The sequence below is a fragment of the Primulina eburnea genome, chromosome 13, assembly GCF_022965805.1.
Source record: "Primulina eburnea isolate SZY01 chromosome 13, ASM2296580v1, whole genome shotgun sequence".
Taxonomy (NCBI): Eukaryota; Viridiplantae; Streptophyta; class Magnoliopsida; order Lamiales; family Gesneriaceae; genus Primulina; species Primulina eburnea.
Genome location: NC_133113.1, coordinates 3,559,411 through 3,631,499, shown reverse-complemented (window position 1 = coordinate 3,631,499; position 72,089 = coordinate 3,559,411). Strand labels below are relative to the sequence as shown.

At 36.2% G+C, this 72,089-nt stretch overlaps 5 protein-coding genes and 1 long non-coding RNA gene across 11 annotated transcripts in view; 2 read left to right on the top strand and 4 right to left on the bottom strand.

The window, feature by feature from the left end:
- LOC140809569 (potassium transporter 7-like) overlaps positions 1–2,014 on the top strand; it is an 18,064-nt gene extending 16,050 nt beyond the window's left edge. The window contains exons 9-11 of one of the 4 annotated variants that reach the window (XR_012113129.1): positions 1–128; positions 1,025–1,646; positions 1,731–2,014. The exon at positions 1–128 is cut by the window's left edge and continues 395 nt beyond it. Coding sequence is in view for 1 of the 4 variants with exons in the window: in XM_073167244.1 (XP_073023345.1) it covers positions 1–128; positions 1,025–1,556 (660 nt within the window). In the remaining 3 variants the exon portion in view is untranslated. Of the gene's footprint in view, positions 129–1,024 lie in introns of all 4 variants that reach the window. The other 3 variants (XR_012113130.1, XR_012113128.1, XM_073167244.1) reach the window with 3 other exon arrangements.
- LOC140809570 (copper-transporting ATPase PAA1, chloroplastic-like) lies at positions 1,710–3,955 on the bottom strand. 2 transcript variants are annotated; one of them, XM_073167246.1, is made up of 5 exons: positions 3,593–3,955; positions 3,446–3,499; positions 2,990–3,143; positions 2,471–2,523; positions 1,710–2,346 (listed from the first exon to the last, which is right to left on the bottom strand). In XM_073167246.1, exons 1-4 carry the CDS (start codon positions 3,884–3,886, stop codon positions 2,513–2,515), a joined length of 513 nt encoding a protein of 170 aa, XP_073023347.1. In that variant the 5' UTR covers positions 3,887–3,955; the 3' UTR covers positions 1,710–2,346; positions 2,471–2,512. The 2 variants fall into 2 exon arrangements, with proteins under 2 accessions (XP_073023347.1, XP_073023346.1); XM_073167245.1 differs by having other exon boundaries at positions 3,587–3,952.
- A 17,525-nt stretch (positions 3,956–21,480) lies between these two features.
- LOC140809945 (ubiquinol oxidase, mitochondrial-like) lies at positions 21,481–25,946 on the bottom strand. 2 transcript variants are annotated; one of them, XM_073167729.1, is made up of 4 exons: positions 25,509–25,936; positions 24,331–24,459; positions 22,255–22,743; positions 21,481–21,876 (listed from the first exon to the last, which is right to left on the bottom strand). In XM_073167729.1, exons 1-4 carry the CDS (start codon positions 25,812–25,814, stop codon positions 21,817–21,819), a joined length of 984 nt encoding a protein of 327 aa, XP_073023830.1. In that variant the 5' UTR covers positions 25,815–25,936; the 3' UTR covers positions 21,481–21,816. The 2 variants fall into 2 exon arrangements, with proteins under 2 accessions (XP_073023830.1, XP_073023831.1); XM_073167730.1 differs by lacking the exon at positions 24,331–24,459 and having other exon boundaries at positions 25,509–25,946.
- A 1,607-nt stretch (positions 25,947–27,553) lies between these two features.
- On the bottom strand, positions 27,554–31,228 carry LOC140809506 (ubiquitin carboxyl-terminal hydrolase 4-like). The gene is made up of 6 exons (XM_073167161.1): positions 30,809–31,228; positions 30,092–30,205; positions 29,510–29,608; positions 28,677–28,862; positions 28,233–28,414; positions 27,554–28,161 (listed from the first exon to the last, which is right to left on the bottom strand). Exons 1-6 carry the CDS (start codon positions 30,947–30,949, stop codon positions 27,753–27,755), a joined length of 1,131 nt encoding a protein of 376 aa, XP_073023262.1. The 5' UTR covers positions 30,950–31,228; the 3' UTR covers positions 27,554–27,752.
- Positions 31,229–44,237: 13,009 nt separating this feature from the next.
- Positions 44,238–46,630, bottom strand: LOC140809729 (uncharacterized). Its single transcript, XR_012113162.1, has 3 exons — positions 45,637–46,630; positions 44,434–45,422; positions 44,238–44,350 (listed from the first exon to the last, which is right to left on the bottom strand). It is a non-coding gene; the product is annotated as an uncharacterized lncRNA (long non-coding RNA).
- Positions 46,631–58,160: 11,530 nt separating this feature from the next.
- Positions 58,161–59,926, top strand: LOC140810102 (uncharacterized). The gene is made up of 2 exons (XM_073167912.1): positions 58,161–59,140; positions 59,348–59,926. Exons 1-2 carry the CDS (start codon positions 58,291–58,293, stop codon positions 59,758–59,760), a joined length of 1,263 nt encoding a protein of 420 aa, XP_073024013.1. The 5' UTR covers positions 58,161–58,290; the 3' UTR covers positions 59,761–59,926.
- The last annotated feature ends 12,163 nt before the right edge of the window (positions 59,927–72,089 follow it).

The window sequence follows — 72,089 nt, the reverse complement described above, 5'->3', positions numbered from 1 at the left end:
GCAGTGCATTCAATGGTCATATTTGTATGTATTAAGTATGTCACCGCATCTTTCGTGCCTCAAAGCGAAAGGTTTCTGTTTACAAGAGTCTGCTCCAGAGGCTACCACTTATTCCGTTGCATTGCTAGGTAACTTCTCTCTCTAGAGTGTTTCGTGATATTAGTTTATGTGGTTATATGTCGTCCTCAAGCTGCCTTCACTCATTGTGGCTGGTGGGTGGTATGTAAAGACAACTCATATTAATAACTGAGAGGTTACACTGATTTGTTCTGGTAGTTCTATGGATATTTCGAAGTCTGATGTGGAAAAATACAGTGATAGCTAGTGTTTTCTGCTTCATAAAGAAATCGATAGCTCATGGCGCGATTGGAGTAATTATTTAGCTTAATAGTCCAACACCCAAAAATGCCATTAAGACTACTGGTCTAGTGGCCTTCTATTGTGGATAATTTAATAGCATGTTTGACGGAACTCTCTCTCTCTCAAATTGAACAAATTAAATTCTGGGTTTTTGAAATTAATTTAAGCATGTGTGAATAATGTCAAGACATTTGAAAAATTACTTGACGCAGTGGTACACTCCTGTGGGATAATAACACTTCTCAAACTGACATCTAGATAGACCAAGTAGAGTGTCCATCTCACTTGTATTATTTGAATTAGAACCTCACAATCTGTTCTTACGAATCCTAATCTTGTTCAAGATTGCTTTCAGTAGAAATGAAAAGTTCCTACATTTAGAATGCTGTTTTGCAATTGAGACCTGAAGACAGTCGTGCTCGTTATTTATATAGTGGACTTCTTGTTTTTAATTTCAATGATATTGAATTAGTTTAATAATACGCCAGACATGATTTTCCAAAGAGAAGGTAACCTCCATGTATCAGTTCTTGTTTATGCTGTCATTAACTTAAAGTCTACTCCCACATTAATTTTGGGATAGTAGTGTTGCTTGTTTAGTGTGACTAGTTGCTGATTTTAAGAAGATTTTGACACCATGGCCCTCTGACTCTGCAATTAACAGATATGGTTACAAGGATGTTCGCAAAGAAAACCATGAGATCTTTGAGAAATTGCTGATTGAGAGCCTCGAAAAGTTTATTCGCCGGGAAGCTAAAGAAAGGTCGCTGGAAACCGATGGAGATGACTCGGAATCTGAAGAGGAGTATTCTATGTCGAAGTTTTTGATAGCTCCCAATGGAAGCGTTTATTCGCTTGCTGCCCCTCTTCTGGATGAGTTTAATAACAGAAACAATTTCATTTCAGAAGCAAGCACCTCAGAAGAGGTAAAACTAGCTTCCACTGAGCAGATGATAGTTGATGCTGAAGAAAGTCTTGAGATGGAGCTTTCTATTTTACGCAAGGCTAAGGAATCTGGAATCGTGTATCTTCTTGGGCACGGAAACATTCGAGCAAGAAAAAGTTCTTGGTTTATTAAGAAGCTTGTTGTAAATTATTTCTACGCATTCTTGAGAAAGAACTGCAGGAGGGGTACCGCAAATTTGAGCGTTCCACACTCACGTTTGATACAGGTGGGGATGACTTACATGGTCTAAACCCGATAACCAATTGATCCCATTTGGTGATTGGAAACTTTGGCCCTCTGTGGATACGACGGTCTTAAGGTGGCAAACTTCAGAGTTCAGGTGGTTCCAGTATCTAAGGTATTGATCCTTAGCTTATAATGAATATTATTCATTTATTTATTAATTTTTCTTAAAAATTTGTAGTTTTTGGTGAACCTGTCTCGTTAGAGGTGGGAAATATCGATATTAACATGTCAAAACTACTACGTTTTAAGTACATAACCAGTGGAGAGGGCGATTCAACATGGGTTTGAACCAAGGATTTGCGGTTCTTTCAAAGGTTATTTGTTCCGCGTGTATGATGCGTCTCTTTGTTGGATTTGAGCATTTTTGGAATTTCATCTGTTTGTATACTCTGCAGATTCGTCGGTTTGCATGAAAGAATAATGTAAGTGTGAAATATTTACCAATTCAAAGATTAAGAGAAATGAATGTACATTTACTTGATTTATATTTATATCTTGAATCCAATGAAAAGTTAGAATGCAATAATTAAATATATCAACATCAAATTATAGCATGAGCATTTTTCTCCATAACATATACCATTGCAACTTTTTACAATACATAGTTATACAAACACCACTTTATTTCGTCACTTAATTATATCCAAATACTTAAAAGTATTTTTGAACAAGATATCACATGTCAACTCATGCTTGAGTGACTCGACCCACCAACTTATGAAATGGCAAATTTGTATCGTTGGGGCAAATGCAATCACCTTGGATTAAATCAACCATGGTAGCAGAAGATGAACCTGTAGAATGTTTCGCTAGTCAGTTTTTAGGGTGGATGAATGGTAAAAGGAGGATAGAGTTGGACTAGGTAGACAGATGCAAATGAATCTCTCTATGTACAATGTAGATTGTAGAATGACATACCATGAAGGTGGAATGGTTGTAAAGAGAATCCCTTGTATCCTACTATTGTGCATCTGCATCAATAGCTCCTTGATCAGTCAATATCCCCTGGAAGCTTATGCGAAAGCCCACAACTTATAACAAAACATTTGGCTACTCGAAAAACTAGAGGGCAGTCTCAGACGACTATTAGTTAGCATTTTAGTATTTGGCTGACGACATCAACACCTGCCTAAACATAACAATCCTCCCCATACTTGAGCGTTGGGACTGACCCGGTAAATTCGACGAAGGCAACAAAGAGTAAAGAGGAGAGGCCAAATAGTCACAACTAATGTGATTCTGGCATTAAAGCCTATCTTTACTTATCACGTTTTTCTAACTTTATGACAAAATTTCACAATTTCAATAGTTAGGAAGTTGCGGGAAAACTTTCATGGTTATGGCGACAGCAAACAACAGCAACTGCAAGATCATAAGCAGAACAGTGACTTGGCAAGCTAACTTAACAGTCCAAAAAATGGATAAGCAATTGCCCACCTCTGAGATTAGATTCGAATCCACAACTAGTCAAATGCTTTGCAAGAGCTTGCCCTAAATCCTTCTGCCATCCGGGCGCAACCTTGGCATCAGACACAAGCCATACAATTGCTGTCTCAGTTGTGAGATTCACATTAGCTGAAGAAACTGGTTCCTGTCGACAGTTCAAGAAAAGACAGCTCAATGATATTATAGTCATAAGAAAAACACTCTATAGCATAATCATGGGGAATTCTAAATTCTACTATCCTCCGGCTGAGATTCATGCCTCGGTTGGACACCCGGGCCTCGGCCATTGAGATAAACTCCAAATGCTTTGTCCATGGCATTAAGCTTTCGTCAAACATGCCAAAAACCGTTCTTACCAAACCACCCAAAAGATATTGATCACTCACACACAACTCAACTATTCATACATGGAACAAGTGAAACGAATCGTGAATTACAACTTCTTACTTGACTTTCTAGAATTCTCTGAACACTGGCCACGCATCCCTCGCATGACATTCCCTGAAATATCTCCAGATTTAATCTAATGAAAAAAAGAAAAGAATGAACGATATATGCGTATATGCAAACACTAAGCCGAATGCTTACCCGTACGTGAAGAACAATAGCGTCAGAACTCAAAGCAGCAGCATCTGAAGCACCGGCGGGAACGGCGTTCGACTTCCAGTATCCACCCTTGGCAGAAAATTGATGCCGGCTGGTGAGCCGATCAACTGAGCCGAAGCATCTCGCTGAATAACCCGATCCAAGCCGGCTCAGCTCCGAGTTGCGCCAGAGTTGGGGGGGAGTGATTTGACTCGGACGAATCGTGAAGAAGCGGCGGTGGACTTGAGCGACAGAATTGGATTCGAAAAGGTTGATGTTCGTAGAGAGGAACGTTCCGTCCATTGCTGCAGATTTCAGTGTCTAAATTCTGTGGCTACGGACGCCAGTGAGGGGCACAAAAATGAGTCTTAAATGGGAAAATTGGGGGACAGTCCCCAAACAAGACAACTTTATTTCCAACTCCCGGAGAGAGAAAACCTTTGCAAAAATACCAATATTACTCTTTCTCCTATTTAAAAGTTAATTGATTCCGCGCTTTCGAAAATGGTATCAGAGCCTAAGATTGATTTATTTCAAACACAAAATTTATTATTACTAGTAACTAATTGTATGAGAAGAAGAATTTTGAAGAAATTATGAATCCGAACTTCGGTTCAAGGAAAATAATTTACAAGGAATATTCCAATATTTTGGAATATAAACAAGTGCATCTAACTATTGTTAGATATCAGAAACAGAAAAGGAAGCTACTGCACCCTCAGGTAAAATCTCAGGTAAACTTATGATTCAAAATAATAAGTTTCTGGAGATAATTCCAGACTCCTCTAAGCTCTCTTTAGATCTTAGAGAAATTCAAAAGACAGTTCAAAATTATGGCAATATGCTGTATTTTGTACCGCAACGAGTTGAGAAAATCCTTGAAACCCAAGAAGAAATTCTGGGATTATTAAAGGATATTCAAACAAGAATTCAGAAACTGGAACAACAACCAAGTTCTAGTAGAAGAACTTCAGGAGGTTGGTTACCACCATCTTTTGGTACTGAACCTTTGTTACATCAACAAGGAAAGGCCAGAGTGGTGTCAAAACCTTTGACTGAAGAAGAAAAAATGATCAATCTAATCAAGTCTGTCTCAGAAAAGAAATTTATCTGATGACAACTTTAGAAAGGATTGGTTTAGAGGATCTACAAGAGCTTGCAGAATCTTTCGCAAATCTCAAAGTAGTAGATCTAAAGATGAACACAGCAGTAGGTGAAACACCACCTGCTATAACCTGGTCATCTTCTCAGGAACCACTAAGGGAAAGTATGGGATCTCGAAATGTAAACATGAGAGAATCTCAATCTGATTTCCATACTGGAGGAGGATCACACCCAGCAGGGACAAGGGCAAGGAGAAATCAAATTCCTTTGCACCAGACACCCTATGAAAAAACTGTTTTAGATCCTATACATCCTTATGGGGTTATGCTTAACCTTGATGTATTAGACTTCAAAAACAGAGAAGATCTCATAGATGATTGGACATCTGCTATGAGAATTGCAGCAGGAACACTCGATCTCAACAAAGAAGGATTTATTAAACTTTTGGAAATGAGTCTTATGGGATCAGTGAAAATTGCTTGGGACATGACTTCATCAGACATGAAAGAGTCAGTCCTAGTTGGAGAATCTCTTAGTGAGATCGTTGGAAAAATGGCTACCCTATTTAAAGCACATTTTATAGGGGTAGACTATTTCAATAGTCAAGATACAGAGAAGAAGAAAAAATACACTCAAGCTCTGTATAGTCTTGAATTACATGATATATGTTTGGTGGATGAATACATTATGTTATTCACTAAATATAGATGGAATTCAGGAGTCGAAGAAGATATAGCTATGCAGCTTTTCTTCGCAAAAATGCCTAGCCCTTGGAGAGAAATGCTCATAAGGGAATATGTACCTGGTAATCCAGATACGTTGGCAAGAAGAGCCTCTTTCCTTAAAGGAAAATTGGCAGAATGGTGTCACATGGCAGCATTACAAAAGAATTACAAACGCTTAAGGGGTATCAACAAAAGAACTCCTTTGTGTTGTAAAGAAAATGATCTTCCAACAATTATTGGAAGTAAACCATAGAAGCATAAAAGGAAAAGTTTTAGAACTCATCCTTATGCACGAAGTGGAAAAGGTTCTTGGAAACCAAGAACTGTATGGTCTAGACAGAAAGCCAGGTCTTATAAATCTGGGCAAAGAAGCGGACCATCAAGAAGTAGGACATCATCTCAAGCATCGAGTACATCTCGAAGCACAGGAAGAACACCTACAAAGAAAACTTTCAGAAGAGCTCATACTCGAGCCAATGAAAGTTTCAAAGATTGCAATTGCTGGACATGTGGCGCAAGAGGACATATCTCGACCAACTGTCCAGAAAATGAAAAAAGAGGTATTAAACGCTTTGATCCTACCCCGGATATAGAAGAAGCAGTTTACTACCAAGATCTTATTCAAGTATACCGATTTGAGGACATCGCCTCAGATGAAAGTATATATGAAGAAAAAGAAGTCTTAAGTCAGGAAGAATCTGATGGAACAGAATCAGAATCGGACTGAAGACGAGGTATTTCGACACGAAACACATGAAGATCTGTCTGGATTTTTCAGCCAGACAACAATATCTCATAACATGGTTCAAAGAATCATGAGAGAAAATCCGAGTCTACAGAGATATCAAGGTTTCTCTGCAGGACAGGTAGAAAAGTTCTTAGGAAGTCTTGGCCTAAGAAACAGAAAGCATCATCTAATCTATAAAGTTTCTAGAAGGGAAATGGCAATCCCGATGGAACTCACTGGAAATAGAATGGAGATGCAGTTAATTCCTTCCGAAGAAATCAAGGAGGAATTACAAAAACTCAAGATAGAAGTAGCAAGGACCATGTCCTGGATTCATATTGGAGCAATCCAGATTATGATAAAAGCTACTTTCAAAGAAGGGATAGATTCACCAATTGATATTGCTATATGCGATAAAAGAATGGGGAATCTACAAGATTCAGTACTGGGAACAATCTCAGGAAATCTATGTGCGGGAAAGATTGTAGGAGTAATCTATCCAAGGATAGCCTACAACCTGGCAGATCGAGATTTCAGCCGAGCCTTGACATTACATCAGAACTTCAAGGAAAAAAGGTTGATGAAAGAAGGTAATAGACCATATTCTATTACCTATCAAATTTCATATGCTCTATCTAATACACATCATTCTGAATTGTTTATTAGAAATGAGTTTATTGAAATCCCTGAGATATTCGGGAAAGTTGCTCAGGCAATTTATCCAGAAAGAGTCGAGTTTCCTTTAATACAGGAAACGGATATCCAGATTCAAGACAAACCGATTCTACAGAGGAATCAAAGTCTTAGACTGGAATCAAGAAGACTATCTTTTCAAGGAGATAGAATTACAAGTTACAGATGGGATAAAAAGCCTGTCATAGAAACCCAACAGGAGCTGAAAAGTTTTTCTACAATAGGAAAGTTCAGATGCCCAGAAGGTTGGAAGGAAGTAGAAATAGTATTTGATATTACAAAACAAAGGAATCAATTTCCTTGTAATTCAATATACTATTTAGAACAACCGACGATAGGAACTTACCAAGGACTGATTAATATCGGAGAATTGGAAGTCCATATCCAAGGGATTCCAGGGAAAGAATCAGATCAACTGATTCTTGGACTAGAGTTTCTCGAGGAACACAAACCTTGGAAACGTCTAGAGTATGGAATGGAGTTTATGGCAGAAGATAAGATGTGGAAAGTCCAATGACCACAAGTCCATTCTCCATATACATTCCGATAGGAATGTTATATGAACAATATAAGGCAGAATACTTTGCTGCTTATATTGATTCAGGTGCTGGAATCTGTACAGCTAAACGAGGAGTTTTTCCAAATAATTTGGAAGAAGAATTACCCAAGATTGCTGGAAGAGATTTTTCCAGAAGAATCTTAATCTTATGTAAAGGGATTAAGATGACTGAAATTATGATTGGCGGTGCTGGACAAACACCTTGGTATAAGGTAAAGACACCACCAATTTATTTTCATGATACAGGAATTGACATTTTGTTAGGAAATAATTTCCTACAAATGTTCAAGTCCTATACACAAGAAAATGAGACTAGAAGATTAGTGTTCACAACACCATGTGCTCACAAAATCATAGTCCAGAGACTTCGGGAGGCATTTTACAGAAAATTGCCAATCCAGTTTCGCAGCAAGCGTGGTGATTCAGGAAAACTTCTGAACCCAAAAATGAAGGATTCTAGACGGTTTGGAGAAACAATGCTCCAGTTGAGAGCTGATAAAGAACTCCAACCAAAAGATATAGAATGCCTTAAGATAACTCTACAAACAAATGAAGTAGAGTTCGAATCTAAGGTATCATTGGAAGATGTCAAGAAGAGGATCAGAGAAAATTACAATGAAGATCCCTTGGCATGGTGGGACAGAAATCAACTCCGGGCTTGCCTTAAAATCAAGGAAGGCAAAGAGTATGAATTTGTCCGTTGTAAGCCCATCCCAATGAACATCATTGATCAAAGGGATATGCAGACTATAATCAAGGAACATTTGGACCTTGGTTTGATTAAGGCAGGTATGTCACCATATAGCAGTCCAGGTTTCCTGGTAAGAAATCATGGTTAGATAAAAAGAGGAAAACCCAGATTGGTTATTAATTATCAAGAAATTAATAAAATTCTGGAGTTTGATGGGTATTTTATACCAAGTAGAGAACATCTAATCAGTTACATACGCAATGCAAAGATATTCTCTAAATTTGATTGTAAGTCTGGATTTTATCAGATTCGGATGGAGGAAGGAAGCAAGAAATTCACAGCTTTCTCCACACCTCAAGGACATTATATCTGGGAGGTATTACCAATGGGTTTGGCTAATTCACCACAGATATTTCAAAGAAAAATGGATAATGTTTTTAAAGATTATTTCAAGTTTATGTTTGTTTACATTGATGATGTTTTAATAGCATCTAAAGATATGAATGAACATGTAAAGCATTTGGAGATTTTCTCTAATGTTTGCAAGAAAGAAGGACTGGTTTTATCTGAAAAGAAAGCAGTCATTGCTACAAGAAAGATTGAATTCCTTGGAATTGAAATCGATGAGTCAGGAATAATTCTGCAAGACCACATAGTCGAAAAGGTGCAGAATTTTCCAGAATGTCTCAAAGACAAGAAACAACTTCAAAGTTTCTTAGGAGTTGTTAATTTTGCTGGGATGTTTATTAAAAACCTAGCAAAACACAGGAAGGTGTTCAGTCCATTGTTGAAAAAAGAAGCTAGATTTATATGGACAGACGAACACACAAAAGACTTATCCATTTAAAGGAGGTTTGCAAGAATCTTCCGAAAATGGCTATTCCTCAAGATGAAGATGATTTGGTGTTATTTACTGATGCCAGTGATCATTGGTGGGCAGCAGTTCTTACTAAGCTCACCCCAGATGGAGAACAACCATGCAGATATTGTAGTGGGTTATTCTCTGATGCAGAAGCCATAAGATGGCATATCAACGAAAAAGAATTTTATGCAGTAAAGAGGGCTTTTGAAAAATGGCCATTATTTCTACTTGCAAAGAAATTCACTTTGAAAGTTGATAACACACAAGTTAAAGCTTTTTTAAGGAATAAAATTGAGTCTAAACCTGAGAAGGCTAGATTATTACGATGGCAAGCACTATGTCAGAATTATATTTTTGATATTGTGATAATCAAATCTCATGAAAATATTCTTGCAGATTTTTTAACAAGAGATGGAAAGCAGTGATATCGATTCCATCATCAAGATGCAGAGGCATTTGAGGGAACACCTTGAAATGCTTCAAAACGAGTTTAACAAGCTAGTCGTAAACGCAGAAGTTGTGGGAAGACTACAACAAGCCGATAAGAGAGTTGTCTCTGATCGAATTACAGGATGTTTACAGGCATATACTCAGTTATGGTCTGTAATGCAAAGGCCTAACCTCCGGGGCATTGAGAAGCCATTGGTTTCCCAAATGGAGAGTTTTCGAGTACAGGACTCTATACCTGTAGCGGGGGATTCAAATACCCCTTGCACAAGTGTTAAGTCGGGATCATCACCAGATGAGTCGGCCAAAACAAAAATTGAGACTCCTGATCCTTATCTTGAGTCCTCAAGTCAACCCTTCACCTCGGGGATTGAAGAGGGAGAGATCAACCTTAGGCCTCGTATTGACAAAGGCAAAACTAAGGTTGATACTAATGAAAGTGTAATTTCTCCATTTCAGGTCTATCAGCAGAATTGGGAGAAATTAAAAACAAGAATTGGCATTAACCCAGCTACCAATAGGGTTGATGTTTCAGGAAAATATCCAAGGGTATGGATGAAACAAAATTCATATCCAAAGGAGGTCAAGGCATGGTATGAATTCGGGGCTCTTGCCTCAGTTTATACGACATCACCCAGCTTTCCGGAAATCTCAGGTCTACCAAAGTGGATCCAGGAAGCTGTTCACGAAACTTGGGCGAATAATGATTATTTGTCCAGAGGAGATGTTTTGGAGCTATACTTCTTTAGTGCAGCACCAGAACCAGCAGGAAAAGGTTCTCATGAAGCCTTTCATTTTATCAAGCTAAGGAGGCCAGATATGAATTCTCAAAGATTTATTAAGGACCCTCCGATAGAAGAAACACCCCTGGTTGCTTCAATCTCTGAAGACGATATATCCACTAGAAGAGCTTGGGGTTTATGGGTCTGTCTTACTGAGATGGACAAAGTCAAGTTTCCGTTCAAATTTTACAATCATTCAGTGAACGGATCATTCCTGTTGAATACCATGACAGGAAAAACAACAAGTTTCGCAGAAGATCTATTTGAAAAAAAGAAATCTCTTGTGGAACAGCAAGCTACCGGCAAGCAAAGAGACTCGCCGAAAGTTCTGTAATATGGCACACATAGGAAGATGGTCGGAGAACATCTGCCCTGAATGCCAAATTCAGAAAGAACCAGAGTTCGGTAAAGGTTTCAAACCGAGATCTGATCGGAAACATTTTACCGAAGCAAGGACAAGTGGGGAAGGACCACATTCACATTTTCCTCGAGGAAACAAAAAGCTTAAGATTCCTCGACAAAATTGATAGTGTACATGTGACTCACCCACTAACCAAAAGAAGGACCACCATGTGAAGAATCAGGTGAGTGGAAGGACAGGACCACCAATAATCGGTGGAAAGAAAACAAGGACCACCAATAATGGATGGAAAAAGACAAGAAAACATTGGATACCAAAATTAAAGAGAATCCAATGAAAGAAAAGTAAAATAACTGGTCCCAAAATTTATCTATAAATAAGGATCGTAGGGAACCAGTGATTCACACCAAACTTAAACCAAAAACTGGAAAACAAAATGTATTTTTCATATCTCAGAGTTTCCAGAAGAAGGATTAAGGCAACAAGACAAGAGCTGAAAAATTTTAAAGCATATCTAAAACGGCTCAAAGAATCAGGAAGGGAAATACAAGCTGATATAATCCAGGTGCATATAAATTATATATGCCGACAGATAAAGAGTCAAGAAATGGCTGTTTCTAGATTAATAATCTAGAAAAGACAAGTGAGGACCACTCAACCACCAGATGGTCCACAAGTAAGCTGTAAAGGCTTATGAAGATTTGAAGTCCGAATTTCAAATCCGAATGAGCCTTCTATAAATAAAGAAGAAGAAGGAAGATGAAGACATCGATCAACCTCTTCATTTTTCTTCCAAAACCATTTGTAATATCTCTTTCAAGTTTATGTGTGTAGGAAGTTCAGCTACTATTAGTAGCTAAACAAGTTTCTCCTCCTCTGCAGGAGGTTACTATGTAATAAATAAATGATTGTGTTTGAATAAAAGAAATCTTTGCTCTAGCCCCTCTCATGTATTATTTTCAAAATTTTATTTTATACTGTACACTCTAAGGTAGGAAACGAATTAGAGTTGTGCCAAGTGCTGCTGAAGGAATCTGCGTCAGTAACCATCGGTTGCGATCGTGTGGTTGGACTGTGATGAGCAGTTCGTAAAATACGGTGGATATAACCCGGCGATACTCCGGTCAAAGAGGTATAAGATTTAATTTATTTTACGGAAGTATGATGGGCCATTATTTAAAAAGAAAAATTCAATTATTCAAATTAGGTGTTAAAAGGGTATTTTGGGAAGATAATAAGATGCAGGGAGGGGAAGGAAAGAATGTGGTCAATTGGGTACTGAATACCAATTCTCCCGTCTTAAATTGTAACTAGGGGAAGTTGGTGTTGAGTAGCCCTTTGACCACTTTCTTATTTTCCACTCCTTCCTAAATATCAATTATCTAAATTACCCCTCATTCCTTATCTTTAAATAATTGATTTTCTTTTTAAATTAATGGCCTATCATGCTTCTGTAAAATAAATTAGATTTTTTACCTCTTTGACCGGAGTACCGTCGGATTATATCTACCGTATTTTACGAACTGGTCCTCACAGTCCAACCACACGATCGCAACCGATGGTTACAGACACAGATTCATTCAGCAGTACTTGGCACAACTCTAATTCGTTTCCTACCTTAGAGTGTACAGTAAAAGATAAAATTTTGAAAATAATACATGAGCGGGGCTAGAGCAAAGATTTCTTTTATTCAAAACAAAACATTTATTAATACATAGTAACCTCCTGTAGAGGAGGAGAAACTTGTTTAGCTACTCACAGTAGCTGAACTTACTACACACATACACTTGAAAGAGAAAATATTACAAATATTTGAAGAAAAATGAAGAGGTTGATCGATGCCTTCATCTTCTTTCTGCTTCCTTATATATAAAAGGCTTCTTTGGATTTGAAACTCGGACTTCAAATCTTGATAAACCTTTACAGCTTGCATATGGACCATGTAGTGGTTGAGTGGTCCTTTTTAAGATAGTCCCTCCATCTTTCTTGATTTGTCTTCTTCTAGATTATTAATCTAGAAACAGTCATTTCTTGCAATTTTATCTGTCGGCATAAATAGTTTATATGCACCTGGATCAGATCAGCTTGTATTTCTCTTCCTGTTTCTTCGAGCTTCTTTTGAAATTCTTTGAAATTTTTCAGCTCTTTTCTTGTTGCCTTAATCCTCTTCCTGGAAACTCTGAGATATGAAAAATACATTTTGTTTCCAATTTTGATTTAAGTCTGGTGTGAGTTACTGGTTCCCATTTAGTCTTATTTATAGATTTATTTGGGTCCAGTTTCTTGTCTGTTTATTAGATTTCTATTATCTTTAAAGATAAGGAGTCCAATATCTTTTGTCATTTTCTACCTATTATTGGTGGTCTTTGTTCCATTTCCACCGATTATTGGTGGTCCTTGAATTCCACTCACATGATTTTTTCACATGGTGGTCCTTCTTTTCTTGGTGGAATGCTCACATGTTCCTTTTAACTTTGTCGAGGAATCTTTGGCTTTCGGTGTCCACGAGGAAAATGTGATTGTGGTCCATCCCCACTTGTGCTTGTGTCGGTAAAGTGTTTCCGATCAGATCTAGGTTTGAATCCTTTACCGAATTCAGGTTCCTTCTGGTTTTGGCATTCAAGGCAGATGTTTTCTGACCATCTTCCTATATGTGCCATGTTACAGAATTTTCGGCGAGTCTCTTTACTGGCCGGCAGCTTGCTATTCCACAAAAGATTTCTCTTTTTCTCGAATAAATCTTCTGCAAAACTTGTTTTTTTTCATGTCATGGTATTTAACAGGAATGATCCGTTCACTGAATGATTATAAAATTTGAACGGAAACTTGACTTTGTCCATCTCAGTGAGACAGACCCATAGACCCCAGGCTTTTCTGGTAGATATATCATCTTCAGAAATTGAAGCAACCAGGGGTGTTTCTTCTGTTGGAGGGTTCTTGATAAATTTTTGAATATTTGTATCTGACCTCCTTAACTTAATTAAATGAAAGGCTTCATGGGAACCTTTTCCTACTGGTTCTAGTGCTGCACTGAAAAAGTATAGCTCCAAAACATCTCCTCTGGACAAATAATCATTATTCGCCCAAGTTTCGTGAACAGCTTCCTGGATCCATTTTGATAACCCTGAGATTTCCGGAAAGCTGGGTGATGTAGTATAAACTGAGGCAAGAGCCCCGAATTCATACCAAGCTTTGACCTCCTTGGGATATCAATTAGGTTTCATCCATACCCTAGGATATTTCCCTGAAACATCAACCCTATTGGTAGCTGGGTTAATGCCAATTCTTGTTTTTAATTTCTCCCAGTTCTGTTGGTAAACCTGAAATGGAAAAATTGCAACTTCATTAGTACCAACCTTAGATTTTCCTTTGTCAGTACGAGGCCTAAGGTTGATCTCTCCCTCTTCAATCCCCGAGGTGAAGGGTTGACTTGATGACTCAAGATAAGGATCAGGAGTCTCAATTTTTGTTTCAGCCGACTCATCTGGTGATGATCCCGACTTAACACTTGTGCAAGGGGTATTTGAATCCCCCGCTACAGGTCTAGAGTCCTGTACTCGAAAACTCTCCATTTGGGAAACCAATGGCTTCTCAATGCCTTGGAGGATAGGCCTTTGAATTACAGACCATAACTGAGTATATGCCTATAAACAACCTGTAATTCGATCAGAGACAATTCTCTTATCAGCTTGTTGTAGCCTTCCCGCAACTTCTGCGTTAACGGCCAGCTTGTTGAACTCGGTTTGAAGCATTTCAAGGTGTTCCCTCAAATGCCTCTGCATCTTGATAATAGCATCAATGTCAATGATGTCCATCTCTTGTCAAAAAATCTGCAAGAATATTTTCATGAGATTTTATTATCACAATATCAAAAATATAATTTTGACATAATGCTTGCCATCTTAATAATCTGGCTTTCTCTGGTTTAGATTCAATTCTATTCCTTAAGAAAGCTTTCACCTGTTTATCAACTTTCAAAGTGAATTTCTTTGCAAGTAAGAATAATGGCCATTTTTCAAAAGCCCTTTTTATTGCATAAAATTCTTTCTCGTTGATATGCCATCTGATGGCTTCTGCATCTGAGAATAACCCACTACAATATCTACATGGTTGTTCTCCATCTGGTGTGAGCTTAGTAAGAACTGTTGTCCACTAATGATCACTGGCATCGGTATATAATACCAGATCATCTTCGTCTTGAGGAATAGTCATTTTTGGAAGATTTTTACGAACCTTCTTTAAATGGATAAGTCCTTCTGTGTGTTCTTTTGTCCATATAAATCTTGCATCTTCTTTCAGTAATGGACTGAACACTTTCCTGTGTTTTGCTAGATTTTCAATAAACATTCCAGCAAAATTAACAACTCCTAGAAACTTTGAAGTTGTTTATTGTCTTTGAGATTTTCTGGAAAATTATGCACCTTTTCGACTATGTGGTCTTGCAGAATTATTCCTGACTCATCGATTTCAATTCCAAGGAATTCAATCTTTCTTGTAGCAATGACTGCTTTCTTTTCAGATAAAACCAGTCCTTCTTTCTTGCAAACATTAGAGAAAATCTCCAAATGCTTTACATGTTCATTCATATCTTTAGATGTTATTAAAACATCGTCAATGTAAACAAACATAAACTTAAAATAATCTTTAAAAAGATTATCCATCTTTCTTTGAAATATCTGGGGTGAATTAGCCAATCTCATTGGTAATACTTCCCAAATATAATGTCCTTGAGGTGTGGAGAAAGCTGTGAATTTCTTGCTTTCTTCCTGCATCCGAATCTAATAGAATCCGGACTTGCAATCAAATTTAGAGAATATCTTGGCATTGCGAATGCAACTAATCAAGTGTTCTCTACTAGGTATAAAATACCCATCAAACTTCATAATTTTATTAATTTCTTGATAATTAATAACTAATCTGGGTTTACCTCGTTTAATTTCACCATGATTTCTTACCAGAAAACCTGGACTGCTGTATGGTGACATACCTGCTTTGATCAAACCAAGGTCCAAATGTTCCTTGATTATAATTTGCATATCCCTTGATCAATGATGTTCATTGGGATTGGTTTGCAACGGACAAATTCATACTCTTTGCCTTTCTTGATCTTAAGGCAAGCCCTAAGTTGATTTCTGTCCCACCATGCCAATGGATCTTCATTATAATTTTTTCTGATCCTCTTCTTTACATCTTCCAATAATACCTTAGCTTCAAACTCTACCTCATTTGTATGTAGAGTTATTTTAAGGCATTCTATATCTTCTGGTTGGAGTTCTTTATCTGCTCTCAACTGGAGCATTGTTTCTCCAAACCGTCTTGAATCCTTCATTTTTGGGTTCAGAAGTTTTCCTGAATCACCACGCTTGCTGCGAAACTGGATTGGAAATTTTCTGTAAAACGCCTCTCTAAGTCTCTGGACTATGATTCTGCGATCACATGGTGTTGTGAACACTAATCTTCTAGTCTCATTTTCTTGTATATAGGACTTGAACATTTGTAGGAAATTATTTCCTAACAATATGTCAGCTCCTGTATCATGAAAATAAATTGATGGTGTCTTTACCTTATACTAAGGTGTTTGTCCAGCACCGCCAATCATAATTTCAGTCATCTTAATCCCTTTACATAGAACTAAGATTCTTCTAGAAAAATATCTTCCAGCAATCTTTGGTAGTTCTTCTTCCAAATTGTTTGGAAAAACTCCTCGTTTTGTTGTACAGATTCCAGCTCCTGAATCAATATAAGCAGCAAAATATTCTGCCTTATATTGTTCATATAACATCCTTACTGGAATGTATATGGAGAATGGACTTGTGGTCATTGGATTTTCCACCTTTTATTTTCTGCCATAAACTCCATTCCATACTCTAGACGTTTACAAGGTTTGTGTTCCTCGAGAAACTCTAGTCCAAGAATCAGTCAATCTGATTCTTTTCCTGGAATTCATTGAATGTGAACCTCCAATTCTCCGATATTAATCAGTCCTTGGTAAGTTCCTATCATCGGTTGTTTCAAATAGTATATTGAATTACAAGGAAATTGATTCTTTTGTTTTGTAATATCAAATACTATTTCTACTTCCTTCCAACCTTCTGGGCATCTAAGTTTTCCCATTGTAGAAAAACTTTTCAGCTCCTGTTGGGTTTCTATGACAGGCTTTTTATCCCATCTGTAACTTGTTATTCTATCTCCCTGAAAAGATAGTTTTCTTGATTCAGAATCGGTTTGTCTTGTATTTGGATATCTGTTTCCTGTATTAACGGAAACTCTACTCGTTCTGGATAAACTGCCTGAGCAACATTTCCAAATATGTCGGGGATTTCAATAAACTTATTTCTATTAAACAGTTCAGAATGATGTGTATTAGATAGAGCATATGAAATTTTATAGATAATAGAATATGGTCTATTACCTTCTTTCATCAACCTTTTTTCCTTGAAGTTCTGATGCAATGTCAAGGCTCGGCTGAAATCTCGATCTGCCAGCTTGTAGGCTATCCTTGGATAGATTAATCCTACAATCTTTCCCGCACATAGATTTCCTGAGATTGTTCCCAGTACTGAATCTTGTAGATTCCCCATTCTTTTATCGCAAATAGCAATATCAATAGGTGAATCTATCCCTTCTTTGAAAGTAGCCTTTATCATAATCTGGATTGCTCCAATATGAATCCAGGACATGGTTCTTGCTATTTCTATCTTGAATTTTTGTAATTCTTCCTTAATTTCTTCGGAAGGAATTAAATGCATCTCCATTCTATTTCCTGTAAGTTCCATCGGGATAGCCATTTCCCTTCTAGAAACTTTATAGATTAGATGATGCTTTCTGTTTCTTAGGCCAAGACTTCCTAAGAATTTTTCTACCTGTCCTACAGAGAAAACTTGATATCTCTGTAGACTCAGATTTTCTCTCATGATTCTTTGAACCATGTTATGAGATATTGTAGTCTGGCTAAAAAATCCAGACAGATCTTCATGTGTTTCGTGTCGAAACACCTCGTCTTCAGTCAGATTCCGATTCTGTTCCATTAGATTCTTCCTGACTTAAGACTTCTTCTTCTTCATATATACTTTCATCTGAGGTGATATCCTCAAATCGGTATACTTGAATAAGATCTTCGTAATAAACTGCTTCTTCAATATCCGAGGTAGGATCAAAGCGTTTAATACCTCTTTTTTCATTTTCTGGACAGTTGGTCGAGATATGACCTCTTGCTCCACATGTCCAGCAATTACAGTCCTTGATACTTTTATTAGCCCGAGTATGAGCTCTTCTGAAAGTTTTCTTTGTAGGTGTTCTTCCTATGCTTCGAGATGAACTCGATGCTTGGGATGATATCCTACTTCTTGATGGTCCGCTTCTTTGTCCAGATTTGTAAGATCTGGTTTTCTGTCTAGAACATACTGTTCTTGGTTTCCAAGAACTTCTTCGACTTCGAGCATAAGGATGAGTTCTAAAACTTTTCCTTTTATGCATCTGTGGTTTACTTCCAATGATTGTTGGAAGATCATTTTCCTTACAACACAAAGGAGTTGTTTGGTTGATACCCCTTAATCGTTTGTAATTCTTTTGTAATGCCGCCATGTGGCACCATTCTGCCAACTTTCCTTTGAGGAAAGAGGCTCTTCGTGCCAACGTATCTGGATTTCCAGGTACGTATTCCCTAATGAGCATTTCCCTCCAGGGACTCGGCATTTTTGCGAAGAAAAGCTGCATAGCTATATCTTCTTCGATCCTGAATTCCATATATATTTAGTGAATAACATAATGTATTCATCCACCAAACATATGTCATGTAATTCAAGACTATACAGAGCTTGAGTGTATTTCTTCTTCTTCTCTGTATCTTGACTGTTGAAATAGTCTACCCCTATAAAATGTGCTTTAAATAGGGTAGCCATTTTTCCAGCGATCTCACAGTCACTAAGAGATTCACCAGCTAAGACTGACTCCTTCATGTCTAATGAAGTCATGTCCCAAGCAATTTTTATTGATCCCATAAGACTCATTTCCAAAAGTTTAATGAATCTTTCTTTGTTGAAATCGAGTGTCCCTGCTGCAATTCTCATAGCAGATGTCCAGTCATCTATGAGATCTTCTCTGTTTTTGAAGTCTAATATATCAAGGTTAAGCATAACCCCGTAAGGATGTATAAGATCCAAAACAGTTTTCCCATAGGGTGTTTGGTGCAAAGGAATTTGATTTTTCCTTGCCCTTGTCCCTGCTGGGTGTGATCCTCCACCAGTATGGAAATCAGATTGAGATTCTCTCATATTTACATTCTGAGATCCCACACTCTCCCTTGGTGGTTCTTGAGAAGATGACCAGGTTATAGCAGGTGGTGTTTCACCTACTACTGTGTTCATCTTTAGATCTACTACTTTGAGATTTGCGAAAAATTCCGCAAGCTCTTGTAGATCCTCTAAACCAATCCTTTCTAAAGTTGTCATCAGATCAATTTCTTTTCTGAGACAGACTTGATTAGATTGATCATCTTTTCTTCTTCAGCCAAAGGTTTTGACACCACTTTGGCCTTCTCTTGTTGATGTAACAAAGGTTCAATACCAAAGGATGGTGGTAACCAACCTCCTGAAGTTCGTCTACTAGAACTGGGTTGTTGTTCTAGTTTCTGAATTCTTGTTTGAATATCCTTTAACATTCCAAGAATTTCTTCTTGGGTTTCAAGGATTTTCTCAACTCGTTGCGGTACAAAATATAGCATATTGCCATAATTTTTTATTGTCTTCTGAATTTCTCTAAGATCTAAAGAGAGCTTAGAGGAATCTGGAACTATCTCCAGAAACTTATTATTTTGAATCATAATTTTACCTGAGATTTTACCTGAGGGTGCAGTAGCTTCCCTTTCTGTTTCTGATATCTAACAATAGTTAGATGCACTTGTTTATATTCCAAAATATTGAAATATTCCTTGTAAATTAGTTTTCTCGAACCGAAGTTCGGATTCATAATTTTTCAAAATTCTCCTTCTCATACAATTAGTTACTAGTAACAATAAAATTTGTGTTTGAAATAAATCAACCTAAAGCTCTGATACCATTTTCGAAAGCGCGGGGATCAATTAAAATTTAAATAGGGATAAGGGTATTTTTGGATTTTAAAATTGATTTTTTTCTCTCCAGGGAGCTAGGACCAAACATAGTTTGGTTTGGGGACTGTCCACCAATTTACCCTTGTAATTACGTTATGGTACGAATAGAAAATAAATTAGGACTTGTGTATCAAAAATTAATGTTGTGTTCGAATATTATCAACATCAACATGGACACCATGGGGGTGGGAGAAAAAAAAATTTAGTTTCTCCATAATTTCATTTAACTCTCATAGGCAAAAACTTGTGTGAGACGGTCTCACGGGTCGTATTTGTGAGACGGATCTTTTATTTGGATCATTCATGAAAAAATATTACTTTTTATGCTAAGAGTATTACATTTCATTGTGAATATCGGTAGGTTTGACCCGTCTCACTGATAAAGATCCGTGAGACCGTTTCTCAAGAGACATACTCACGCCAATATATTAATGATATCCAATTAGACAACAAATTAATATTTTCAATATCACGATAATATTTTGATACACAATAAACAAAAGAGAAAATCAAGTTGACTTTCTAAATTCAAACTTTGAATGCATCGAGCATAGGGGTGTCAAAATCTGACACGAGCCACCAACCCGACACGGTTCAACCCGAAAAAAATAAGGTTTGGGTTTGGATTTTCGGGTTCGGATCAGATCGGGTTGAGCCCGATAGCTGGACCGAAAAAATGATCGGGTTGAGTAGGGTTCGGGTCAACCCGGGTTGACCCGAAAATTTAATTTTTAAAAAAATTTATATAATTAATAAATATTGGCTACATTTTTTATATATTTATGTCTGAAAAAATATTTATTGTATATTTATATCATAAATTTTCATAATTTAATATTTATTTTGAACATTTTATATTTTTTAAATAATTGTTTATTTAATTTAGTAAATAAGCTTTATTTTTCTACGCTTAGACTTTCAAATTTAAATCATATATATGACGGAGCTTTTGTTATTATGTGTTTAAATTAAAATATTATTATTATTTTTTGAATTTTATTTATTTTTCTTTACAAAGTTCAAAATCGAGTTATACGGGTTGATGAGTTGATCATGTTGATGCGGGTTCAGGTTTGAGTTGAGAGTTTTCGGGTTGGGTTCGGGTTGAGCAATTTTTGAATAGTACTATTGTTCAACCCGACTCATACGACCCACCCGAATTGACACCCCTCATCGAGTAGGATCGGGTTCGATTTTTTTCGGGTCAAGTATCCTTAATTTTGGGTAGGATTTTTACTGCCGAACCTGATCTGAAAATTCACTACTCCATTTTCAGGTACTCGAAAAAAAACACTTGATCATACTAAATTTAATATGATCAATACTTAATCTGGTACCACGTTTTTTTTTTTTAAATAAATAAATATATGGTTTTTAATTATTAATAAATTGGTACTGAATTTAAAAAAATGAAAAATATGCCATGTACCCGATGCCCCGATCGGTTACAAAAAACCAACATCAACCCAAAGTTATCCGAACCCGAAAGTTTTAAAAATGCCTGACTCGATCAGGCCGGCTCAGTTACCTAATACTCAAATAAATGTCACCCCTATATTTAAAAATCGATCAAAACCCATAATAAATGTATAAAAGAAGTTAGTCGAAAAAAAAAATATTTTTTTAAAAAGAATTTTGATACATATATACATTTTTATTTTTTTCTCTGTCGACTTTTGTTTAATTTATATTTTTTTATCATAGATTTGAAAATTAATGTATAAAATTTTTTTAAAAAAATTTAAAACTATTCGATAAAAGAACTCTATTAACATAAACTTTCCAATACACAAAAATATCACAAGTTTATCAAAATGTTATCCAACTCAAATCATATAAAAAAATAATCTCGATAGTCTTAATTTTAATATAATCTCTAATTTCTTTTATAAAAAAATTACTTATAATATTTAAAAAAAATTATGTAGAAGCAAGCATATCATTTATTCGAGGAACAAAGGCTTTTTTTAACCAAGATAATACCAACATTACTTAATTTCACACTTTATAGACCTCTTAGCTAGCTAACACCAAGAACTATAACAAAATAGTGCCTTGCAAAGAAAAGCCAGTGTTTCTGCTATATCTGATCAATGCCAGGAATGTTTCAACCACTCATGCTCGGCAACATTCATCATGGACACTAAGAAGACCACTTCAAACGCGACCGAGATTAATGGTACCCAACAGGAGCTGGTGAGTCTCTTAATTCCTTTCCCTGGAAATGAACATCCTGCGCATGACAATCGCATTTTGTAAGTATTGCGTAAACATGTAAAATTCTAACACCATGCATATGCTTTGTCATTCATATGCATCAAAGTTAGATAACTTCACAAATTTCTTCATACAAGATAATATTTCAACCAACCCAAGTCGTAAATGACGAGGTTCTCATATCATTTCTTTGGCCAACTATCTTTGAATTTGGATCTCTGGTTGTTCAGAACTAAGTTGGGGGAGTGCGAAAGCACGGTGGAAAAGATATGGTGTGGAAGAATATGAAACACTAGATAAATAATCAAAGATGAAGGATGAATAATTCAAATTCAGGCATTTCAACAGGATAGGGCACTAACAAAGAAACATTTAAGATGGTAGCTGACAATACCGAAGCAAAATGGTTAACATCTCGATGGTGTGCTTCATCGGCCCGGATGACAGTGATAACATCCTTCAGAGTTGCATCTTTGGGAAGTCTCCAGTAGTCAATGGCAATAGCTGGAGCAGGGACATTTTTAATGGCACCACTTTCGATATCCTTCAAGTACTCGGTATATGAATGTATGGCCTCTTCTTCTAAGTAACCAACAACTCTATGAGCCAGTTTCGGAGACATCACGTACAGTACAAAGAAGGCGTTGAAGAAGACTCCTTGAACTGTGAGCACCAGAAGTCTCTCGTACCATTTAGGCTGCACAAGCTCTACCATGGTCATTAAGTGCATCCTCTCGTTTTCAGCTTCTTCAAGTAATGCTTTAATCCAACCACCACTTTGCTGAAATTTGCGCAGTGACCTGAGATGCAAAAGCATTCCTCCTACCATACCAGGAACAGCAGCCACAGTTTCAAGCATCATCGCCCGACATCCATACCGCCTCTGCAAAAAGAATATTATGTGTCAATGAATCACTAAAATACATACTATGCTGTCAAGTTAAACGTACAGGTGGTTACTACATTTCACGTTCATTTCAAAACCATGCTTTTATTCTCTGGAAAAGAAAAAAAAACAATTTCACTATTTTCTCAAAGCACATTTCCATCAAATTTCACAGTTTCCTATAAAATTTTTGTTTTCATTTAATTTTTCACTAATCCCAAAAAACTTGATTATTGTATAGCATCCTAATCTAAAAGACTATATTTTCAGATTTTAAATGCTCCATGAGCTATTAAAAATTTACCCAAGACAACTAATTCTTGCATGATGGAACGTCTGCACTAAAAACTGTCTCCTTCAAGAACCAAAATCAAGCATATTTTACATTCTCCAACACAATTTTAAAGACTCATTTTCAGGTACCACACATCTAAAAATGCTGTAGAGTTTTAGCTTTGACCCAACGGCAGTAACAATGACTTCATCAGTGAAATGCACTGTGATGTGTTGCAATCTTTTTCAACTTCTAGTAATTCAAAAAATCAATGGTTTTAATTGAATAGAAATGAGGGAAAGTTTGTATAATGGAGTTTACATTCGCATCCTCCCATCAAGGAAAAAAGGTTCCAAATATTTTGGGTCATGAATAGGTTGCGTTTTTTTTTAATTAAGCCATCCACATCGACACCTACATGCCCTACACCGTAAACAGTGCTAAGAATTAACAAAATTTTCCAACTCAATCCAGCTCAAACAATGCAGCAATAGTGTGGTTTAACTTGTGGCAAATCAACCAAGCTCACCAACCCTTTTCGGCTAGTTATTCTCCCCAAATGACCAGCGCCAATGCCACACATTGAAAATATATGAACTTCTTAATCATTTCCATACTCGCAAATATTTTAAATGTTCTGGAAATTGTGTCACATTCAAATATTTTGTATTATTGGGTTTCTTCTTTTTATCACCTGAAAGAAGTTATGGTAAGGAGGGTGGTGGGAAAGGGCTGAAGGCATGAGGAAGAGAGATAATGGGGTTGGTTCCAGTTGGAGAAAGGCTTGGAATAAGAATTGGCATGGGAAAATCAACAAACTCAGTCCACCAAGTCTTCCTTGTTTTAGCTGAATTAATTCTCAGAATCATTTGGAGCAAAAGTTAAATGGATGTGAAGGTTAGATGAGTGCCTGAGGTATCCATTTCAATCGCTAAATTTTGTAAGTGTAATAGGTGTAAAGCTTCATAATTAAGCATTTATGTACAGGATGCATCCAAAAACAACTTAAACTTGATGGATTTGGGTGGGTTGCAATTTGTTCACACTGCTAGAACAACATAATGACATCTGCTCTGTAACTCAATTGAGAACCTACAACTGATAAATATGAAACGGGGTAACGCATTATATGGAAAGACTAGTAGAAAATTTAAACAGGTGTGGCTGTATTTCCTCAAACAATTAAGCTCATAGTAGAAAATTACAATAGAATAATATTAGGGCTCATATATGTCAAGATAATAATCTAAGAAGCAGAATCCAAGACAAAAGAAAAAGAAGACACAGATAATTTTAAAAAAACAGCATACCTTGAAAAATAGGTCTGTAGGAATTCTAAGAAGCTTCACTGTTCGGTATGCTACTTTATCAAGAAATTTCTTCGGAACATGATGCTTGTGAAGATCAATTGACAAGTTCGAATGATAAGTTTCCCATGGCTGCACCATGAAAATGAAATCAGAAAGGTTTCGGGCCTTAGGCAGCCAAAATACAGGTAATTAGTACTCAGAAACCTGAGTGCTTGACTGCATGATGTTGTACTACACCAAGCCACTAGATACAACTTCAACAGTTCGCTACCACACAGTTGAACTATTGTGAACATTAAAGGAGCACTTTCTGATGCTTTATTTGTCTATTCAATAAATAAATTAAATGACCCATTCATAGCCAAACTATAAACCAAACATTTCATAACAATTTTTTTTCAATGTCTAAATTAGAATCGTATTGTGTTGTCAACTTGAAGTTCCTGTAGTTATAACATGACTATGGAATTGGTATCAAGAATGCAGCAACACATCTACTGAAGTTGAGTGATCTCAGCTTAAAAGAATGAACACCGCGTCCAGCTAACTCTATCGGCAATCAAGACAGATAAAGCACTCCCAATCCCTTATACAAGTCTAATGAGATGCGGACCTCGTGTAAGGCAACACTGTAGTATGAGTAGTTCAAGATAGACGAGCTCATATATCAAGATCTGTGTCGCACCAAATCAATTTACTTGCCCAAACTCATCAATCTCCCATCCTTTTTAGCTCAAACTAAGAGACACATTCCACTCTATGAATCATCAAAATTCTGAAGGTATAATTACGCAAACTGCCCAAAATTAGAACGTCTCCCAATAACAACTCCAAGCCATTAAAAAATACATATATGCATACGTTCAGCTTCTAACACGTAAACAGATTTCCTAATACAGAAACAACACCTGGCATGGTTATAATTATTGAATAGATGTGAGATTTGTTGCTTCCATGGCTGATCAACTACTGCAAAAGATTCTGAGAAACATGACTGCATGCTAACGATCATCTAAGACGACAAAAAAAAAGGAGCACGAAACATACAAAACGGATAAATAAAGACAAAAAGAGATGCATTCAATACACCACCAACAAGCTCACATCAAATCATCACTTCGATCCGAAATTGACAGTAAAATCAAACAGAAGCAGAGCTACATGATATATCATTTTACCATGAAGCAGTTCCAAACCCACTCGGTCCCATCTTCTTTAGTAATCTTAGGCCTCGTGATTCCCCAATAGCTCGAAACTCCACCTTTCTCCGCCTTCTCCAGCGCCACGTCGTAACTCCCCTTCTTCTCCATCCCCGACGACGAAGGCTCCGCCGCGGAGCTCATCAACCGCCTCCATCCCACCGACAAGCCCAAGCTCTGACCCTTCGCCATCTCCCCAAACACATGAAACGGACCCGAAGAACTGCTAAATCCACCGCCGGTAACCACGCGCTTCATCACTGAACTCACCACCAAGCGATTCATCTTCGTAAAATAGCTATGATGCAAAATTGACGGGTCAAAAGGCACCAAAACTCATGTATGCTTAAGCCAACGTCAAGATTACGAAATTACCCTCGTCTATCCCCCAAAATAGGTAGGCAGGGGCGTGGAAATTTCAGCCAGTTCTTTTGCGCGATTTAAGTTCGAATTCTGTGCTACCTTTGGAGTTTTCTTAATTTTTTTAAATTAAACATATAATTTCCAATATTATTTTATTTTTAGAATTTAACGATATATTTTAAAGTTTGAACTGGACTCGAAACCTGTGGTTCACCGAACTAGTAAAGTTCGGGATTTTATTGATTCTAACCCGTTGGATCTCTACCGGGCACTATTTCTTCTTTTTTTTTTCAAGTTTACTCCAAGTTCTCTCATGCATATGGTTAAAAAATTAAAAGGTAAATTTTTATGATAATTAAATTAAATTATTTTACAAGTCATATCTCCACCGAAATCGGAAAAGTACTATCGGCCATCGGGTATGGTTTGGGGGTTTGTAGTATTCCACCACAATTCAGGATGGATCTAGGAATAAAAGTTGGGGGGCTTGAACTCAATATGATAAATTATATATTACTAAAAAAAATTTACATTATATTGTACAATGAAGTTGTGCCCTACGAGATTTTAAAACATAAAATTCATCAATAATAGAATTTACATCATTATGTTTAGCTAAATCTCGTTCAATATAGAGTGTCAAACAATCAGCAAGAAAGTCATCCTCCATTTTATTGCGAAGTGCCGTCTTCACATGCTACATTGCTGAAAAAGCCCGCTCAGTAGTGGCAGTAGACACAGGTAGTGTCAAAACAAGATGAATCAATCTAGTCAACATACCATAAACACTTGACCGTCCACTCTCGGTCAATTGCTGACACAACTCAACAAGTGTAGAAACCTTTAAATTCTGCATCACATCAAGTTTATAATGTATCAATTCATACTCCAAAGCAACAATTTCTTGATCTGTGAAATCTCCAGGATAAAACTTCTTCGCAAGCTTGCAAATATCATCACTGTTAAATGAGTCAAATGAATTTTTAGGATCTAAAACTTCTTCGCAAGCTTGCAAATATCACCACTGTTTGAATAAACCGTCGTTATTAGCGACGGTGTAATTAAAACCGTCGCCGATCCACATCGGCCACGGTTTTACTAAAACCGTCGCAAATATTAGCGACGATTGTTAAAAAACCGTCGCTAAATTATTAAAAAATAAAAAAAAAGTGGGCTGGGCTACAGCCCAGTACAGCCCTAGAATACATCTGTCTCTACACCACATAGAAATACAGAATCATATCACATTAATTAGTATGTCTCTTGTGAAACGGTCTCACGAATTTATATTTGTGAGAAGGATCAACCCTACCGATATTCACAATAAAACGTAATACTCTTAACATAAAAAGTAATATTTTTTCATGGATGACTCAATTAAGAGATTCATTTCACAAAATACGACTGATAAGACCGTCTCACACAAGATTTTGCTCACATTAAAATATGTTAGAATTCTATCTTGTTCAAAATAAACCATAACAAAATAAAAGGTAGAAAATTTGGTGGACGACTTTAGAACATTTTCTTCAAGTATCACAAAAATTTAAGAGCCAACAAATACGGTTCATTTATGTACCCTGCCGTATGTTTGTTTTATAACGAGAACGATCCACTTTAGGAATAAATTTTAAATGATCAAATTAAACGGAGGTCCCCCATAAAATATCAAGTATTGGTTATTATTATTTCTGTATAAATGCTCCGAAAAGGGCCAAGCATTCAGTAACGAGTCTAACTGTACATGAAAACCAAGCCTCGAGCTAGGCCACATGTTATGGAAAAATAGTAAAACCGACAAGATGTGTGTTTACGATCTACGCCTTTAACCCGAAATAAAAACGGGGCTCCCCATTTTATTCAGCTCTTGTTATCATCAGCAGCCATGCTCTCGTAGAAGAGAATGTATCCATGATCTATATTGGGCGCATACTCGTTAGCTGATCCGAAGTACGTCTGGATAGCCGACTCCTCAATCATCTCCACAGTTTCATCATCAAAGTGCAGCCAGTGGTTGTGACTTTTGACGAGACTGACATAATGCCCATGATTAGGCCCACTCCCCACGTGTACCACCACGGCAAATAATGAGTACTCTGAGTCAGCGTCATCCATGGTGCAGGTGAGTTTTAGTTCCAAAGGGAACACTACGCGATAGGATAACTTCTTGTGCCGGTTTAGCTGCTCCATGTACTTGAATCGCTTGAGATGAATGACAAGGATATGTGGAGGTTTCTTTATCTTCATCCTCTTCTGTGCTTCTTGCAGACTGCAGGCAGAGTAGAGAGATTATTTTTTTTGATAGTTTCAGTAAGAATGAATGCCAAGAAAGGCGCCTACCTGCAGCACTTATCACAGAAGAATTTATCTTCGGCATTCAGGGTTTCAGTGGAGCTGAAGTTCTTGAGGCAGCTAGTAATTGAACTGTTTTGTTCAATATCAAGGCTTAGATCTAAGAATGTCTCATCCCTTGCTGTAACAGTCTCACACCTTAAACATTTTGTCTCATTGGTAAGAGTACCCTGCATCTCGCCAAGAGTCGGAGATAAAATGAGCAAGAAGAATATCAACATTTGGCAACCACATCACATAATGATTATATGAGTTCTCAAGCAATTGAAAATTACTATAGTGCTATGTATAATAAAGCTCAAGCTCTGGTAAAAAGGCACAACAGGCATGCAATGATCATTTTACGTCATGATACAACATATTTCTGATGTGAGTGGAGATTCAGCCAATAAAATCTGAATCCAAAGTATATAATTTTCATAAAGTGTTAACCTGAAAAATTTTATGCACCCAGGTCACTAATGGTTCCTTCTTAACACCATTTATGGGGCCGTTGCTTAGCCCATTTGCAAGACCCTCAACAGAAGAAGTATGCTGAATACTTGGCACCTTTTGAGACTCTTTCTCCAGAGTGTCGACAAGTTCATTCAACAAAAAGTTCAAAAATTCATGGGCGTCCTGCATGAAGGCATGAATATCACGTTATGTTGAAGCTTGAAAAGAAAGTTATAACGCAGAAGATTCTGTATTCTATATTGTAAAGTTCATGACCATCTATATTCAACTTTTGTTACCAATTAATTGTAGAAACTTGCAATAAGTTGCCATCTAAAAGAAGTAAAAGGTTCATAGCTACATGAACAACCACCACATAGTAAAGCAATATATTTTCTGAATGCTTATAATAAAATCTCTCTTAACAACAAATCCATGATGTGAGTTTCAGGAATCATTGAAATCAAATGTACAAAAAAACTTGTGTCCAAGAATAAATTATTTGTATTCACCTCCTGCAGGCTTTATGCATTTGACACTTATCTCTCTTATCATGTATACAAATTATAACATATCATGGGAGGTGAGTGCTGCCAAAGTGTAGGAGAAGATGAGTGCCAAAATTGTAGGAGAAGGTGAGTGCAAATTACCCGTCCAGAAACACATATCTAAACTTCAGACAAGAATTTTAATCAGAATAGATTAATGGTGATAAAGGACTGACAAGGACACTTCTGGCACTCTAAAAAAAAGCTTGGACAATTTAGATTCTATTGACCACCTCAGTGCTTCCACGGGGCAAAAAAAGCTGTTGTTTACCAAAAACACACCTGATGCATGTATCCTCGGAAAAGGTCATTTTCTTTTCTTACTCTCTGTACAAAGCGTTTTGGAGCTATTACACCAGTTTTCTTCTTCTGTGAACTTATCTGCAAAAAATTATTAAGATATTAATTTGCAAAATCTCAAGAGCATGCCAAATTACAGGCATTCAAACCGAAAACAGCATCAATACACAATTGTGGCTTTGTCCTAAACTGATGGCTGCTAAACCAGCCAGTGAAGAATGAATCAGCGATGTTTCGCCATATTTCTCATGGATAGTTACTCGGCAACGAATGTCAAGAAACTATAGTTTCAGATAATTACCAAAGCTGCCTTTGTTATTTAGCAGATGATGATAAAAAAAATCTGAAATGAGCCATGAAAAATATGCATAAAGTTTTTCAAGATGCACTAGGAACCAGGTAAACACATGCATATCGTAGGTATTCTTTTACCAAGAAATGCTTTGGTCTCATGTATTAAGTTCATGAAATTCCGAAAAAATAAATTGAACAGTCAAGTAATGCCTCAAAGATGTATCCAAGCAGCCAAAGACTTAACACTTGATTCAGCATTGAATCAAGTACCTGTGAGTACAGCTCTGCAAGACAAGTCAAGAGATTTTCATCTGCTTCGCTTGTTTTGTTATTTGAAGAATGTTCCAACAGTTGTTCACGAAATGGGGCACAGAAATAAAGAGCCTGCAGAACCAAGTGATATCAAAGCAAGGAAACATTCAATATTCTCATCACAGTCATACAAGAAAAGGCTTGTCACTACACTTCCAAAAACATATTTCTTTTAGCACTCATCATGGTACAAATAAACAGGAGATCTCAGCAACAGCCATTAAGATTCCACTAAGGACAAATTGAGGCCATCTATGAGGTAACTAACAATTGAAATTCAATAATTCAGTTTCCCTTGAATGGAACATCAACATCTTCCCCAAGACCAAATTAACCAAACCACAACACACCAAAATTTTAACTTTAACCCAATTTAATCACTCACAAAAAAATAAAACACACATGGCAGACGAAATAAATGTCTTGCCCTGAAATTGGCATTAAAGAAAACCAAAATCAACATAGCGATATAAAGGTATAATCAAGTCTTCCTTAGAGACAGCCAAATGCACAATCAAAACCTCCTAGCTTCTCCTTTTGACTTGACCATAAAAATCAAAACGACCAAGGAAAACAACCCAAAATCCAAACCCACATCCCAAAACTCATCAAAAAACCCGGAAAACGACAAATTAAAATCCCAACAAACAAGAAACGAGCGCCACAACTTCCCACCTGGAGCACGCTGTTGCAATAGCAAGTGTTTCCGAAATTCTCCAACCCGAAATACCGCTCTCCCTCGGGAAACTGATCGCCCAAAGCCTTCTCTAACTTGGAACCCGTCACACCCATCGTAAGTGTGACACCATCCAGCATATACCAGAATTCCTCTATCCCTCCAAACTTGCCACTCCTCGTTCACAATAACCAGACTTATTCGCCAACTGCAATCGGTTCTGAGAGTGAGGCGATGGATATTAGTGTGGATGATTCCTATTTCTTGAATTTAAGGAGAATCTAGGGTTTGGGAAAATTCAGTCGATTGTTTTCTTCGCCTAGGAGAATTGTCTACGAGATCTTTCTGTAAACCCAAAATGACAACGAGGATCGCCTGATTCGGTCGTTTACTTCATTTGCTATAGATTTTTTAAATTATTCGTTTATTCTTAAAGAAATTCGTGTTGTCAATTCGGATGGGTTTGATCGGGTTGAGCAATAATATTGTTTAAAAATTGCTCAACTCAAATTCAATCCGAATTCGAGCCAACTCGAAAACTGACAATCCGAACTCAAACCCGATCAACGTAATTTTGATTTTTTGTTTAAAAAAATAAATTAAAAAAATATATTTTAATTTAAACAAATAATAACAAAATCTTGGTCATATATATGATTTAAATTTGAAATTTTAATTATAAAAAAATAAAATATATTTATTAAATCAAATAAACAATTGTTTAAAAAATAAAAAATATTCAAAATAAATATTAAAATATGAAAATTGATGATATAAATATACAATAAATATTTCTTCAGACATATAATATATAAAAAATATAGACAATATTTATTAATTATATTTTAAAAAAAATAAAATTTTCGTGTCAATCGAACCCAACCCAATCCAACTCGATCATTTTTTCGGGTCAGCTATCGGTCCAACCCGATCTGACCCGAACCTAAAAACCTCAAGTCCAAACCTGATTTTTTTTCAGGTTGAACCGTGTCGAGTTGATGAGTCGTGTCTAATTTTGACACCCCTAAAGAAACTCTAATACATATATAAATCCATTACTAAATTTATAGTTTGTTATGATATGTGATTGATTAAGACAGATGAATAACTAATATCATTAAATTTTTAAAATATCTCGATTGGATTAGTAACACTAAATGTAATTATTCTCAGTTAGGTATCAATAAGCCAGCATAAGAACTGCACGAGAGAAGGCTAACTGGTACTGATTGAACACAAAATGGCTTGAGTGCATGAACAGTTGGGTTATCAAGCATGAAGCTAAAATATAGTAACTGAAACGTAAATGACACAAGTTTGTTTCTAGATGTTAGAATACTTTAATATTCTTACGTCACACATTCTTCTTTACGGAAAGATTTTATTAAAGGACTTTGACAATTAACACTTTGAAATTGCTCACTTCAACAAGAGTTATCAGGCTGCATTATTGAAACTCTTAATATCTCATACACATACAAAATTAACAAAATGAGCAGTAAGACTTCTTATCTCAAACACAAAAATTTCTCAAAAGAAATTCTAAGTACAAATCTGTGGGGACCCGGACGCTAATTATGTTCTTAATCATCATTGAGACAATTTATTTAATTATAATAAACATGGTCTAATTTTTTTAAAAAAAATACAGTATTAAAGGCGGAACGTAATAGAATACATTTTAATATATATGTCAGTATTAAAGTATAAGTCTCGTACTATATACAATCATTCAAACTAAGGTTTAACGACTAAATATCAAGTGTCCAAACCCTATCTCTAATCAAAGTCCGTAGTCTCAACTCTAATCACGATCTCTCTTCATCTCCTCGACCCCGATCTTGTCCCACATGTTACCATGCACACATACAAACACGACAACAGCCGGATAATTCCGGTGAGAAATACATCCCAGTATAAATCAACGAAACATGCAATCATATAAACAATGTAGAAGCATGTAATAGATATCAGTAACATGTATCAAAATCTGAAACATAACCAATATAAAATCGTCAATCAGACTCGTGACTCCACGTCTCAGACTAGAATCAATCCTAGTCTAGGGATCCCAGTTTCCAGACGTTGGTATTCCATATCGAACATCACTAATAGAAGAAACTCCAATTCTATCCACTTCGATATAACCAAACATCCGGTGTTTTGACCTATCCGTCATAGACTTTAGCACTTTCACTAATTCTTTATCTTGTGACAATGTGCAAAATGCCAGTGACGATTCCCTCACCATCGACACTTATGTCACAAGATTACTCGTCTAATACTCGTCTAGTACATGCTTTCTATAAATCAATAGAACAAGCATATCAATTCAAATCAATGAACACAATAACAATAAGTATGTGATTTAGAGAAACTCAAGTATATCACACTCGAGTCGTTCTCCCGGTACCACATTGACTTATACCTTTCTTTTATAGCAGTTCTGACTCCGTTTCTGTTGGGAATTCCAAGCCTGTCAATATTCAATCTGGTAATGACAATATCAATATACTGCTCAAATCAATACCGAATCTGATCAATCTGAATTTAACTCAAAATCAACGGCATAACGGAACAATCTGAATATCCCCGTCAATACAATATCAACAGATATCAATTACCACAACTCATAATCAATAACAACACAAATCTGATTACAGTAATAGAATCTCGGGCATTACAAAATCAATCCTTAATGATCAAATTACAAATATCAACGTGTGCTTGTTATGATCAAATTACATATATCAATGTTGTTGTGCCATGTTATCGTATTTTCTGGCAGATAGTACACTCCGAGTAGTGTTCATGGATTCTGACATTCAACGAACTAAAAAGTTGTTACACGAGATTTTATCCAATCATAAGCTTGGCTCTGCTCTTCGGGAATGAATACCAGATGTTCAGATAATGTCCATTTATTAGACTAATTGATCTACCGAGGCAACATGTTGTATCGATTGACTTTTGATTAGCTCTGCTTCTGTTCGGCAACCCTTTGTATCATCTTGACTACTATCAGTGATCTTGTGTGCCTTCGAATAATATAATAATAGTTTTACTTAGGTAATCAGCAGCGCTCTGAAGAACATTTTTTCTTCATAAACAAATGTACACATGAATAATAAATTTCTTTTTGAATTTAATTCGGCTAGCCTCTATAATTATCTATTATATCAGCTGTCTTGTTAAGCCATCAAAGCGTAAATGTCATACAATTTCTCCATTTTGGTTTTTGACAAAATTATGCATTTGTAGTAGAAACATTGAATTCATTTGATAGATAAAAAAAATTTACACATTTTGCAAAAAAATAAAAAAAAATACTATTAAGTTGAATAAGTTGAAAGTACAAAATTGTTCTAGACACTGCTTTATCTCTTCTGATGATATTTATGTCCAGAGTGAGTGCTTGCTACTATAATCAGCTGGCTTCCTCGGATGGTCGGTTGGCTTAGAGCTGTTGACTGCTGGTGGGTTCAATTTTCCCCTTTCTCTCTTTTTGTCAACACTACAAAGTGCTTTCAGGTAGGTGAATACAGTGGCTAACCAACTGCCAACTTCGTTAATCTTCTCATTAAGATTTGCTTGTACTTCTTCAATCTTGGTGCAAATTTGAAAGCTATTTGACTGAATCTATCCACCAAGATGAGTAGCAGTAGCTGCCCGATATTTCTTGATCGAATTTATCTTAATAAAAATTTCAATCATGTTCTTGGATAAGTCAGAGACCTCCTTGAGCATTTTATCCTTGAAACAACTCAAATCATCTTCAGTGTTCGAGTGTCCTCTCCTCATAATAGTAAGAGTTGATGTAATGGAGGACAAACTTGTGTGAATTATGACTAGAGATTGCCATATGTGAGATCACAATCTGGAGAGGAAAGCTTGATCCTGGGTAATTCCTTAGCAACAGCAAGAGTCAGATTGGGAGCCCAAATGCTTAAAGGACATGCTTGCTCTATATCAACACTCCTGCGTCATCTTGGCTGACCGGCTCTTGCACCAAAACTTCAGGCATAGCCTGAATGATATGATGAATAGCTCGTTCTTGTGTCTCTACTTGACTGACTGCTTTTCCATAAAAACTTCTACAACTTCAGTAGTTTCTCCCTGAGGGACTACCGATTCATCCACAAGAATTTCTAGTATTGCTTCCATGGACTCAGGCAATACTTATCAACAAAAACTTATTCTTCCATTAAAATTATTCTTCTTTCAAAAATTTATCCTCAGATAGAATGACTTCTTCTTCTGAAATCACCACATCTTCAGCAAATTTTGTCATGTTTAATTTGTACACTACAAAAGAGAAAGATAGAGCATAAAGGCACATCATTATCATTAGCAGCATCCTCCTGTTGTTGTACAATTTACTGCAAAAACGTCAGCAACATTAGCTAAAGAAATCTCCCTTAGAGTTGGAGACAATACAGCTTCTGATTATCTGCGGTATGTGACAATGAGGACTTGGATGGAGATTGCAATAATTCTAATTCAGTGAGAGAAGTAATCTGAACAGTAAGAGTGGAAGGGTTTCAACAAATTTCACAAGGGGAACCTTTTGTGCCAAGGAGGAGGACGGATGAACCAAATCTTCAACTAGTTGATAGCCTGACTAATCAGGCTCTTCAACTGGGATTGAGAATTTCTGACCATACGTCTCAGTGGCCTTCTGTTCTGTCCAATTTACTGGCAGTTTAAGCTCATGATCACCCTCCACACTTTCACTTTCATCTGCAACGACAGTAGATCCATGTCTAATTGATTTATTATTGCAAGATCATCTAAATCATTTGGGTGCAGTGGATTGTAGTCATGCCTTCTTCCAGCAATCAACTTTTTAATCTTCATGAGATCAACCAAGTACGATCTCCTCTGAAGGGATTCTCCAATGTCTTTTGTCTTAACCAGTTTTAGAATCTTCTTTTCAAGATGAATCGCCTCAGGGACGGAGCCACCGCAAAGGCTAAGGTGGGCCGCAGCCCAGGCTAGATTTTCGGATTAACGACAGTTTTACCATATCCGTCGCTAAATTTTTTGAATTTGTTAAAAATTTTAGCCCATAGCCCAGTACAAAAAAAAAAACGGATGGATTAGCGACGGTTTTACTAAATCCGTCGCTAAAGTTACGACAGTTTTGTTCTAACCGTCGCTATATAGCGACGGTTTTGTAGAAACCGTCGCTGATTTACGATGGATTTAATCAAAACCGTCGCCGATTTTGATCGGCGACGGTTTTTAGAAGAGCCGTCGCTACTAGGGCTATCATTCAGCCCAGTGTCAATTTAATTCCTGGCTACGTCCCTGAATCGCCTTGTCCAAGCATATTTCTTCTTCAATTTGGTTAAATGTTTGACAGATCTAATCTTCATCCAGTCGTAAAAAGTGAATCTCTTGATCTGCATATTCATTTACTTCATCAATTAGCAAATTGTTTTGAGTTTTGATAGCAGATGCCTTCTTATCAGTTACCTTCGTAGCAAGTGTCGCAATAAAATATTTGTATCATAAAATTAATCCATGAGATCGTCTCATATGAGTTTTTGTGAAAGAAAAATATAGAGAAGGAGTAAATGAAAATATTATTTATGAATATTTATGTATGTAAAATTTTGTATCAATATTCTTCATTAATATCGATAAATATTAGATCTTATATAAATATTTTTCGGGGACATTGATAATTTTAGATCTAATATAAAAAATTTCATCTTTGTATTTTGAATTGTATATCTGTCAAGATTATTGACATAAAATTTTGTTATGTTATTCTATCACATAAAATTAAGGGACACTTTTGGATAAATCCCTAATCATAAAATCAATTTTACATTCAGTCTCTATGTCATAAAATTATATTTTTCACTTCCTAATACACAATTTTTTTTTGAATTCCCTCCCTACTTCATATTTTATCTCATTTCCCCTTTAATTCAATTTTATTTCCACAATTACAGCAGTTTTCTTCTCTTCCCCCAATTTCTCACATACATCCCTAACTCATCTCCATCAATTTTCATCTCCACTGATTTCCATCTCTTCCTTCGTTGAGAACCACAGGCCATACAAACCCGCCTACTGGCGACGATTTGGAAGCCAACGATGACAGTGGACAGAGAGGCAAAGCAAAGCAAACGAGGAAGTGAGTTTCTTCTTCTATATTCGGTTGATTTGTCCAACTTTTTATATAATTTGTGCAATATTGTTTTAATTTTCTCATGTATGTGGAAATCCAATTTTTTAAGCTTTGAATCCGGCTCCATTGCTTCAAACAGGCTTAACGTGATAGCTATTTCATTACTTAAGGCATAGTTGCATTTTTAAGCCGTGGACCATAAATAACATATATATCTGCTAAGTAATATTATACTGTCAAATATCTTCATCAGCTAAATGAAATGTGTGAATTAGAATATTTTTGTGAATCCTACTTATTAATTGGTTATTTTTAGATCCCTGTTGTCATGGGTATTGGTGTGCCTGATATACTATAATGGATGTGGAAAGTCATAGTATAATGCACTGAACCTGGTCGCCAATAAATGTAGTTATAGTAAATGATTTGTTTGGAGAAAATGAGTTATAGTTGGGTGAATCTATTGCCAAAGAAAGGCGTATACTGTTTATCATATATTTTAGTCAATAATTTTTTGAATTGAGGTGTTTGCTTTACTTGTTTTATCACGTTTGTTTGTTGTCATTGAAATTTTCATTTGCTTATAGATTCATTAAGCCGAAGTAGCCGTAGTACTCTTGGAGAGATGAATGCTAACGTTCTCAATGAAAGCCAATATATTTTGATGCCTTTGAACACAAAATTTCATTGGTTTTTGCTGGTTTTGGACACCGTGACTAGTAAATTCATGCACATGAACTCGTTGTGGTCACCCCAAACAAAAGGGTTTGTCAAGATATTTGTAAGTTTGTATTATTTGCTACTTACAACATTAAGTTGAATACCACAAGAAATTCTTTCTCAGGCTAAGTTCATCTCTAGCTACATCAAGAATTCACTTCGATATCCTGCCCCAAAAGCACAAGTTGATGATCGTTATAGCCGACAACAAAGTGGAGTCGTTGATTGTGGAGTATTCGTGTGCCTATGGGCAGAAGCCTTTACACAAGATGACCCGGAATTTTGGGGATATGTGAATACTTGTAGTATTCAAGAATATCGTGCACACATGGCTGCCACCATTTTGGCCGATGAATATGGGATCCTTCACCATTTAGCTGGAAATTCTACTTGAATGATGTTCTTGATTGTTTGGCTTGTATGTTCTGTAACATTGTTTTTCGTATGCACTGCTTTTGTAACCTGAGATATTTCACCATTGAGCTGTAATATTTGTTTACTTTATGTTGTGTCATAATCAACATTTTCCCGAATATCTATTAATGCATGAATTTGTGGCACTAGATCTTCGGTAATGGGGTGTACTTTCGACACAAAATGTGGTACTTTATAAGCTAGATTGTTGTACAATGAATAAGAACATGTGGTACTTCTCCTTGGGAAAAAAAGTTGATAAAAATATTTTAATTGTGGCAACAATACATCACAAGGTGATAAAATAGGTACGGATTTTTTTTTTTTAATTTACGATAGATGGTGAAACTAAAACTTAGTTTGATATCTTATTTCATATCATTGCATTATATTTGCATATAATACATGATTTGATATAGTTACTGTTATTTGATAGATTAATGGTATTAATTAAATCTACCTTTATTTGTGGTACTAGATCTTCGAAAATGTGGTACACTTTGACAAAAAACGTGGTACTTTGGAAACTATATTGTGGTAACATGAATATGAACTTGTTGTACAGCTGAACATATACAACGGAAATATCATTTCAAGAGTACGATAACACGACACATATATTAAAAAAAAGGTTCAAACTAATTTGTACACAACTTCTCTTGCTCTCCTTGGGAAAAAAAGTTGATGATAAAAATATTTTAATTGTGGGAACAACACATCACAAGGTGATAAAATAGGTACAGATTTTTTTGTTAATTTATGATAGGTGGTGAAACTAAAACTTAGTTTGATATCTTATTTCATATCATTACATTATATTTGCATATAATACATGATATGATATAGTTACTGTTATTTGATAGATTAATGGTATTAATTAAATCTACCTTAATTTGTGGTACTAGATCTTCGACAATGTGGTGCACTTTGACAAAAAAACATGGTACTTTGGAAGGTATATTGTGGTACAATGAACATGAACTTGTTGTACAGCTGAACATATACGACGGAAATATCATCTCAAGAGTACGATAACACGACACTTATATTAAAAAAAAATGTTCAAACTAATTTGTACACAACTTCTCTTCTTCTCCTTGGGAAAAAAAGTTGATGATAAAAATATTTGAATTGTGGCAACAATACATCACAAGGTGATAAAATATGTACGTATTTTTTTGTTAAATTACGATAGGTGGTGAAACTAAAACTTAGTTTTATATCTTATTTCATATCATTGCATTATATTTGAATATAATACATGATATGATATAGTTACTGTTATTTGATAGATTAATGGTATTAATTAAATCTACCTTAATTTGTGGTACTAGATCTTCGACAATGTGGTACACTTTGACAAAAAACGTGGTACTTTGGAAGTTATATTGTGGTACAATGAACATGAACTTGTTGTACAACTGAACATATATAACTGAAATATCATCTCAAGAGTACGATAAAACGACACTTATATTAAAAAAAAGGTTCAAACTAATTTGTACACAACTTCTCTTGTTCTCATTGGGAAAAAAACGTTGATGATAAAAATATTTGAATTGTGGCAACAAAATATTACAAGGTGATAAAATAGGTACGGATTTTTTTGTTAATTTACGATAGGTGGTGAAACTAAAACTTAGTTTGATATCTTATTTCATATCATTACATTATATTTGCTTATAATACATGATGCGATATAGTTACTGTTATTTGATAGATTAATGGTATTAATTAAATCTACCTTAATTTGTGGTACTAGATCTTCGACAATGTGCTACACTTTCGTGGTACTTTGGAAGCTATATTGTGGTACAATGAACATGAACTTGTTGTACAGCTGAACATATACAACGGAAATATCATCTCAAGAGTACGATAACACGACACTTATATTTTAAAAAAGGTTCAGACTAATTTGTACACAACTTCTCTTATTCTCCTTGGGAAAAAAGTTGATGATAAAAATATTTGAATAGTGGCAACAACACATCACAAGGTGATAAAATAGGTACGGATTTTTTTTGTTAATTTACGATAGGTGGTGAAACTAAAACTTAGTTTGATATCTTATTTCATATCATTGCATTATATTTGCATATAATACATGATATGATATAGTTACTGTTACTTGATAGATTAATGGTATTAATTAAATCTACCTTAATTTGTGTTATTAGATCTTCGACAATGTGGTACACGTTGACAAAAAACATGGTACTTTGGAAGTTATATTGTGGTACAATGAACATGAACTTGTTGTACAGCTGAACATATACAACGGAAATATCATATCAAGAGTACGATAAAACGACACTTATATTAAAAAAAAGGTTCAAACTAATTTGTACACAACTTCTCTTGCTCTCCTTGGGAAAAAAAGTTGATGATAAAAATATTTTAATTGTGGGAACAACACATCACAAGGTGGTAAAATAGGTACGGATTTTTTTGTTAATTTACGATAGGTGGTGAAACTAAAACTTAGTTTGATATCTTATTTCATATCATTACATTATATTTGCATATAATACATGATATGATATAGTTACTGTTATTTGATAGATTAATGGTATTAATTAAATCTACCTTAATTTGTGGTACTAGATCTTCGACAATGTGGTGCACTTTGACAAAAAAACATGGTACTTTGGAAGGTATATTGTGGTACAATGAACATGAACTTGTTGTACAGCTGAACATATACGACGGAAATATCATCTCAAGAGTACGATAACACGACACTTATATTAAAAAAAAATGTTCAAACTAATTTGTACACAACTTCTCTTCTTCTCCTTGGGAAAAAAAGTTGATGATAAAAATATTTGAATTGTGGCAACAATACATCACAAGGTGATAAAATATGTACGTATTTTTTTTGTTAAATTACGATAGGTGGTGAAACTAAAACTTAGTTTGATATCTTATTTCATATCATTGCATTATATTTGAATATAATACATGATATGATATAGTTACTGTTATTTGATAGATTAATGGTATTAATTAAATCTACCTTAATTTGTGGTACTAGATCTTCGACAATGTGGTACACTTTGACAAAAAACGTGGTACTTTGGAAGTTATATTGTGGTACAATGAACATGAACTTGTTGTACAACTGAACATATATAACGGAAATATCATCTCAAGAGTACGATAACACGACACTTATATTAAAAAAAAGGTTCAAACTAATTTGTACACAACTTCTCTTGTTCTCATTGGGAAAAAAACGTTGATGATAAAAATATTTGAATTGTGGCAACAAAATATTACAAGGTGATAAAATAGGTACGGATTTTTTTGTTAATTTACGATAGGTGGTGAAACTAAAACTTAGTTTGATATCTTATTTCATATCATTACATTATATTTGCTTATAATACATGATGCGATATAGTTACTGTTATTTGATAGATTAATGGTATTAATTAAATCTACCTTAATTTGTGGTACTAGATCTTCGACAATGTGCTACACTTTCGTGGTACTTTGGAAGCTATATTGTGGTACAATGAACATGAACTTGTTGTACAGCTGAACATATACAACGGAAATATCATCTCAAGAGTACGATAACACGACACTTATATTTTAAAAAAGGTTCAGACTAATTTGTACACAACTTCTCTTGTTCTCCTTGGGAAAAAAGTTGATGATAAAAATATTTGAATAGTGGCAACAACACATCACAAGGTGATAAAATAGGTACGGATTTTTTTTGTTAATTTACGATAGGTGGTGAAACTAAAACTTAGTTTGATATCTTATTTCATATCATTGCATTATATTTGCATATAATACATGATATGATATAGTTACTGTTACTTGATAGATTAATGGTATTAATTAAATCTACCTTAATTTGTGGTATTAGATCTTCGACAATGTGGTACACGTTGACAAAAAACATGGTACTTTGGAAGTTATATTGTGGTACAATGAACATGAACTTGTTGTACAGCTGAACATATACAACGGAAATATCATATCAAGAGTACGATAAAACGACACTTATATTAAAAAAAAGGTTCAAAATAATTTGTACACAACTTCTCTTGCTCTCCTTGGGAAAAAAAGTTGATGATAAAAATATTTGAATTGTGGGAACAACACATCACAAGGTGGTAAAATAGGTACGGATTTTTTTGTTAATTTACGATAGGTGGTGAAACTAAAACTTAGTTTGATATCTTATTTCATATCATTACATTATATTTGCATATAATACATGATATGATATAGTTACTGTTATTTGATAGATTAATGGTATTAATTAAATCTACCTTAATTTGTGGTACTAGATCTTCGACAATGTGGTGCACTTTGACAAAAAAACATGGTACTTTGGAAGGTATATTGTGGTACAATGAACATGAACTTGTTGTACAGCTGAACATATACGACGGAAATATCATCTCAAGAGTACGATAACACGACACTTATATTAAAAAAAAATGTTCAAACTAATTTGTACACAACTTCTCTTCTTCTCCTTGGGAAAAAAAGTTGATGATAAAAATATTTGAATTGTGGCAACAATACATCACAAGGTGATAAAATATGTACGTATTTTTTTTGTTAAATTACGATAGGTGGTGAAACTAAAACTTAGTTTGATATCTTATTTCATATCATTGCATTATATTTGAATATAATACATGATATGATATAGTTACTGTTATTTGATAGATTAATGGTATTAATTAAATCTACCTTAATTTGTGGTACTAGATCTTCGACAATGTGGTACACTTTGACAAAAAACGTGGTACTTTGGAAGTTATATTGTGGTACAATGAACATGAACTTGTTGTACAACTGAACATATATAACGGAAATATCATCTCAAGAGTACGATAACACGACACTTATATTAAAAAAAAGGTTCAAACTAATTTGTACACAACTTCTCTTGTTCTCATTGGGAAAAAAACGTTGATGATAAAAATATTTGAATTGTGGCAACAAAATATTACAAGGTGATAAAATAGGTACGGATTTTTTTGTTAATTTACGATAGGTGGTGAAACTAAAACTTAGTTTGATATCTTATTTCATATCATTACATTATATTTGCTTATAATACATGATGCGATATAGTTACTGTTATTTGATAGATTAATGGTATTAATTAAATCTACCTTAATTTGTGGTACTAGATCTTCGACAATGTGCTACACTTTCGTGGTACTTTGGAAGCTATATTGTGGTACAATGAACATGAACTTGTTGTACAGCTGAACATATACAACGGAAATATCATCTCAAGAGTACGATAACACGACACTTATATTTTAAAAAAGGTTCAGACTAATTTGTACACAACTTCTCTTGTTCTCCTTGGGAAAAAAGTTGATGATAAAAATATTTGAATAGTGGCAACAACACATCACAAGGTGATAAAATAGGTACGGATTTTTTTTGTTAATTTACGATAGGTGGTGAAACTAAAACTTAGTTTGATATCTTATTTCATATCATTGCATTATATTTGCATATAATACATGATATGATATAGTTACTGTTACTTGATAGATTAATGGTATTAATTAAATCTACCTTAATTTGTGGTATTAGATCTTCGACAATGTGGTACACGTTGACAAAAAACATGGTACTTTGGAAGTTATATTGTGGTACAATGAACATGAACTTGTTGTACAGCTGAACATATACAACGGAAATATCATATCAAGAGTACGATAAAACGACACTTATATTAAAAAAAAGTTCAAAATAATTTGTACACAACTTCTCTTGTTCTCCTTGGGAAAAAACGTTGATGATAAAAACATTTGAATTGTGGCAACAACACATCACAAGGTGGTAAAATAGGTACGGATTTTTTTGTTAATTTACGATAGGTGGTGAAACTAAAACTTAGTTTGATATCTTATTTCATATCATTGCATTATATTTGCATATAATACATGATATGATATAGTTACTGTTATTTGATAGATTAACGATATTAATTAAATCTACCTTAATTTGTGGTACTAGATCTTCGACAATATGGTACACTTTGACAAAAAACGTGGTACTTTGGAAACTATATTGTGGTACAAAGAACATGAACTTGTTGTACAGCTGAACATATACAACGAAAATATCATCTCAAGAGTACGATAACACGACACTTGGAGGCATTGACTTGATTATACTAGTAATATGACCAATGAATTGCCGCATATGCTGCTTTCTGAAATACAGATTCCCAATGTTTTTTGTTGTGCAGTGGATACTTCTTCAAAATCTAAAATTTAAATAACACCACATTAAAAATCTCATATACAAAGAGATATTATTTGAAAGCAAATAAAATGTGATGGAACATACCTGCCTACGAAAATTATCCACCAAGTGTCGCAGGCAATATGAATGGTGACTACCTGTAAATATACCGGGGATTGCCTTAACAAGACCACTATGCCTATCAGAAAAGAATGTGAAATGTGAGAAAGCTATACAATTTTGCATTTCCAAGACATACCTCAATTTCAACAGAACCATTCCCAGTTAGCATCGTTCTCAGCCTCCACTACAGCAAATTCTAAAGTGAATAGATCGTCATTAGCATCTTTTGTCATAGCACTTAGTATGCATCCTTTGAATTTATTTTTAAAATGTGTTCCATCTAAAAAAATCAAAGGTCTGCATCCCTTAACAAATCCAACAATACATGCATGTAAAGAGATAAAAAGTCGTCGAAACTTGTTCATTTGATCAACCTCGCAATCAGCCCAACTACCAGGATTTCTTTGTTTCAAAGCATCACAATACCACCTCAATTTTTCAAAACATCCTTTCTCTGTCCCATAAATTTGATGCATTGCTATTTCCTTGCCCATCCAGGCCTTATGATACTTCAATTCAACGACATATTACCTATGAATATGTCTTACAATTGCAGATGGTCGATATGATGGTTTCTCTCTCAATTTATCTTTAACAATATTAGCCACCCAAACAGAATCAGCCTTTGGATGGCCCCTAGTTCGAAGATTTGCCTATCCACATACGTGCTGAAGAAACATTTTCTAATTCCAAACGTTTCATCTACCTTATATTTGGATGCATATATTCTCCATGAACAACCTTTGACATTACAAACAACTATAATTTTTTGACTATCATTTTTCTTATACACAAACGATCTCCTAGTAGCAATAGCATAGTTTTTAACAACATTTCGAAACTCATCAGGATTTTTAAAAATTTGTCCTTCTCCATGAATCAAATGACTCCAAACATCAATGGAGTTACTTTGTAGAACCATTTCAAATTGAGAAGCACTCGAAGAACCAACATCTGTATCAACATCATTCCTTAAAGAAAATCAACAATAAAATAAATCAATAAATAAAATTCAAGTTTCAAAAGTGAATGATGTATTAAATGCTTCGCTCGAAATACCAACATCCGTATCTTAGATAAAAATGAACTTATTAACTGTATGAATAAATTAAACGAAAAAAATTCAATCATTTATTTCCAATGTTCATGTGTCACACAACTACAAATAAAAAATATAGGAATTACCCGAGGTTATTCATGTCAATTGGAATAATTTCATCTTTTCGGATTGCTATCATGTCAATGATGTTCATTTTCATGTAAGCAAACAATGTGATCATATTACCGACATCTTCATCTTCAGTCAATGTCACATATATCTTTTGGTGAGGTGCAAGGTAATGTATGATGGTTGAAGAAGGATTGATTTGATCACGTTTTTTGGCAAGATGAAAATACATCTACGTTAGGCTCATATTTTCCTCGATTGTAAAGATAAACAATCGCCTATTGTACAAACAACTTCCTAGTAGCATCACATCACCTTCAATATTGACTCAAATATCTTCACAGAAAAAATTGAGTGTTATTGTTCCAATATAATGAAGATAAATATAAGGACTTCCAAGCAGCTTGTTGTCAGTATTCACATAAAAAAATGTGAGTCATTGGTTTCATTGTTCACTTTTCCTCATAAACAAATCTTCAAAGCTAAAAAACATCAAAAAACACAACCAACACACATAATATATAAACACAAAATTTACCTTGTCGTCCAGTATCTGCGCTCAATATGAACCTGGAAAATTCTCAACAAACACAACCAATGCACACTATTTATATTTGAACTAAGCTCAACTACTTTCTAGTTTCAAAATTTTCTCAACATTGTTTTTTAGCAAATTGGGGATACATAAAAAACATAACACTTGTTTACTGTATGTTGTACAACGACCTACAAGAAATACTTTACTTGATCATTCTGGTTCGGGAATTTGAACAAACCCCATAACAAATACACATTAATTATGTCTTCTTTTTCCTCTACGGTTTGCCTTACTGGTTGGTTATGATGATAATAAGATTTGGGTGTTTCAAATGGATATGGGGATTTCTTTGTTTGATCTTGTGCAATCTAATATTCTAACAATCAGATGCATATATTCACACAAAAAAAAATTTCACGCTCAGGAATTTCAACAAACACAACAAATACACATAAATTTTGTTGACAAAGATGAATTACTGTGGGGACCCGGACGCTAATCATCTTCTTAATCGTGATTGGGACTAATTAATCAATTATAATAAACATGGTCTAATTTTTTTTTTAAAATGCGGAAGGTAATGGAATCAAACTCCTATACATATCAGTATAAAAGTATAAATCTGATAAAATATACAATCATACACATCTCAGGTTCAACAACTAACTATCAAGTGTTTAAACCCTATCTCTAGTCCAAGTCCGTAGTCTCCACTCTAACTCGATCTTTCTTCACCTCTGTGACCATGAACATGTTCCACCTGTTGTCATGCACACATACAGACAAGACAACAGCCGGATAACTCCGGTGCGATATAAATATCCCAGTATAAACAATGTATTAATGCAATCATATAAAACTTATATAAAAAAAGCATAAACAATTATTAAAACATGTATCCAATCTGACTACACGAACAAATACGAATCTGTATTTAAGTCAATGACTTGTTATCTTATCTTATTTCTAACCTAGGGATCCAATCTAATTTAGACTTTGGTATGCTGTATCGAATGTCTACAATAGACGTTGATCTACATCTAAGCTCATCGATACACCGTAAGTCTAGAGTCTTCGCGGTTCTGACAAAGATTCGGCGGTTCTGCCCTAGCTAGGCTAATCTGCCCTAGACTCAAACTCTGGCTCTGCTATCATTCAATAGACTAAACTTATCAATCTGATATTCTGCAAATATCAATGCAATAAAATAAATTATGTGATTTAGGGAAAACAAGTCAAACCTAACTCGAGTTGTGCAATCCCGAATCAACATTTATTTATACATTTCTCGCTGTCGATCTAATACAATCAAAGTCTTGATTCAAAGTCTGTCACTGTTCAATCTTGCAATGAAAATATCAATATTCTGTATCAATATTTTAATCAAATCATGACATCTTTGTTTAATCAAATTCTAACGGTACAACGGTACAATCTTGCGATATCTGTGATACCATATCAGTCTATACCAATTCCAATAACTTATAATCAACCTCAGTGCAAATCTGAAATCACATCTCAGTCAATTTAACTCTGAAATCCATAACAATTCAATACTCAATCTGTTTCTTAATCTGACTTCGATTCTACGATGTCTACTATGTCAAGAACACCGTATATGAATCATATCTAATTCTAGACATAGCATAATTTCAAACCTTAACAAAACGTAACGAAACTTACGTCATGTTGAAGCATGCGTCGATAGGAACACAGTACTACAGTCAGATTCAAAATCGGACGGACGGACGGATCGAAATATAAAGGCGTAAGGATTTTCTGAAAGATTTCTCGATTTCCTTCTTCGTTTCTAATGAATTCTGAAGGAAAACGTTATATATATATATATATATATATATATATATATATATATATATATATTCGATTGCATGTAAAGATACGTGTCTCCTTTTTCTTAAACTTCGGTCGGTGCTCGGGCGGTGCTAAACTACCGCTCGAGCGCGGCATTCTCTGTCCAAGCACTTTTTTGCACCTTGGCGCTCGGGCGGTCACAACCTACCGCCCGGGCGCCACATCTTCTGCCCGAACATGTTCTTGTTGAACATTGGCGATCGGGCGGTCACTTTCTACCACTCGGGCGCCTATCGTTCTGCATAAAATTTGCACAATTCATATGCTTTGTTCAATCTGGTCTCGGAATGGCCCGGCTATTATCACATCAGTTTAAAATCAATAATCTCAGGTTAATATAATCAAAATCTCATATTAACAGAATCAAGATCTTGGCCCTTACATTTCTCCCCCCTAAGATACGATTTCGTCCCCGAAATCATAGTCAATTAATCGTATCAATAAGGAGTATATACATAAAATGTATAAAACATTTACATTATCGAAATAACTCTGGGAACTCTTGTCTCATATCTGATTCAGTTTCCCAGGTTGCTTCTTCAGTACCATGACGAGTCCATTGAACTTTTACAAGTGGAATTGTCTTTGTTCTGAGCTGTTTTTCTTTACGATCAATAATCTGAATCGGTTTTTCAACATATCTCAACGTCTCATCCAATTCGACCTCGTCTGGCTGAATAGCATGTGAAGCATCAGGAAGGTATTTCCTTAATGACGATACATGAAAGACATCATGTATCCCGGATAATGAAGGCGGTAAAGCGAGTCGATAGGCACGATCTCCTATCTTCTCGAGAATCTCATATGTCCCAATGTAGCGTGGAGACAATTTCCCTTTCTTGCCAAATCTGACAACTCCTCTGAAAGGTGAAATATTTAGAAATACTCGGTCTCCCGTCTCAAATACCAACGGTCTTCATCGAACATTGGCATATTTGGCCTGTCTATCTTGTGCTGCCTTCATTTTCTTTCGAATTAGCTTTACTTTTTCTGTCATATCTCTGATCATGTCAGGTCCAATTTCAGGCACTTCAGAGATATCATCCCAATAGAGAGGGGATCGACACTTCTTTCCGTACAACGTTTCGAATGGTGCCATCTCAATACTCGTCTGATAGCTGTTGTTGTACGAAAATTCACAAAGCGGCTGCATCTTGCCAATTAGTGCTGAAATCAAGCACTACTGCTCTCAGCATATCTTCCAGTGTCTGGATAGTCCGCTCTGACTGTCCGTCGGTCTGTGGATGATATGCGGTACTCGGGTGTAACTTCGTACCGAGAGCCTGCTGCAAACTCTGCCAGAAGTGCGAAGTAAATCGAGGATCACGGTCTGATACAATTGACTTCGGCACTCCGTGCAATCTGACCAATTTTTTGACATAGATCTCTGCCATCTAGTCAAATCTGTACGTCATCTTGTACGGAATAAAACATGTGGATTTGGTCAATCTGTCAATCACAACCCAATTCACATCACAACCTCGGGAGGAACGCGGTAACTGCGTCACAAAATCCATGGAGATATGATCCCATTTCCATTCAGGAATGGATAAACTCTGTAATAATCCTCCTGGTTTCTTTCTTTCTGCTTTCACCTGCTGGCAATTCAGGCATTTGGAAACAAATTCGGCGATGTCAGTCTTCATTTGTTTCCACCAGAATTATCTTTTCAAATCATTATACATCTTTCTGCCCCCAGGATGAATACTGAATCGACTGTTGTGCGCTTCTGACAATATCTGTCGTCTCAAATCTGAAACATTTGGCACAACCAGATGATTATTCACATACAAGACGTTATCACGTACCTGATACTCCGATCGATGTCCTGTTCTAACCATCGATACTGATCTCTGTACATTCTGATCAACTTTCTGAGCTGCCTTAATTCTTAAAATCAGCTCTGGTTCTACTTGCACCGTATAAAGTCTCAACGGTTTATAATCTGTTTCAAATGCTAATCCAGACAAACAGCAGTCTTCTATCAAATTTGAAACACCAATTGTCGATAAGGATAAAGAACATACCTTTCGACTCAGTGCATCTGCTGCTGCATTAGACTTTCCTGGATAGTATTTGATTTCACAATCAAAGTCTTTAAGCAAATCAAGCCATCTTCGCTGTCTCATATTCAATTCAGATTGTGAAAACAGATATTTTAAACTCTTATGATCAGAATATATCTCAAACTTCTCACCATAAAGATAGTGTCGCCATATCTTTAATGCAAAGACAATGGCTGCCAATTCTAGGTCATGAATTGGATAACGGGTCTCATGTGGTTTAAGCTGTCTTGAGGCATAAGCAATAACATGCCCTCACTACATCAACACACATCCCAATCCTCTGTGAGAAGCGTCGCAATAAACCACAAAATCACCAGTACCGGATGGAATAGTCAACACCGGGGCACTGGTCAACCTCTTCTTCAACTCCAGAAAACTGGTCTCGCATTCTTCAGACCAAACAAATGGAGCATTCTTCTGAGTCAGCTAAGTAATTGGTTTAGCTATACTTGAGAAATCTTTAATGAAACGACGGTAATATCCCGCTAAACCCATGAAACTGCGAATTTCGGGTACTGATGTCGGTCTTGGCCAAAAAATTGTGGCTTCTACTTTACTGGGATCCACTGATATCCCATCTCCGGATATAATATGACCCAGAAATATTACCTGTCTTAACCAAAACTCACATTTCGACAGTTTAGCATATAACTTCTCAGCCCTTAAAATTCGCAACACCGTTCTTAGATGCTCAGCATGCTCACTTATATTCTTTGAATAAATCAAAATATCATCGATGAAAATAATCACAAAATCATCGAGATATTTCTGGAATATACGGTTCATTAATCCCATGAATACAGCATGAGCATTCGTCAAACCAAACGGCATGACAATAAATTCATAGTGTCCATACCTGGTTCTGAATGCCGTCTTTGAGATATCAGAATCTCTGACTCTCAGCTGATGATATCCTGATCTTAAATCAATTTTGGAATATATTGAAGAACCCTGCAACTGATCGAATAAATCATCAATACGAGGCAAATGATATTTATTCTTTATCGTTGCCTTATTCAGTTGCCGATAGTCGATGCAGAGTCTCATCGAACCGTCATTCTTTCTTACAAATAGTACTGGAGCACCCCAAGGAGAAACACTCGGTCTGATGTACCCCTTGGCCAGTAAATCTTTCAGCTGATCCTTTAATTCTTTCAATTCAACTGGTGTCATTCTGTACGGAGCTTTAGAAATTGGCACTGTACTTGGCATCAATTCAATGTTGAAGTCTATCTCTCTAACTGGAGGTAATCCCGGGATCTCATCTGGGAAGACGTCAGCAAACTCACGTACCACTGGCAGGTCTGCCAATGCTGGACTCGACTTCAGTAAATCTACAGAATATACAAGGAATTCCTTTGCTCTTTTCTGTAACAATCGAGTCATAGATAATACGGATATTAAAGGAATTCTCGATCTAGAACCCTTACCATAAAATTTCCACTCTTCAGTCATATCTGGTCTGAATCTCACTATCTTGTGGAAACAATCAACTGTAGCTCTGTACTTGGTCAGCATATCAATACCGATAATATATTCGAAATCAGACAACCCAAGTACGATGCAATCTAATTCAATCTCATGCCCGTCATACTGTAGTACACGATGCTTAACAGAATTTACGGATATCAAACCTGTCCCCAAAGGCGAAGAGACAGACACTACAGTAGCTAAAGACTCTATAGGCATTGCATGACTTAATGCAAATCGTTCACAAATAAACGTATGTGAGCACTGATATCAATTAATACATAAGCAGAGTAACCACATAAAGAACAGTTACCTGCCACAACGTCATCTGGTGCTTCCTGAGCCTGCTCCTCTGTCAAAGCGAATACCCTGGCCTGCTGTCTAGGAGGCTGGCTACCTCCTGGCCTCTGCTGTGACCGAGCTGGCGTTGGCTGGAATGTATGAACAGCAGCTGATCGTCTCTCAGTCTGTGCTGCTGATCCCGATGACTCGGCCCCCTGAGTTCTCTGCGAACCTCTCTGTGGACACACTTTAGCAAAGTGTCCCGGCTGTTTACAAATGTTGCAACTACCAGTCACTCCCTGGCATTGCTCAGTTGCATGCCTTCCTCCGCAAGTCTTGCAATAAACTCCAGTGTAACTCTGACTCTGTCTGGAACCATCGGAGCTGGATGAACTGCTGCCAGATTTCTTGAATTGCTTTCCCCTGGCTTTCAAAAATTCTTTCTTCCCTCCACTGCTACTACCACCCTCAAATCTGGGAGGGGGTTGCTGTGGTATTGGTGTTGGAGGCACAAATGAAGCCCCTTTCTGTATCAGCAGACCGGCTTCTGCTCCCTTAGCTCTGTTCAGGGCGTTAGTAAAATTATTCGGTCGCCATGTGTTCACCAATGTGAAAATATCGGGGTTCAGGCCATTGATGAACTGGTCGGCAGTAGCTTCCTCGGTGTCAGCTACATGTGGAGCAAATTTCAGCAAGGAGGAGAACTTTGACACGTACTCTTCTATGTTCATCTATCCCTACTTTAAATTGGCAAACTCCGCTCCCTTGTCCTTTCGATACGACACTGGAAAGAATCGTTGATAAAATTCAGTTCTAAATATATTCCAGGTAATAGTCGTACCTCTATGCTCCATGGCTCTCTTTCTCGTAATCCACAAGTCTTTTGCAACATCATGTAACTGGTGTCCAATCAATTTCACTCTCCTCTCGTCTGTATACTCCAAGGATTCAAACAACATCTCTATAACATCAAGCCAACTCTCGCACTCCACAGTGTTCTCTGTTCCTTTCAAGGTTGGCGGATGAAATGATTGAAATCGTTTCAATAACGTTTCCATTGGAGTCGGGGTAACATCCATTGGAGGATTTGATGTACTTCCCTGTTCTGGGATCCGTCTGGAAGGCATATCTGATAATCAAATAGATTAGTAACAAATACCACAGTTCTGTCTCAATCCTCCTCTGATCATCTTACTGCTGATCTAGAATCGGTGCTGATCCAGTCTCAATAAAACATATTACTATATCAAATCAGATAAAGAAGTAACATGTATTAAAGCAGTAAGACATGCTAGCATTCAAAAGCAGGAAAGAAAACCTCAATCTACCCCGCTCATTAGGCTCTTCTATCTCAATCTAAATGATTTATCGCTCTGATACCACCTGTTGTGGGGACCCAGACGCTAATCATCTTCTTAATCGTGATTGGGACTAATTAATCAATTATAATAAACAGGGTCTAAATTTTATTTTTTTTAAAATGCGGAAGGTAATGGAATCAAACTCCTATACATATCAGTATAAAAGTATAAATCTGATAAAATATACAATCATACACATCTCAGGTTCAACAACTAACTATCAAGTGTTTAAACCCTATCTCTAGTTCAAGTCCGTAGTCTCCACTCTAACTCGATCTTTCTTCACCTCTGTGACCCTGAACCTGTCCCACCTATTGTCATGCACACATACAGACAAGACAACAACCAGATAACTCCGGTGAGATATAAATATCCCAGTATAAACAATGTATTAATGCAATCATATAAAACATATATAAAAGCATAAACAATTATTAAAACATGTATCCAATCTGACTACATGAACAAATACGAATCTGTATTTAAGTCAATGACTTGTTATCTTATCTTATCTTATTTCTAACCTAGGGATCCCAATCTAATTTAGACTTTGGTATGCTGTATCGAATGTCTACAATAGACGTTGATCTACATCTAAGCTCATCGATACACCGTAAGTCTAGAGTCTTCGCGGTTCTGACAAAGACTTGGCGGTTCTGCCCTAGCTAGGCTGATCTGCCCTAGACTCAAACTCTGGCTCTGCTATCATTCAATAGACTAAACATATCAATCTGATTGTCTGTAAATATCAATGCAATAAAATAAAGTATGTGATTTAGGGAAACTCAAGTCAAACCTAACTCGAGTTGTGCAATCCCGAATCAACATTTATTTATACATTTCTCGCTGTCGATCTGATATAATCAAAGTCTGTCACTGTTCAATCTGGCAATGACAATATCAATATTCTGTATCAATATTCTAATCAAATCATGACATCTTTGTTTAATCAAATTCTGACGGTACAACGGTACAATCTTGCGATATCTGTGATACCATATCAGTATATACCAATTCCAGTAACTTATAATCAACCTCAGTGCAAATCTGACATCACATCTCAGTCAATTTAACTCTGAAATCCATAACAATTCCATACTCAATCTGTTTCTTAATCTGACTTCGATTCTACGATGTCTACTATGTCAAGAACATCGTATATGAATCATATCTAATTCTGGACATAGCATAATTTCAAACCTTAACAAAACTTAACGAAACTTACGTCCTGTTGAAGCCTGCGTCGATAGGAACACAGTACTGCAGTCAGATTCAAAATCGGACGGACGGACCGAAATATAAAGACGTAAGGATTTTCTAAAAGATTTCTCGATTTCGTTCTTCGTTTCTAATGAATTCTGAAGGAAAACGTTATATATATATATATAAATATAAATATATATATATATATATATATATATATATATATATATATATATATATATATATTCGATTGCATGTAAAGATACGTGTCTTATTTTTCTTAAACTTCGGTCGGCGCTCGGGCGGTGCTAAACTACCGCCGAGCGCGGCATTCTCTGTCCAAGCACTTTCAATTGCACCTTGGCGCTCGGGCGGTCACAACCTACCGCCCGGGCGCCACGTCTTCCGCCCGAACATGTTCTTGTTGAACATTGGCGCTCGGGCGGTCACTTTCTACCGCTCGGGCGCCAATCGTTCTGCCTAAAATTTGCACAATTCATATGCTTTGTTCAATCTGGTCTCGGAATAGCCCGGCTATTATCACATCAGTTTAAAATCAATAATCTCAGGTTAATATAATCAAAATCTCATATTAACAGAATCAAGATCTCGGCCCTTACAATTACCGTCTCCATTATACAATTTTCATTGAAAATAAAATCTCTTCAACAAAGTTGCACATAATTTCTTACAAGATGGAAGGAGAAGGCACGATTCTGCTAAAACTTCGATTCAGCTGATATGCATTTTGTTTATTGCAGACGTGGTTGTATCATGTATGTGGAGAGAAGAGGAGAAGAGTCTAAGATACAAGGCGATGGCAAAATCTCACATTTTTGTTTTCTGTAGAGAGCGATAGTCTTTTTTTCTGAACGAGAAGAGATTTTGGGTTTAGATTTTTTTTCCTTTTTAAATAAAGAAAATATTAACAAAGGGAGGTGAAAGTACTTTATTATCTCACTAGGGAGTGCAGAGTTAAAAAATATAGAGTAGGGACTGAACTTAAAAAGAGTTTGAACTTTAGATATTTTTCCCCAATTTCCCGTAAAATGAAAATTGTGTTATTTTAATAATATCAAAATAAAATTGTGTTACTTTGATAACATCAATATTAGAGCTAAATATTATACTACATCACGAGCATTGATACAAAAAATAAGAATAAAAATTATTATTAAATCTATATTTCAAAAAACACTCATATCGATAACATGTTACAAATTTATTAAAAATCTAGATAAAAATAATAATAAATAATACAAATGAGAGAATTGAATTGTCTCATTTTAATGCAAGAACTCGTGTATATAAAATATGTGGAGTGGTCTATATATAGGAGAATGAGTACTTGTCAACTGATGATACAATTATAACATTTAATAAATTATTTTTGTCTTTTTTTTTCCTCACAAATTTACTTATTTTTCTGCGTGAATTGACATGCCCAATATCATACATATTTCACGGAAAAACTGAAACTACAAATCAATCGACCAAATTATATAAAAAAATGAAAAAATATATGTCTAAGACTCGACTATACAATATAGTACCAAAATTGCATAAATGTAACTATAAATGATTGAAAAAACTAATAATAAATTAATTAGCATTTTAAATTGTAATTTATTATATTATATAAAATCTTAGGTTAGAAACAAAGTTTGAATGTGCTAAATTAATATTATTATTGGATTAAATGTATATAAGTGAGATAATAGTGAGATACAAGATCTCCAGAAGTTCTGTTCATCATGCTGCTGATGTTACGTCGTTTGATCTGGTTTGATAAGTGCGCCTTAAAAAGGTGATGACAGATCTTAGCGGATATCTTTGTTGGATACAGGGCCGACGATAAAGAAAGAGTAAGACTAATATCTAATTAAGATGAGACAACATCAACAACTAGGCATACACATCTCCAAACTAATGAGCCTAACATGTCGAATGTAAGGTCCAAAATACGATAACGTAATCCAAGTGCATGTAAATATAAAGAAAATTGAAAATGACTAATAAAATTATTTTAATGGTATGAATTAATTATGATGTGCATGACTACATTTTTAAAATATGGTTTTCTGTTAGAGAGCATAAAACTGTGTTTTAAAGGTTATTCGAGACGCGATCGAGAAACGGAGACTGGTGACCATATGAGGGAAAATATTTTTATTAAATAATTATTTTTAATTGTTTAATGTGTGTGGTATTTTAAATGAAATTTTCGAAAATGAGGTGTTTTGAGGTATTTTTACACGCCGAGTCGTATTTTAAAACGATATTCGATTCGACAAAAATATGAACTTTTGGAGAACTCGGCTAATATTTTCACAACATTTCCTAAACAAAATATTTTAAATATCAACTAGTGGGCTTAATAGACTTATTATACTTGGTTAAAGGTAATAAGCTTACATAATGTGTTTTAATTAGAATAAAAGACCTAAAACCCTACCCTCATACCCCATAATCACACGCCCAACCCCTCTAAATCCTACTAGGACTCTTCATCAGCAAGAAGCACACACCACACGAGAGCTTTGGAAGGAAATTCATGCAATTTTGAGGGAAATTCAGCAAGGGTCCATCTCCGCTAACGTTCCTCGCATCGCAAGTCGCTTTTCGTGTGAAATATATGCAAATGCACGCCTTAATATATTTTTTCTCATATATCACACCATATTATGTATTTGATGTATATTTGCATGAAAAATATGTTGCCTTGTATTTATTTTCGTTTTTATGCCATATTATGCTTAGAACATGTGTTTTTATAATTTAAAACTCTTGTTAATATTGCACCAAGGGGGCTGCCATAGTAGGGACGTGAAAATGGGTCAAATTCACAATGTTTAGGAGCTTAAAGGGTCACGATTCAAGGCTGAAATGAGGGAGGCTAAGGGCTGCACGACTCGAGGGTTTAAGGATGGCTAGGGCTCGATTTTGGGTGATTAAGAAGGGAGGCCGTACGGGTGCCGTACAGGCGAAGGGCTGGGCTCTTGAGGGTCCTAGCCTCAAGCCAAGGTGGTACACACAAGGATGCAAGGATAGGAAAAGAGGAGGCGCACGGCTAGGACTCTTCCTAGCCGCGGCCACGTGAAGATGAACCCTACACGTTTACGTGGATGGGCCGTGGGGGATGGCCTAAGGGGTCCTATAGGGTTCGATCTAGGTCCTATGAGGGTAGGTCAGGGGCTGGTCCAATCGGTTAGGGTCTAGGTTCGAAAGTTTGGAAGGTGTCATGAGTTAGGGTTCGAACCATATAGGGCAGAAATTTCATTAGCTGGTCTAGGCTTGTTCAAAGGTCTTAATTGACTTGATTTTGATTGTATATGGTATAATAGGTGTTATTAAGCTATAGTTCAAGTTTGGTAAAGTTTAGTTAAGTTTCGAGTCAATACGAGTCAAAACCTTGATGTACATATAAGTTTAAAAAGAAATTGGGAAATTGATCGAGAAGTTCAAGTTTGCGTCTAAGAAATATTTATGCGTGTATTTTAAGATGATATGTTAAGTTTGGATTATTTCAGGGACAAAACGATCATTTTACACTTGAAAAATATTAGACGTTTGGGCAGTACTATAAATGCTAAATGTTAAAAACAATATTTTTGGAATCTTCGATAAAAATCCCACATCGTCCGATCAACAAGATAGAGAACTTTGTGTTATTTGGTTTTGGGGTGATTTTTATAAAGGTAATAAGGCTTACAAATTTACAAGAATAAAAAAAAAAAAAAAACACTAACGTAGCTTGAAGTTTTCACCTTTCCTTTTCGGTCGAAACTACCACATATATATTACAGGAGACGAAAACTCGGAATAAAGATAAACCAATATATACTAAATTATCAGAATAAGGAGCCGAAGAATTCATTAATGGAGGATTCACCATCCGCCATAGCTCCCTTAATCCTCAGAAATTTGCTAACTTCGATATTCATCCTTGCCGACAAACCCCTTATCCATCTGGTACAAAAATCTCGACTTCTTCGAATCCTAAACCGTTTTCTGGTCTCAGCTTTCCTCTTCTTTCTCGGCCTTTTGCCTTCCCTCTTCCCTTCTTTGAGACCCTCTGCGGAATCCCATGATCACCCTTTGAATCCCAAAAAAGATGATATCTCTTCTGCTCGTGGCGGCGGCAGTGTCGGCGGCGGCTTCCGGTACGGCGGACGGTCGGGTGTTGAGCGGGCACTTACGCAGTTACTCTTGATAATGAATGACATCCCTGTGAGTTCAAGAAAATACGAAGTTGTTAGATCATTAGCAGAGAAGCTTATTGATGAGAATTTGTCGGGGAAGAATCAAGAAGCTCTGAAGGAGGTGAACTGCGCCGTGCTCGCGGCGGCGTTTGGGAGGACGCTGAGCCAGCTTGAATCCGCTGTGGCGGAGCAGGGGAGGAGGAGCGGGAATGACGGCGGCGGAGGGGAGGTGACGAATGAGGGCCGCGGGAATGATTATTTTCTGTATACCAAGGCGAGTCGTTTGTTTAGAGGGGTGAGGTACTGCGGGCAGGTGGCGTGGAGCTTTGCGAAGCCGAGGGATGAGCTGAGCCGGTCAAGGAGCTCGGCGGAGAAGCTGGCGGCGGAGATTCTGTGGTTGGCGCAGAAGATGGCGGCTTCGGGTTGTGCTGATGAAGCCGTTCGTAAGTGGGCTGCGTCCTCGAACCTGGCTTGGCTTGCTCTCACGACTGAGCCGCGACTTCAAGGCTCCCTAGTAAAAGTCGCTGGTAATAAATTAAAAAAGAACCAAATTCTCATTCTTTGGAATATACTTGTCAATTATTTCGTGAATTCGAATTAAAAAGCATCTTAATTGATTTTCTTGGTAACGAATTGTACCTGAATCTACTGCAGGTTATTCAATTATTGTATATATATGTTCACGCTGCAACATTTATAATTGTCCACTCCACTATTTTATATTGTATACATAGCATTCTTAATCAAGCAAGCAAAGGAATTGGGCAGTACCGAAGAAGAACAGCAGCAACAAGAAGAGCCCCACAATGATGCAATAGCAGAGCAACAAAAAACAAGGCAAATCAAGATGAAGATGCTGATTTCATGGCTGCCGCTTCTTTGCGCCGCCAACAATGGCACGGATGCGCCAATCGTGAACATGAGCGAAAGGGTGGAGCTGGAGAAGATAATGGAAGACATAATCTGGACACTGGATGACGATCATGAAGAGCAAGAAAGGGTGCTCTCTGTGTGGCTCCACCACTTCTCTTATTGCTCAGCCTCGGATTGGCCCAATCTCCGATCCTGCTACACTCAGTGGTTTGCTGCTTCTCGTTCCAGGCTCTTGCAAGCGCCACCCGCAGGCCAGCACCTAGGGTCGAACTAGAGACCTTCATGTATATATAATGTAATTTTCTCGTAACTCAAAAATCAGCGGATGTTGTCTTGATTATAGCTACATACTGTTAAAGTTGTATTTTAAATTATAAAAGTGCACTTTGCGAAAACACTTTTCTTTGTATATAAATAGGGTTGTTGTCTATTAAAAACACACTGGGACAAATTAATCTTTGAGCTGGTTTTTCACCGCTAACTTCTACGGTGTGCTCTCATTTCTTCTTCTTCATATTCTACATGGTATCAGAGACATGCTATTCCTCCTTTGGATTTGATTTCTAATTGCTTGATCATAGTTGATCGGTCGATCTAAATCTTCATTTGAATCGATACTTCGTATTGTTGAAAGTTTGCTTCGATTGAGATGGTTTGTGTTGTGACTGATGTTTTTGTATGAACTTTATGTTAATCCATCCGATACACCAGTGCTCAATCTGACAAATGAGCAACTGATTGGTAATGAGAACTATGGGATCTGGGTTCGCTCAATTTTAATTGCACTACGAGCTAAGAATAAGCTCGCATTCATAGATGGAAATTGTAAGAGGCAAAATTCTGAATCGGATAAGATATTACGGTGGGAGAGATGTAACGCAATTGTTTTGTCATGGATCAAGAATGCGTGTCGAAGGAGATATTTAGTGGAATTGTGTATTCAACTGACAGAGATGTGGTCTGGAGTGATTTGTGTGAACGATTCAAAAAAGTAAATGGCTCAAGGATTTTCGCATTTCATCGAGAGATAGGTTGCCATGTTCAAGGTAACAACTCGATCTCAATATACTATTCAAAAGTTAAACAATTGTGGAATGAATATGGATCTTTTGTCACGTTACCTACATGTTCATGTGAATCTTCTAGGAAGTATGTTGAGTTAGATCAGCAACATAAGCTCCTTCAGTTCCTTATGGGACTCAATGAAAGCTTCGTTCATGTAACGCCCCCAAAATTTAAGGTCACGCGAACCACATGCGCAAATTATTAAATTCTTGTGTATTTTAATTAATTGTTTTAATTTCATTAATTAATTATGTTGTGCATATTTGCATGTTTAAAATATATTTTTCTACATTTTTGCATTAAAAACGTATTTTTAAAGGTTATTCGAGTTGCGATCGAGGAACGGAGACCGATGGCTGAAAAATGTAAAATGTTTTTATTAAATAATTGATTTTTAATTATTTAAAATTTGATTGATGCTTTTTCACATTTTTGAAAATAATGGGTTTTGAGGTGATTTTATAAGTCGGGACGTAAATTTATCGGTGTTGGTTTTTCAAAAAAAAAAATACAAACGTTTTGGCAACCAAGCTAATAAATTCACAAACTTATTTAAACAAAATTATTTTAATATTTTAATTAAGCACTAATTTGCCAAATTTGCCTAATTAGTGGGCTTAAGCCTTATTAGTGACTAATTAATCATTTAATGTTCAAAATCTACCCTAAACCCTTCATAGTTCTCACGCCACTTTCAGAATTTTCCACACACCAAATCTCCTCAATATACACGACACACACACACCAAATTTTAAGAGGAAAAAGTCGAAGCCTTCAAGGAAAATCAAGCCAAGGTTGTCGCCGCCGTTCTTCGCAATTGTCAACGAAAAATCGTGCGTTAAAAATGCAAAGTCACGCCATACTCATCATCACACCATATTACGTAATTGTTTATGAAATTGTATGAAAACAAATAAAGCTTTCAAATAATTTCGTTTATGCATCAAAGGTGAATTTTTAAAGCATGTTGTTGATCCAAAAATCATGAAAGGAAGGGTTATGGGTTGTTTTTACACAAAGTTTAAGGGTCCTAGTCATACAAAAACATGCTGAACTCACGGTAGAAACAAGTTGGTACCACCTTCCTGTCATGTGTTAAAGGGGCTTGGTTGTTGGGGCATGGTTGCTGGACTTAGGGATGGCAATTTTCCCCACGGGTTTGGGGCCCCGCGGGGAAAACCCGAAACGGGGATGGGGATCCCCGATTTTTTCGGTTTTGATTTCGGGTTCGGGGATTTTTTTTAATCCCCGATGTAGTTCGGGGCGGGTATGAGATTATTATCCCCATCCCCGAAATCCCCGAACCCGCCCCAAAAATAATATCAATAATAAAATAATAGTATTATTAGTATTAATAATATAATAATAATGTTGTTTTTTAAAATATTAATAATATTATTATTGTTAATATTGATATTGTTATTAATATTAATATTATCTCTAATAATAATAGATAATAATAAATTTTGGTTTGAGAAAATCTTCGAATCCGTCATCGTCTTGCCATATTAATATTTTTGAAACGGGGATGGGGACGGGGATGGGATGTTGATCCCCGAAGTTTCGGGTTCGGGGACGAGGATGGGGGTGGAGATGGAATTCGGGAATGGAGATGGGGATGGCAAACCCGCCCCCGCCTCGGCCCATTGCCATCCCTAGCTGGACTTGAGTTTGGTTGGGACCAGGGCTTGGCTAGTGTCGTTAGGGGTCAAGGGAAAAGTCCTAGCCACGCTAGGACTCGAGACAAGAGGCTGGGTAGGACTCCACCCGAGAGCCCAAGAGAAGTACCGGAGGGTTCAGTAGCTTGTGTAGGGAGGAAAGGCTCGGCCAGGGGGCTCTGGGCTGGGCTAGGTTAAGTCCTTAGGGTCCTAGAAAGGGGTGCTAGAGGGGATGGTTCAGGGCCTGGTTGGGTTGGCTAGGTCCTAGCATCAGAAATGAGAGTCCTTGGCAGGAGGGGTTTCTCGGCCACTGCTTGCACCTGCTGGTGTGACTTTGGTTCGAGCTTATGGTCGGTTCTTAGGGGTGCTATGGGTCCAGTAGAGTCCATATGGGGTCTGGCTCGAGGTTGGCTCATGATGGTTCAAGCCTGGCTCGAGGAAAAACGAAAATGACTCAAGGGTAGTCTAGGTGGGTTTTGGGCTGTTTCTGCAGCTTAGATGTATCTTATGTTTTGGAGCTTAGAGTCAGGTCCAATGGGTTCTAAGCCGGTGGGTTCCTAGATGGGTTGGCTCGGGTTTGGCTCGAGGTGGCTCGGGTGTGGCTCAAATAAATTGAGAGATGACTCGTTGTGTTCGATTAGGTGTCAAAAACGAAAAGTTAAGAACTAAAAATGGAACCATGGGTCCATGGTGTGGTTCATGGCTCACAAGGGTAGAATAAATAGTAAAAATGTTATGTTTAAAATTTGGGAAGAAAATAATGAGTTTTGGATTTATCTGGGATTTAATAGACGCACGAAACGTTAATTAAATAATTAATTGAAACACCTAGATTTAAGCTTAATAAAATTATGAAAATGATATTTAAGCTCAGATAATTATTAAAAGTCTAAGTTTTAAATATGGGAATTTTATATTAAGGGTTGGTTTATGAAACGTATGGTTCATCTTTAAAATTCTACTGGACATTTTTTTTTCTTAAAAAAAACCTCGCATTTTCGAAATATCATTTAAAATAATCGTCTTTATTTTACAATAAAAATATCACATTTTAAAATGACCAACATCAAACGTAAACGTAAAGGAGTAAAATTCGTAATAGAAAATTATAACATTCAAAACTGATCTTAAATATTTTTCAGTAAAAATAGTGCAGTTTAAAATAACTCAACTCGTTTAAAATCATACGTAAACATAAACGTATAAAATTCTTAAAATCATCAACGTATGAAAATATTCATCTCCTCTCAATCTCATAAATCGTAATGCGGAAAACATGTGGTCCTCGGGTCGTGTCACCTTACCAGGTCTGCCTACTCAGAGTTCGGCACCTCCAGTCTCCTCATCATTAACTCACCTGCATCACACACGTCTAGTAAGTCTAAAGACTCAACACACCTGCACCGTTAATAACAAGTACATATACCTAACACACAGCAGTGAAAAATTTCATACTCAACATATCTTTCATGAACTTAAAAGCATAATGTAAACGTGTTGTGTAAAATCATGTCATGTCAAAGCATGTCATCTCATATCATCATATACATAAACATATCTTTCATGAACTTTAAAAACATGAACATCAACGTCTTGTGTAAAATCATGTCGTGTCAAAGCATGTCATCTCATATCATCATATACGTAAACATATATTTCATGAACTTTAAAAGCATAAACATCAACGTCTCGTGTAAAATCATGTCGTGTCAAAGCATGTGATCTCATATCATCGTATAAGTAAACATTTTCTTTTTTATTGAATTCAGTTCATTAGCCGTGACTTTCGTATCATCATGTCAGTCGATTGATCTATCTACGTGTAACCACAGTACTGGGCGGCGGGGACACCAGCGACACTCTCACCCGTCAACTGGGCTTTGGCGTATCATATCATCATATCATGTCAATGGAAATACGATCGTCGGGCTCCCTCTGGGGTCTTTTCAAAGCATGTCATCTCATATCATCATATACGTAAACATATATTTCATGAACTTTAAAAGCATAAACATCAACGTCTCGTGTAAAATCATGTCGTGTCAAAGCATGTGATCTCATATCATCGTATAAGTAAACATTTTCTTTTTTATTGAATTCAGTTCATTAGCCGTGACTTTCGTATCATCATGTCAGTCGATTGATCTATCTACGTGTAACCACAGTACTGGGCGGCGGGGACACCAGCGACACTCTCACCCGTCAACTGGGCTTTGGCGTATCATATCATCATATCATGTCAATGGAAATACGATCGTCGGGCTCCCTCTGGGGTCTTTTCCCTCACGATATCTCCAATCATATCATCATGTCATCGTGTCATCGTATTAGTCACAAATAAATCACTTCCTTCAAAACGTGTCATCATATTCATCACTTACTAAAATCATGCATATACGTAGTTTTTTCTTTAAACCAAGCATGCACCGTATTTATTATAATTTAATAAAAAATCATAAACATGATGCATAAACATTTAAAACGTGATAAAATGTACTCAGGGCGCTGTCTTGACCAAAATCTCACCTCGGGTGCAAAATGACCATTTTGCCCCTGTAAACCCAAAAATTACCATTTTCTCCCTAGACGTAAAATTTCATGTCTTTGACATTTTCTTATTTTCATTGACTCTAACATGTCCCAAATAATTATTTAAGCCTACACGAACTTTTCCATATTTTTATTTGGCTTAAATCTATGACTTTTAAATTAATCTTTAAATATAACCTATTAATGCGTTTTAATCTCGAATTAAACCAAACCTTAGCATAAAATTCTCAAATTAAAAACTTAGACTTCTAATAATTATTTGAGCTTAAACATAATTTCTCATAATTTTATTAAGCTTAAATCTAGACGTTTCCATTAATCCTTTAATTAACGTTTCATGCGACGATTAGAACCCGGATAAATCCAAAACTCATTATTTTGATCCGAAGCTTACCAAACTCTTAAAAATATCCCAAAACATATTTATAAGCATTCATAAACATAAACTCGAGCTCATTTCATAACTTAACCGAATTGTTTTAAAACTTGGACCGGGGTCTCGGTTTTAAACCGAATTGACTTGAAACTTAACCGAATTTTTCCCCAACTTTTACCACACCTAATACACTCATTTACAGCCTTAAAATCATCCAAACCAACCCTCTAAACCTTCGAGCATGACTCTGGACAGTGGCTGGAAAAAATTCAGCAATCCTCATTGGAACTCCTAGGCAACTAAGCTCGAATCTCTTGGTCCCAACTACCGAGCCAATGGTTACAGCATCTAAAAACCCTTTCTAGACTCAAGACCGAACTCCCCAAGACCTCCTGAACCATCCCTAGCCACCCTACTGATCATGGAACCCGCCCACGCAAAGCACTCGATGAACCTCTCCAAAGACAAGCTACCCGAGTCCCCTCGCCAAATGTAGAACCCGTAAATCAGTAGACGTATAAGCCATGCATAATTCTAGATTTTTTAAATTTAATTAACTTCATTGCATGATTATTTTTTTATGCATTTATTTGAAGTTAATTATTTATTTATTCAGTTCAGTAATTGATTTTTAGCATTTCAGTCATTTCAGTGAGGCAGGACCGGAGTTGGAGTTTAGAGATAAATTTAAGATTTCAGAAAATATTTCCATGATTTAATTTAGCTGGCAACTAAGTTCAATTAATTTAGAAAAGAGGATTGGAGGATTTAATTTAAGTTGCTTGAGGTGAGTAGAAAATAAGCTAATTTAAGTTACTTAATTAAGGGTTTTATTCACTAAATTATTTTAATATAGGTGAGACTTTTAAAGGTTATTAAATTACTAGATAATCAACATTTTTCCCCCCACTTGATCTACAAATTTCGGCCCTAGTGGATGCCTTGCCAATCATCATCTTTGACCCATTCTTGGTTAATTTAGCATGTTAACCTTTTATTTACTATTCCATCTTAATTAATTAATTAATTAAGAACCGATCTCCTAACCTAGAGTGTCAAGAACAATCGGCCACCTCATCCCCTACAATCATCCAACAAATATTTGATAACAAACAAAAATTCAAATTTCAAAATGAGGTAGACTTGGTCACCCCTTTTTGTGTCCCTTTATTATTGGACCTCCCCTCACTATCTTAACAACATTAATCTCTCCCTCACCATCGAATTACAGCAGCCATTTCAGATTACAAAGAAAAAAAAAACGTGAGTCTTAGGAAAGAAAATCGTGAGTAAAGAAAGCAAGAGAAGCGTCCACTCCTCCGTGCCGCGCCGTCGTATTCTATTCGTTTTTCATTCAAAACGAACCAGGCATGTCTAAGTCTCTTTCAAACCTCAATCAAGCCATAGTAGTAAATTTTTTTCATCAAACTCATGAACTTACAGCATGCAAACCGAAATTTTGACAGCAATATCATAGAAAATTCTGCAAAGATTTTTATTCCTTGTGCTCTTCACGGTTTCGGCTGTTTTGATGGTTTCAGGTGGATGGCTCGACTTCAGGCTTCCAAGGCGACTCCTAGACACGTAATAGGATGCATTAGGATCGTGTTTGTCCATTCATGCAGTCCCCATAGCGCTGAAAATCAGAATTTGACAGCAACTTCCATGCGCCCATTTTTGCTTTTCGAAAATCTGTTTTTGAGGTCAAGGGGATTGGATCTGATCTTGGCTGCCTTAGGGCTTATAGCCATGGTTGGATTACTCCCCTAGCATGTCTAAGACGTGACTAAGTCGCCTTTTTGGTGGCTCGGTCCATGGTGCATCGGTTTTTAAATAAAAATGCAAGAACAGCCCCTTTCCCCATTTCGGCTCTTCTTTGGTGCAGCACATGTAGCTTCGAGTTTGGTGGTTGGTGTGAATCTTGGTTGGCCTATGGCCCATAGCCACGGTTCATATCATGCCCCTAGATGTCTAGAACGTGCCATGGTCAATCAAATGGCCACTGGAACGACACGAGACATCCATCGAAGTAACACACTACACACGCATACAAAAGCATTCTCGGTTGGAGTTTTCAGTTTTGTTTCTGGTATGGTTCGAATTGTGGCTGGCCAAAAGCCCTTAGCCATGGTTCAAATCATTCCTTAGGATGTTGGTAAGGGTCTCTGGTCGGTGGTTCACGCCCCAATGGCCAATAGACTCGAAAACAACACAAGACAAGCGAGTGCACAACTTCTGGAAATTTACAGCAAGTCGTGGTGTTGTTCAGAAGGCCCGTTTGAGTTCTCGGTTGGCTTTTAGCCCATGGCCTTGGACTGGACAGTGCCTAATTGAGTTAGGAAGGTCATGTTTTTGACCGTTTGTCATTCGGATCATTTTTGAGGTCGTACGAGAATTTACGGTGCGATGTGCCAAATTGACTCTCGAAAGAGCGTTTCACGTTTTGGCCTCCGTTGCACATGAATTCGACCCTCATCATTTTAAGAGCATAATTTCAGTATGTTTAGTGTATTTTAATCATGACGTGATGACGGTTCAGAGTTGGTTCGGGTTGGTTCGGAGTCATGATTAAAATACGGAGTCGTTAAGCGCAATTGTCAAAATTTTCAAACTTTAGTGCATCATTCATCCAAGTAAAATCTATTGCATATTTTATGGCATATTGAGGTCGCAGCGAGCCTGGGGACGATCCATTCCAGTTAGTAAAATTTCAGGATATTTTCATTATCGTCAGTTAATTATTTTACGTGCATGAAAACAGAAAATGATTATTTTTGAGATTTATGCGATATGGCTTGTGGTGCATTCACTATGTGGGAGTATTATTTATACGGTCGCCAGTGACCTCTCAGTTCAGGTTGGTACCACCCGGTCGCCAGTGACCGATCAGTTCAGGATGGTACCATCGGGTCTTCAGTGACCGCCAGCTCAGTTCCAGGCTCCCCGGTAGTCAGTTACCGATCAGTTCAGCTTAGTGCAGTGGCCACAGGCGTAAAACATAATCTCAACAGAAAATTTTATCAGTTATTTCAGTACAGGCTCCAAGGAGCAAATATTTTTATTGTGATTATCAGTTCAGTTATGCACGTATTATAATTGCTCAGTACAGATTATTTTCAGCATGATTCAGATTATGTTCAGCATGCCTCGTGACATGATATTTTACCTCATTCATATTTTACTTCAGATTTTACTCGTTATCTACGATTTATGCATGCTGAGTCTTTAGGCTCACTAGACTTGATTGTTGTAGGTACTGTTGAGGCTAGGGCCGAGGGCGGGGACCAGTGAGCCAGCTTGGGTCGGCAATAGTGGCACCCGAGGACCTCAGTGCAGCAGTGTTTATTTTATTCCGCAAACAAATTTTTATCAGTCATTGGATATTTTTAAGTTGTTATTGTGGGCAAACAATTATTTTCTTCCGCTGCAACATTTTTGAAACATTGAACTTGATTCACCAGTTGATTTTATGAATAAGGCCATTTAAGTTCTTTTAAAAAGAAAATTTTAATTTTCCGCAAATTTTAAACCGAGAAGTTTTAGGGCCTTTACACCAAAGCTCCTTCGATTTGCTTAAGGAACAAGACCAGCCGTGCTCAGCCCCTTCCCAGCCCTTCCACTGATCCAAGAGGGTCGGCTTCAAGGCTGGTGTCGAGCCATGAACAGCTACTAACCCAAAACTCTCGATCTACTCGACATCCTTCAAAGAACCACCGATCCCACCTATAACTCTCACTCCCTCGGCCATCAGTGACTTCAGCAGCTGTACCACCTAATTCCTTGACATAAAATATCCTAAACGACGGCACCAGCAGCCCCTTTACACCATAGTGACAAAACGTGAGATGTATGCAACAACATACGGTTTTCGTGCCAAACCAAGAGCATAAAAGCTTTGCTATACCAATACTGAAAAATGCATAAACATAACACACATGACAACACATATATGACGTGAATGATGCATAAAAGAAGATACATGGCGTGCCTTGATATATTAGAGGCGAGGAGCTCGAAGAACGAGCGCCGGAAGGATTTCTTTTGCAAACACAAGAAGTAACCGAGGGACTTTCAGCTGTGGGAGGATAAAATGATGGAACCGTGAGAATAATGAGGAAATAGAGAGGGTGTCGGTTGGTGGATAGGATAATTGGTGTAGGGTAGGTTTAGGTTTAATTTAAGTGTAGTTTAGGTTAATTAAATATGTACTAATCAGCCTCATTAAAATAAAAAGGGTTTTAAGCCCAATAAGCTTAAAAATTGGCCCATTAATTCCAAACACACTCCCGAAAAATATTTCGTGTTGAAAAGTTTTTGAAATTATTAGCCGAACCCTCAAAAAGTCCCCCAATTCGATAAATTTTACGTACCGTTAAAAATTAAAATCATGCGGGTAAAAATATTCAATAAATCCCAATTCTTGAAAATACTTTTAAAACATCTTATATTAATTAATAAAAATTAATTGTATAATTAAAATAATTTTCTTGAAAATTTCCAAGCCTCTGCTCCTCGTTCGTGCGCGAAATAAAACTTAAAAATCATAGTGCAAGAACTTTTAAAATTTCATGAATTAAATCCTATCATGAAATAATAATGCATAAAATACATAAAAATAATTAAACACAATTTCATAAAATACACATACATTTTATGCTTTAAAAGAATATAATAAAATACCAAAGAAATTTAATAATTTGCATGCATGTGGCTTACGTGAATCTTCAAATTATCGGGACGTTACAGTTTAATTCGGGATTAAAACGCATTAATATGTTATATTTGAAATATTAATTTAAAAGTACTCTATTAAGCTAAAAAAATATGAGAAAATTCATGTAAACTTAAATAATTATTTGGGACATGTTAGAGTCAACAGAATTAAGAAAATGTCAAAAACGTGAAATTCTACGTCTAGGGGTTAAACGGTAATTTTACACCCAGAAATTAGTAAACGTCATGGCAGTGTCCTGAATGCTATTTTATATGCTAAAATGATTATTTTAAATGTTTGTGATGTTTTATGATTTAATATGCCAAAATATTTATTTTAAATGTTTATGAATTTTTAATATGTTAAAATGTTTATTTTTAAATGTTTATGGTTCTTTATGATTTAACATTGACATTTAAAAGACATGTTGCATGCTTGGTTTAAAAGAAAAACGATATTATTATATACATGTTTTTATTAAGTGATGAGAACGAAATGTTGAAGGACGTGAAGGGAATGTGACTAATACAATGATATGTTGGAAATATCGTGAGGGTTATGGTCCCAGTGGGAGCCCGACGACCGTGTTTTCTTCGATACGGATACGTTAATATGTTAATACATTGGCCAAGGCTCAGTTGACCGGTGAGAGTGTTGCTGGTGTCCCCGCCGTCCAGTACTGTGGTTTTTATAGATGGATCCATCGCCCAATACGAATACGAATACGAGTCACAATCACGATCTGAATTCAACAAACACGAACATGAATATAAAAATGAATATGATGATATGAATATGGATACGAATATGAATATGTTTATGTTTATATGAAAATGTTTATGTTTAAAGTTGATGCACCATTATGAAGTATTTAAAGTTTATGCATCATGAAAAGGTTTATGAAAATGTTTTGTTTAAACTTTATGCATTTTCATGAAAACGATATTTTAAGTACAAGTATTTTCACTGTTGTATGTGATCTGTATATATATTACTGGTTATCAAGATTATGGTGTGTTGAGTCTTTAGACTCACTAGGTGTGATCGATGCAGGTGCTTATGATGATTATGTTAATGAAGGTATTGATGGTTGATCTGACTGGACTGAAGGTGCACATAACCCGAGGACCGACGCTATTTTTTCGTAATAGTTATGATTTATGATTTCAAGTTATGTTAAAGATATTTTTACGACTTTTTATGTAAGGACCGTGTATCGTATTATCGTAAATCTCATATGATTATCGATAATTAATGAACTTGTCATGTGATTATACATTTGATGTATATCGTGACAATGAATTGAGAAATGAGATTGAAAAATGAATATTTTATATGAATTGAGGTTGTACGAATTGATTTGAGAGGCCGGACGCCAATATAGTACAAAAATCAATATATTGTACAGAACATGTGGCGCCCGAGCGGCAGAAAATTACCGCCCGAGCGCCAAAGGATGAAAAGGGTGAGTGTTCGGGCAGAGGGGTCCGCGCCCGAGCGGTAACTTTTGACCGCTCGAGCTCGGCACAAATGCGATCCGGGGGCAGAATGTCTCGCGCTCGGGCGCGAGAAATCTACCGCCCGAGCGCCGAGGCGGTGGAGTGATAAGAACGAGCTTTCATCTTTGTTTCTTCATTTCCATTTACGAGACTTCGAGAGTTGCGAGAGGATTTCGAAATTCTTTCTTCTAAATCGACTTCGAAACGCCGTCTAAACGCGAAATAAATTATATATTTGTTATCTGCGCGTCGAGGGCTTTAGACTGAGGTAATTTTCTTCTGATTTCAGCAGTTTTAAATATCAAAGTGCTGGAATAGCACGTATTTGAAATTGAATTTCTGATATGTAGTAGAATATCCGACAATAAACTTATATTCGAAGTCGGAATTGAATTATGATATGATTTGGATTTGATATGAATTTTTGAAGCTTCAAATGATATTTGAAACTCATGTTAATGATTTTGGAGTATGTTATTGATTGGAATGAATATGCTATTGATGTAGATAAAGTGTTATATCAATATCTTCAGGCTACATCAATTGGAACGAAGAATTGAGGTATGTTGCGACCGGGTAACATACGACAGGTATCTGTATTATATGATATATGATTGGATTGATTTGATTGGAATTGGATTGGAATACGTGTCTATGTGCCTATTTGATGATTTGATGTGGCATACATGACATTGAGATTTGAGTATCGATGTACAAAATAAATGTTTTGTTAACACACAT

Coding starts and splice junctions, on each gene's coding strand:
- LOC140810102 (XM_073167912.1), top strand. CDS start 58,291: ATGGAGGATTCACCATCCGCCATAGCTCCCTTAATCCTCAGAAATTTG. Junction 59,141..59,347: donor CTCCCTAGTAAAAGTCGCTG/GTAATAAATTAA, acceptor TTGTATACATAG/CATTCTTAATCAAGCAAGCA.
- LOC140809570 (XM_073167245.1), bottom strand. CDS start 3,886: ATGGACGGAACGTTCCTCTCTACGAACATCAACCTTTTCGAATCCAAT. Junction 3,500..3,586: donor CTATTGTTCTTCACGTACGG/GTAAGCATTCGG, acceptor GAGATATTTCAG/GGAATGTCATGCGAGGGATG. Junction 3,144..3,445: donor AGAGAATTCTAGAAAGTCAA/GTAAGAAGTTGT, acceptor AACTGTCGACAG/GAACCAGTTTCTTCAGCTAA.
- LOC140809506 (XM_073167161.1), bottom strand. CDS start 30,949: ATGCTGGATGGTGTCACACTTACGATGGGTGTGACGGGTTCCAAGTTA. Junction 28,415..28,676: donor GGGTGCATAAAATTTTTCAG/GTTAACACTTTA, acceptor GGCGAGATGCAG/GGTACTCTTACCAATGAGAC. Junction 28,162..28,232: donor TTCTGTGATAAGTGCTGCAG/GTAGGCGCCTTT, acceptor CTCTGCCTGCAG/TCTGCAAGAAGCACAGAAGA.
- LOC140809945 (XM_073167729.1), bottom strand. CDS start 25,814: ATGAATCGCTTGGTGGTGAGTTCAGTGATGAAGCGCGTGGTTACCGGC. Junction 24,460..25,508: donor GGGTTTGGAACTGCTTCATG/GTAAAATGATAT, acceptor TTCATGGTGCAG/CCATGGGAAACTTATCATTC. Junction 21,877..22,254: donor ATGTTAACCATTTTGCTTCG/GTATTGTCAGCT, acceptor TGTCATGCGCAG/GATGTTCATTTCCAGGGAAA.